The 54390-nt window shown below is 53.7% G+C and overlaps 1 protein-coding gene across 8 annotated transcripts; it reads left to right on the plus strand.

The window, feature by feature from the left end:
- Nucleotides 1-6956: 6956 nt before the first annotated feature.
- On the plus strand, nucleotides 6957-51413 carry PXN (paxillin). Of its 8 annotated transcripts, XM_032876158.1 has the most exons (15): nucleotides 6957-7103; nucleotides 41312-41538; nucleotides 41845-41960; nucleotides 42327-42463; nucleotides 42561-42762; nucleotides 43506-43641; nucleotides 44721-45587; nucleotides 46753-47028; nucleotides 47275-47586; nucleotides 48208-48306; nucleotides 48584-48754; nucleotides 48888-49061; nucleotides 49868-49949; nucleotides 50115-50263; nucleotides 51013-51412. In XM_032876158.1, exons 1-15 carry the CDS (start codon nucleotides 7091-7093, stop codon nucleotides 51277-51279), a joined length of 3228 nt encoding a protein of 1075 aa, XP_032732049.1. In that variant the 5' UTR covers nucleotides 6957-7090; the 3' UTR covers nucleotides 51280-51412. The 8 variants fall into 8 exon arrangements, with proteins under 8 accessions (XP_032732049.1, XP_032732047.1, XP_032732051.1 ...); XM_032876156.1 differs by having other exon boundaries at nucleotides 46753-47586; nucleotides 51013-51413; XM_032876160.1 differs by lacking the exon at nucleotides 46753-47028 and having other exon boundaries at nucleotides 51013-51411.
- Nucleotides 51414-54390: the final 2977 nt, after the last annotated feature.

The raw sequence follows: 54390 nt of genomic DNA on the forward strand, positions 1-54390 counted from the left end.
TTGGTACACACGACGTGATGAATTTCATGAACGTGCTGGGGACAGGAAGCCAGGCGTCCCCACACCCCGCAGAAAAAGAGAGAGAAAACATATTGTATGATATCATTTACATAAATGCATTATAAAGAAAATGCTGGGGCACCTGGGTGGCTTCCAGCAGCTGCTTTGGGCTCAGGTCATGACCCTGGGGCTCCCTGTTCAGCCAGGAATCTGCTTCTCCTTCCTTTCCCTCTGCCCCCCTCCCAATCCCCTCCCCAACACTTGTGATCTCTCTTGCTCACTCTCTCTCAAATAAATAAAATCTTAAAAAAAAAAAAGAAAGAAAGAAAATGCAAAGTAATCCATAGTCAAAGAAAGCAAATCGGTGGTTACTTGGGGCCAGCAGTCAGGGGACAAGGGATGAAAAGCAAGGGGCAGGAAAAAACAATGGAATGTTCTGTATCTTGACTGAGGTGGGGGTTACATGGGTGTATCTACCTGTCAAAACCCATTGAACTAGTCCACTTGTTATTGGTGTGTCTTATTAGGTATAACGGAGAACAGAGAGGACTGGGGATGACTTCCCATTGTGCCCCTGTCAACATGTGGGCCCGTAGCTGACATCGGACATGGAGGATGGAATAGCTTTGGAGGGAAATCCAGTCCCCTTCACTCACAGAAGGACCAGACGGTCTTTTGAGATCCTTTCCGCCCCTACAATTCTCGGTGTAAAATTGGAAAATCCCTCCCTTCCCAGTGAGGTATGGACTGTCAGTGACTGAGAAGCATCCTCACCATTGCCACCTTGTGGAGGAGACTGGTTAACAGGAAGGTCGGAATTCCAGCCGAGGTCTCACTTCTGTTCCATTGTCCGGTTTTTCCTGAGTTCTCTGGCCCCGCTCAACTCCTGCCACTACATAGTGCCCCTGGGCGGTGGCTGAGCCTCGGGAAGTGTCCCAAGCGCCATCGTGAGTTTTGCTATCCCTGAGAACCCACCGTGCTGTAACTTAACTGTATATTTCGGGACGCCTGGGTGGCTTTGTTGGTTGAGCATCTGCTTTTGGCTTAGGCTCCGGTCATGATCCCAGGGTCTGACACAGCTAGGGGCAAGAGCTCTTTGTCAACACCCAGCAAAAGAACTGACAACAACAGTGCACCTGGGGTGCCTGGGTGGCTCAGTGGGTTAAGCCTCTGCCTTCAACTTAGGTCATGATCTCAGAGTCCTGGGATGGAGCCCCGCATTGGGCTCTCTGCTTAGCGGGGAGCCTGCTTCCCCGGCTCTCTTTACCTCCCTCTCTGCCTACTTGTGATCTATCTGTCTGTCAAATAAATAAATAAAATCTTAAAACAAAACAACAACAGTGCACTTAACCTCTGATACAGTGCTTTCATCCCTGGGAACTGATCTTCAGGAAATAATTAAGGATGCACTCCCGGGGCGCCTGGGGGGCTCAGTCATATAAGCAGCTGCCTTGTCCCTCTGCCTCTTCCCCTGCTCATGCTCTCTCTTGCTCTCACTCTATCCCTCAAATAGATAAGTAAAATCTTTACTTTAAAAAATATTTTATTTATTTATTTATCAGAGAGAGAGAGAGAGAGAGAGGGCACAAGCAGGGGGAACATAGGGCAGAGGGAGAAGCAGGCTCCCTGCAGAGCAAGGAGCTCAATGAGAGACTGGGTCCCAGGACTCTGGGATCATGACCTGAGCCAAAGGCAGATGCTTAACCGACTGAGCCACCCAGCCATCTTGATAAGTAAAATCTTAAAAAAAAAAAAAAAAAAAAAAGAAGGATGCACTCCCATATTTATATATTTTGGATTATGAACACTTAATTTTAATCTTTTAATTGATTTGGTTTTTTTTCTAAATTTCTTCCTACTGTGAACTACCATAAAGAAAACTTCTCCATCTATATTATAAGCTCTGGAATTTATTTTTGGAAATCTTTTTCCCCCTTCGTCCCTTCTTTCTTTCCAATGTCAACTGTTAAGACATGGTCTCTGGCTTCCTGAAGTCTAGAGTCTAGCAGGAGACTGAGATCTGCAAACGAGTGCACAGGAACTGTTTAATTATAATTGTCAGGAGTGCATTCCAGGGTGCTAAAAAAAGATCTTAATAACAGGGGCCTCGCAGGTCAGGGCATGGTTTTCTAAGGCAATGGCTTTTAGGTCAAAATCCCCAAAATAATGATGCCTGCTCACAATTAAAGCTGCACTGTCCCGTGGGGTAGCCACTGGCCCCACGTGGCGGCTGAGCACTGGAAGTGTGGCTAGTCAAACTGAGAAGTGTTCTCAATGTAAAATTCACCCTGGAAAAAAAAGTAAAATATTTCGGATACTTTTCATACTGATTAAAAATGAGAGGGGTGCCTGGTGGCGCAGTCAGTTAGGCTTCTGACTCTTGGTTTTGGCTCAGGTCATGATCTCAGGGTCAGGATCTCAGGGTCGTTGAGAGTGAGACCCACGTGGGCTCCACATTCTGAGCTGCGTCTGCTTAACTCTCTCTCTCCCTCTGCCCCTCCCCTTGCGCAGTCTCTCTATCTCTCTAATTAGTAAAGTAAGTAAATAAATACAAAGTTGAAATGAGGACCATGGGATCATGACCTGAGCCGAAGGCAGAGGCTTTAACCCACTGAGCCACCCAAGTGCCCCAAATTTAATTTTTTTTTAAGATTTTATTTATTTGAGAGAGTGAGTGAGTGAGAGAGAGCACAAGCAGGGGGAGAGGCAGAGGGAGAGGGTGAGGGGGAAGCAGGCTCCTCGCTGAGTAGAGAGCCCAATGTGGAGCTCCATCCCAGGACCCCAGGATCATGACCTGAGCCGACCAACTGAGTGACCTGGGCACCCTGGATATACTGGATTATCAAATATATGAAGATTCATTTACCAGTTGTTTTCTACCTTTTTATTTATTTGCTTAAAAAAGTTATTTCTTTATTTGAGAGAGAGCGCGCAGGAGCTGAGGGAAGAACAGAGGGAGAGGGACAAGCAGACTCTGTGCTGAGTGTGGAGCCTGATGGGGGGCCTCGATCCCAGGGCCCTGAGATCATAACCTGACTGAAATCAAGAGTCCAAGGCTTAACCGATTAAGCCACTCTGGCGTCCCTCTATTAAATGAGGCTACTGGAAAGTCTTAAATTACGTCTGTGGCTTGCATTTTTTTTTTTAAAGATTTTATTTATTTATTTGACAGACAGATCACAAGTAGGCAGAGAGACAGGCAGAGAGAGAGAGGAGGAAGCAGGCTCCCCGCTGAGCAGAGAGCCCGATACGGGGCTCGATCCCACGACCCTGGGATCATGACCTGAGCTGAAGGCAGAGGCTTTAACCCACTGAGCCACCGTTGTGGCTTGCATTTGCATTTTGTTTCCAGTGGGTATGGCTGAGCCAGAGAGTGCTTGCTGGTAGGAAGGATCGTTCTGAGTACTCAATGTGTGGTGTCTCATTTAATCTGACCGTGACTCTCAGAGGTGGCTAGAATTCATCTTTCTGCAGAGGTGGAAATCTGAGGTGCAGAGAGTAAACGGCCAGAGACTCACCACCAGCAAGGAGCATAGTGGGGGTTTGAACCCCCGGTGGAGTCCCTCTGCCTAACCAATGTGCACTTAACTTCTACCCCACACTACTGAGTACAGGCACTGCTGTGCTGGGACAGCCATATAGCCATCAGAGCGGAAGGAACAGCATAGAGATATTTCATGGACTAGATGGCTTCTGTGCCTTTGGCCATGGAGTGACCCCACCACAGGAATCTGCTTTCTCGGTGGCTGTTTCCTTACCCTGGGGACTCTGTATTCAGTTTTAGCAGGGCTGTCTGTCTGCCTTGTCAATGCAAGTTAATCTTTAGAAAGCATACTCATAACGGTCCACTAAGCACTCTCTAACCCAGCCTATGCGCTAGAAACAAAAGGCAAGCCATGTATGTAATTTACAATTTTCTAGTAACTTTTAAAAAAGTAAAAAGAGGGGTGCCTGGGTGGCTCAGTTGGTTGGGAGTCTGCCTTCAAGCTCAGGTCATGATCCCAGGGTCCTGGGATTGAGACCCACTTTTCCCTCTACCTCTGCTGCTCCCCGTGCTTGTGTTCTCGCTCTCTCTTGTCAAATAAATAAATAAAATATTTTTAAAAAATTTATTTATTGGGGCGCCTGGGTGGCTCAGAGGGCTAAAGCCTCTGCCTTCAGCTCAAGTCATGATCCCAAGGTCCTGGGATTGAGCCCCGCCTCAGGCTCTCCGCTCAGCAGGGAACATGCTTCTCTCTCTGCCTGCCTATTTGTGATCTCTCCCTCTCTGTCAAATAAATAAAATCCATTAAAATTTTCTTTTTTAAGATTTTATTTACTTGACAGACAGAGATCACAAGTAGGCAGAGAGGCAGGCAGAGAGGGGTAGAAGTAGGCCCCCCGCCTCGCAGAGAGCCCCATGGGAGGCTCCATCCCAGGACCCTGAGATCATGACCTGAGCCGAAGGCAGAGGCCCAACACACTGAGCCACCCAGGTGCTCCTATTTATTTTTTTAAATAAAAAAGGTAAAAAGAAACAAGTAAAATTGTTTTATCTACTCCAATATATCCTAAATGTTACTGTATCAACTTGTAATCAATATAAAAAAGTGTGGCTTTGCTGACCCTTTTGTCTCCCCATTTTCACTCCCCATCTCATATTTCATGCTGCAAATTCCTTCCAGTCCTTCCAATGCACCATGGCCTTTGTCTTAACCATAAGCCTTTGCATATGCTGTTCCAGGCAGCTGGGAATGCTGTGAGGCTATTCATTCTTCATACAGGCTTATTTGCTTTTCTGCCTGCCCTTTTGGACTGTATCCCCGAAGAAGGCAGACACCATATTAGTTTTATCACTGTATCTCCAGCCTGAGCACAGCTTTTGGTCCAGTGCAGGCACCGTTAAATATCTCACCTCTGAGTGAACTGATGAGTGACTTCACTAATTATCTTCTGAGTCTTCAGTTAAACCAGGAACTTTCTAAGGAAAGGGACTATGGTTTACTTCGTTCCAAGTGCCAGGCATAATGTCCACCAGTCACTCAGCAAATATATATTGAGCAGCCCCTCCTATATGCTGCACACGTAGTAATGGACATGGTTCCTGCCCTCACGTGCTTTTCCTCTAAGAGGATGAGGGACATTTATCAAATAATCTAACCACTACATGTAAATTGTAGGAGTGAGAAGTGTCTACAAAACAGAGGTACATTAAAGGTGTTGGGAGGGCAGGAGATAGCATGACTTACCTGGTTGTGGAGCAGTCTTGGCTCTTGAGTTTTAATAGAGGAGGTTGTGGTAGCCAAAGGTGAGGCTCCTGGTTCTGCCTTCAAAAAAGAGCTTGATGATGGGTCGCCTGGGTGGCTCAGTGGGTTAAAGCCTCTGCCTTCCGCTCGGGTTCTGATCTCAGGGTCCTGGGATTGAGCCCCGCATCGGGCTCTCTGCACAGCAGGGAGCCTGCTTCCCATTCTCTCTCTGCCTGCCTCTCTGCCTACCTGTGATCTCTTTATCAAATAAATAAATAAAATCTTAAAAAAAAAAAAAGCTTGACGGGTGCCTGGGTGGCTCAGTTGGTTAAGCGACTGCCTTCAGCTCAGCTCATTATCCTGGAGTCTCTGGATGGAGTCCCACCCACATCAGGTTCCCTGCTCAGCAGGGAGTCTGCTTCTCCCTCTGACCCTCTCCCCTCTCATGCTCTCTCCCTCAAATAAATAAATAAAATCTTTAAAAAAAAAAGCAAAAAAGAGCTTGGCACCGAGATTAAGGAATGACAGCTTCCACATGCAGGGTTTTTGGGGCAAGGCTGAACTCTTCCTCCAGGGCACCCCCAGCCAGTGGCTGAACATCGGGGGGTGGGGGTGGGGACTGGGGCCTGAACACTTCTGCTCAGTGAGGCTACTCCAAGGAGTTTTAGCTCATTTATCTTTGTCATATCTGAGTCCTTGCGGGATCCTGTTTCTTCCCCTTTCTCTTTCACAAGCGTTACCTGCCCCCCGCCCCCAACTCCATCTCAACATTTGCTTCTTAGAGGAACTGACCTGACCCAGAGGGTCTTGGGGGCTGGGTTCTGGTGGGCAGGGGAACTCCAAGTTGTGCCTACAGGGCATTTTTATATAGAATTGACAAACTACCCTTGCCCTTTGCAAAGAGAGCGGGGGAAGGGCTGATAGCCTTAGAAGCCTCTATGAGAATTAACTTCCATAGTAGCTACCTGGTGTCTGGCACTCCGTGAATGGCAGCTGTTACTATTATCTGATTTGTACACATCTCCTCTGGGCTTTGGGGTGGCAGAGGGTGTTTCAGGAAACTGTACCTGGCACTGGGTGTAAAAGCCCTTGAACTTTTTCCTTTAATGTCTAAGGTGGTGTCCCCTCTGCTCCATGTTTTGGGAAAGTTTCCCTCTAGGGACGGTGGACATGTGGAAGATTAAGGGATATATAACTTCGAAAGTATTGAATCTGGCCCCAAAGTCCGGATTGCGAGCTGCACTGCCATCAGTCCAGAGGGCGACCCCAAGAAAGGTCCTCCAGAGGTTCCCTGCTTTGCCTGTACTGACTTAGGGTCCTCCTAGGAGGAGACCTACTGGGAGATAGGCAGATAGAATGGTGGACAAATCTAACTCTCCAGCGGATGGACATGTGATGAGTGAGTGACTGATGGATGGACAGACGCAGGTCAGACTGAGATGTCAACACAGGAGGGCTGGCGTGTGACTTTGAGACGGACAGAGACTGACCACAGGGCTTGAAGAGACTGACCGCAGAGCCTTAAGGGCAGAGTCTCCCACCTGCCGGCTCGGCCGCGAGGGGGCGCTGCCGCTCGCCCGGCGTAGCCCTCTGCCGGCCGGGCGCGCGCTCGCGGGCCGGCGGTGGGGCGGGGTTAGCGTGAGCACCGGGCGGGGCCAGCTTGCTCCTGGGGGCGACAGCGGGCGGGGGCGGGGCGCGCGTGCTCGCGGGGGCGGGGCGCGCGGCGGGCGCGGGTGCGCGCGGCGGCGGCGCGTTCCGTTCCCGGCCGAGGCTCGCAGCGGAAAAGTTGTGGGGCGGAGAGGAGCGGCACCGGGACGGGCAGAGAGCGGGACGCCGAGCCGGCTCCCGGCGCCCGCGGTCCCGCCATGGACGACCTCGGTGAGTGAGCGGGAGGCCGAGGGAGGAGGCTGCGAGGGGCGCGCGGCCCCGGGCCGGGCGGGCGCGAGCGAGCGGCGGGGGCCGCGGGATCCCGCCCCCCGCGGCCGGGGTCCTGGCTCTGCTCGCTGAATGCCAGGGTTCCGCCGGGCCGGGATGCCCGGCTGGGCCTGAGTCCTGGGCCAGGCCGGCCTTGCCGCGGTCCTCACAGCTACCAGCCCCCGCCGTGGAGACGGCCCCACCTCCGGACCCCGGACGTCGGACCATCTCCCAGACCAGCCGTAGGGGCTGGCTTGCACCTCAGGGACCCGCCCCGTTCGCCCCAGGGACGGACCCCCCACTGCCTGCACCACATTGCCTCCCCCGCTGTGGGACCCTCCCTTCACACACGGCTCCCCCAGCCCCCACCTCACTGATCGGCGGCCCAATTCAGGGAACAACAGCTGCGGAAACTCGAAACTCTCTTGGTCCCTCATTTCCAGGACCTGTTCCCACCCTGTTAAGGACCCCCTTTCTAGGGATAGCCCCTCCAAGACCACCCTTTCATTTCACAAGTTAGAGATGAGCCTCCAGTGACCACACCCCCATAAAGACAAGTTTTTCATCTGTCCCCACTACCTCGCCCCCCCCCCCAGTCCAGGTCTGGGCGCCCTGTTTTATGGACTGGTCACTCCATTTCCCGACTGCTCTGTCCACGCTGTGGACCAGCCCCTCCCCTTTCCTATCACAGATCAGCCTAATCCTAGAAGAGTAAGTGGGGGAGACATGATTCTTCCCCCCGACTGCCAGGGTCTGGTGTAGTGCCAGGGGAATGAGGTGGGAAGTAGGCCCCAGGGTATGGCCATCTCTGGGCTTGTCTGGGCTGGAAGGGTTCCTCCCACCCGGCAGCATCCAACCTTGCTGGAGGCCACACAGGTAAGGAGGACAGGATGCCCAGAACAGAGTTTTACTGTTTTCATGTTATCAGAGTTCCCAAACTACTCTTTTCAGTCCAGCCTTGATCTGGCGTTAGGATGGGGAAAAGAATCTCCTGGAACCTGACACTAAACCCAAGGGGGTTGATGCCAGGGTTCTAGGAATGCCTTGAGTGGCCTGAACCCAGGAGTGAGAGGATTCACTCTTCACTCTCCCTCCCTCCCTTTCATGCCTGTAGCCAGAGGGCCTCTGAGCTGGGGAGGTAATGGGGTGGGGGGGAAGTTTCTTCTCTGTAGGAGCCTTGTCTTCCCTCTTTGGACTGTGGGTGGCTTGTGTGACCACTGATGCTTTCTCTGTCCCAGGCTCTGAGGAGTAGATTCATCGGACGGCCCTGAGTGGCTGCCCCCAACCACACAGGGCACTAAGTTAAGACTGGCTATTTGTAGGCGCTGGACTTCCAAAGAGACAGGGAAGAGGACCGCCAGCTTCCTTTTAAAAAAGATCAGGACGCCGCTGAGAGATCCTGGTGCTGGGAATGGTGCATAGTCCTGCCTGTTTTGCAAGGTGTGATGGTTGCCAAGCATAGTTCTGCCTTTGGGTCAGGCTTGGCACCCATTTTTCCAACACATTCGAGGTTGGCATGGCCTCCAGGCAGGTAGTTTGTTCACATAAAAAATAAGCTGAAAGGAGACTGGGGGATATTTTTTGAATCAGTATCTGAACGTCTCGATGCTTTCCCAGCAGGAACCAGGGAGCAGAGTTACAGTTTCTAAAACGCCGATGTGTTTCTGTTGCTCTTCTCCAGTCCCTTCCACACAGTACTGTTTGAAGGTCTGAGAGAGTTTTGTAGAGTGTACTTTTGGAGTCCAGAATTCCTGTCCTCTGACAGTCTTCCATTTAGGGCCAGGAAACCTGGTGAATCTTCGGGAAAGTGTATCCTGGCAGAGGGGCCTGCAGGAACTGAAGTCTGCTGTTTATGGAGTGCTCGCCCGTACCTCAGCTTGTCCCCGTCCTCCCTCACAGCAGCACTGCCACCGAATGACCAAATCATGACTAGAATCGCAGTCCTTGGCTCTTAGATCTGCGGCTCCTGGGTACCAAGAGGCCTTTCTTCCTGAGGAGGGGGTGAGCAGCGCATGAAGGAGGGGTCGCAGGGGGTGGCGGCCGCCACCTGTAACTTCTGTCGCCTTTCAGCACACACTCCCCCGTTGTTCCGGGCTGCCTGACTTCCTCTACCTAAGCTCCCGGAGGCCAGCCACGCCTGGCTGCCCCGGAGCCCCTGGGGTGGGAGCAGTGGGGTGAGCAGGAAGGGGAGAGGAATTTGCCTCTGTGCTTGGGCCGCATCAGCTGTCTGGATGGCTGCGCCACACACCGCCCGTTCAGCTGTTTTCCTTAGTTAGGGTGGACACAAAGGCCAGGCCTCTTGTTTTTATTTTTCTTCTGAGAGTGCTCTCAGCTGTGAGCCTCCTGGTCCCTGGAACAGGGGAGAGTTTATGGTGTGTCCTGTGGCAAGGCTAGAAGGGGCAGAATCTCTGCGGTGACTTTGTTTTTTTTGGTCTTGAACGTTGGGGAACTCTTCCCTCCCCATAGCGGCTAGTGACAGACACACCATGTGCTGTTTAATAAGTTACAAATTTATAGCTCTTTGGGCAGAAAAACATAAACACTGCCCTTCCCTGTGTGTTCTCTCCTCTTTGTGCTGCGGGGTGGCTGCTGGTGGCTTTTCCCATTACTGTTTAGATGCTGGTTTGGCCCGGAGTTCGCCCTGTTGAGTTCTGGCTGGAGTTTCCTGGACAGAGTTCCCACAACACTGAGATGCAGTCTGATTACGGTTTCGGACCCAACTCCTCGCTCTCCTCTTGTTCACGTTCCTAGTGCTTCTGGGGGGCTGTGACCACAGCTGCGGCCCAGTAATGGTCACGTGTGCTTGGTGGGAGACAGGCATCGGACTCAGCACTTTAGGCGTATGATCACTGACGCTTTGGGGAGAGGGTGGTTTTTATCTCCGCTTTACAGATGGGGAAACGAGCCTCTGGGAGGTTCACTGGGGCAAGCTGGGGTTGGAACCCAGACTGATCCCATTCCAGATCTGGCCATCTAAACCAGAACAAGGTTAAGTGCTAGGTGAGGTGACTAACTGGGAGGGGTGGTGAGCCCCGGGCCTGCTGACTGATTGCTAGTCACCTTCAAAATTTGGGCCCTGGGGGCCATCCTGAATAAATGGACTCTATGGCAAAGGGCAGGTGCAGTTCAGACCTTGATGGCTTTGCCTTCCCTTCTCTTGCAGGGGGAACAGCCAGCTGTTGGCAATGCCCAGTTGCTGCTAGAATCTGGACATGTCTTCTTTCAGCTTCTCAGCAGTCTTGACCCTCTGAAATACAGTGCCTCATTGTCCTTAGGGGGAGTACTAGGGGGGCAGGGGAGTTGCCTGGGGCATTCCGGGCTACGGAGCCTCCCTGTTTCCATGGAAAGTCTGGACTTTGGGCTTGCCTGTCTGTGGTGCCTCTGTGTGTTGGTCTGGGGTCAGGGCACCCAGCTGCTGGGCCCTCAGCAGAGGCAGCCCCAGGGAGTGGTGCTGTGTTCCTCGGCAGGGCCAGGTCTCCTCCTGGGCTGTGCACTAGTGAGGTACAGAGCTGAGCTCCGAACCCTGGGGTGTTTGATTCTTAAGCAGGTGCGCTTGCCGTTGTGCCAAGCTGTCTGCAGCCTGGGCAGCCCCATCCAGGGTGGAGAGGTTCGGGTTGCTGGGGCCATATCCCTGCCACTGTGGATTGGAGGTCTTCCAAGGGAGCCTCACGTATTCCCTCCAGCTTCCCCAGCAATGGCCGTGCACTGGGAGGCTGGGTGGGTCGTTGGCTGGAGGGGCCCTCAGAACGCCAGAGTTACCGCCGGGGTACCAAGCAGTGCCTCTCTCCCATATAACTCAACTTGTGCTGATCCTCCAAGGCTTCCTTTGGCCTTTGCCTTGTTCCAGGGGGAGAGAGTTGAAAAACTCCTCCCACCTTCACCTCATTGCAGCTCTTCCCTGGGTTGTCCTAGTGTCGGTGCTTTCAGTAATAACAACAAACATCTGTAGAACTCCTTCCCAGAGTGTTTATTGAGCACTTACTGTGTACGGGCACTGTGCCGGGCACTTTACATGCCTTGTTTCACTGACCTGTTTCGGCCATAGGAGGCACAGGTTCTGTTATTATTACTACTGTCCATTTTACAGATGGTGAAACTGAGGCACAGAGAGGGTTAGCGCCCTGACCCAAATTCTGTTTACCAGTGAGTGGTAGGGCTGGGGTTTAAATGAGAGTCGGTCTTGTGACTGTCCTTATACCTCTCTGTCCATGATACTGGATCGGATCTTGCTTGCCTGTTGGTTTGATTGTTTTCCATTTCTAGGATGATAAAAATCTTTTCTGTCCCCTCCCCACAGCCTCCAATCTCTGTTTGATCTCCCCCATCCATCCTCTTCCTGTTCTCTGGGCTTCTTCCCTTTCCTTCAATCTTCCTTGGGATGGGCTGCTGGACACTTGTGACAGGGTCTCCTGCTCAATGCCCTCCCATCCCCTGTCACCTCCTCTCCAGTCACCTGTTCCCCTTGGGACAGAGGGTAGTCCTCTGAGGTCCCTCTTCTAGGCCTGGTTGGAATCACGCCCTCTGTGCCCCTGGCCCATACAGATGTGCTCCTGTCTTCATTCAGGTGTTTGGACTTGCCGCCAGTTGGAGCCGGCCCATTTCCAGAGGAGGAAGTAGATGAAAACTTTGAGGTGGAGAATTGAGAGTGTCCTCTGTGAGGGAGAGAGGGAGAGAGAGAATTGGGGGGAGCTGAGTATTCCCAGAAACCTTGACAAAGCTCCTGATAAAAAGGAGCTCACTCGGGATAGGCCCAGAGCCTCCCCAGCCCCCAGGTCTACTTTGCCTTTTCATTGGGGGCCTGTTGGGAGTCTCACATCTGGCCTGAAGCGTGCATTTACGTCCTGATAAAGTCTTCCAGCTAACGAATTGATTGCCTAACCCCTGAGACTCAGGGCTGGCCTCTCCAGGGAGGCCTTGGACGCTGGGCCAGTGGTAGGCAGAACGTGTGGTTGGCCAGGCCCAGCAGAGCCCCCAGTGGCCAAGTTTTCCCTTAAAGATGGCCTTTTAATGCTTATTTCTTGTGTGATTGTGGTATTGTGGTTTTATGGGTGAACATTGTCATTGTTAGGTGCATGTTAAAAGTATTTCGGAGTAAAATGTGGTGATATCTGCAACTCAGTTTGAAATGATACAGTAAAAAAAAGGAGATGTATATATATATATGCATACACACATATGTATATATATATAGAGAGAAAGCTTTCAAGCACAGGTATCTGTCTATACAAAATGGCAAAATGTTAATGACTGAGTCTAGGCAGAGGGCATATGTGTGCTCGTTGAAATGGTCTTTCAACTCCTCTGTATGTTTAGACACTTTCATGATCAAAAGTTGGAAAAAAAGTAGATCATGGTTTATTCCATAGTGGGCTCAGGCTTATTCAGCCGGGAGTGAACCTAAGTGTCTATCTGTGACCCTTGGCCTGTTGGGACATTGCGGCCCTGGAGGAAAGACTGGGGTGGGGGGGCGACAGGAGCCAAGCAGGCCTGGGATGATCGGGACTGGTAACTGTCAGTTGGGGGGTGGGGGCACACGACCACAATGACCCATGCAGTAAAAAGGACAGGGCCAGCCGGAGACAGCTGAGTTTCCACAGCGTCAAGGCAGCCCCTGGGGTTATTTTGGGTGTGGTGACATTAATCAGACCCCGGTTGGGGCAAGGGAGCCGCTGGGCTCTGGTCAGAGTTTGGAGAGGGTTGCCTGGGTGGGATGCGGAGCAAGGCTTTACAAAAGACTAGCCTCTGGGCAGCTGGAGCCTGGGGGAGGGGATGAAATGCCATTTGCCTCACATCACAAACCTCTTATCTGTGGCCAAAAGAACACCACTAGCCCGTGGGCAGCGTGGGCCAGAGTGGCCCCTGGGCTCTTACTGGCGGCCCAGGGTCTGGCAGTTCAGTTCTCCAGCCTTCAGGACCCTTTCCGGGAATCCCCACTCCTGGGTCCCTCTTGTCTTGTTTTGTGCTGACTCAAAGCTTGGGCCACTTGGGCCTCCCATCTGTTTGGGAGAAATGGCTGGATTCTGGCACCAGTGGCCCCCTTGGCTTGGAGGTCCTGGTGCCTACCAGGAACATTTGGGGCAGCCGTCAGGGTCTTGTAAGGGGAGCCCTTCGCTCGAGGGTCTCCTTTGAGAGCAACGCGTGTCTGTCGGCTTGCACGGACGCAGAGACTGTCCACTTGCTCGGGCCCAGGGGATCTTCCTAGTGGGGGCTCAGAGTGGTGCATCATGGCCTTTCTCTGCCTGTTGGAAACGCAGCACGATGTGTGTTTTAAGGGGGGGGAGGGGCGGTGCTGTGAGGAAGCTGTATGTAATTCTTGGCTGGGACTCAGGTAATTGTTTTAATGAAATGGAATGCAGCTTATTCAGAACTCACTTGGCAGAGACAGCCATGTTCTGTTCTATTTTCTTGTTGGGGAGAGCAGGGCGCACATTTGCAGCTGTTTTGAATAGTAGAGCCCTGGGTGAGCGTGGAGGTGGGCGGAAGGCTCTGGGGAGCTCTTCTCTGGTTTGTTCATGGATCCTCAGGCTGCTGAGACGCCTCTGGACAGCAGTCCGTGTATCGCTTTGAATAAGCCATGGAGTCCTGGGCCTTGCTCCGGACAAGAGAACAATCCTGTTGAAAGCAGGGTGTAAGCAGGAGCTTGCAAGAGAAGAATCCTGTTGAAAGCATGGATGGACCTGCAACCTGCCTCTGGTGTCCTCGGGACCTGCAGGAGACGAGGGCTGTGGGAGTGCCCGGCACCCAGCAGAGAGACCCCCTACAGCTGTCCGCTCACCTCACGTGTCTCTTCCCCTCATCACCTTCTGTGAGCCCCCGTACCCTTCCTCCCCACATACCCCATCAGCGTACACCTGACGTGGCCATCTGTCCCTTTTTCTTCTGGCTCCCTCTCTTTACCCATCTGCCCCTTCTAACTTCTTCAGTCTTTTCTGTTAACACAGCCTGGGTCCTTCTTTCATGTTATCTTTTTTGCTAAGAATGCGCTCTTTAGCGGACATATTTCCCCCTCCCTCCCTTGAGATCTGCTTCTATAGACACCCCCCCCCACTTCCTTCCCCACTTCCTTCTCGAATCCCTTTGTGGGGGCCCACCTCTGTGTTATTCTAAAGATTTCTGTTGGCTCCCTGTTTTGCTCCTAGGTGCCTAGGTCAGTTTTTCTACTTGCGTGACCTCTTTTTTCACTCGTGTTCTGGCAACTCCTAAATTTATATTTCCACCCCTGACGTGGATTCTATTGTCCAGATTCTTCCGGCCTGCACGCCAGCAAAGACCCAGCTCATTTCCTCTTCACTCTCTCTTTGCGGCCTCAGGCATTGTCTGCTTTCTCTGTGATTGTCCCCTGTCTTCTCTTGCCGTGTGTGACATCATGGGCCTTTGCTCAACACTTCGAGATTTAGGCAACATTTTCGTGAGCTTCATCATTGTTGATGGGATTCTGACCACAGTCCTTTGGGGGGTGGGTGCTAGTTTTCCCCATTTTGCAGATGAGGAAGCTAAACTGCAGGTACAGGGGCTTAGGGACACACCCAGTGTCACCCAGACCCTGATGCAAGAGCTTGACCGGAGAGTGTCACCTTAGGTCCCCTGGCACCAAACCCATTTTTTTTTGGTTCTTCATGCTGGAACCACAGGTTGGTTGCTTGGCCTTCATAGTATTTAAAAATATTCCAGGGCGCCTGGGTGGCTCAGTGGGTTGAGCCGCTGCCTTGGGCTCAGGTCGTGATCTCAGGGTCCTGGGATCGAGTCCCGCATCGGGCTCTCTGCTCAGTGGGGAGCCTGCTTCCCTCTCTCTCTCTGCCTCTCTGTCTACTTGTGATCTCTCTGTCAAATAAATAAATAAAATCTTTAAAAAAATAAAAATAAAGGGACGCCTGGGTGGCTCAGTTGGTTAAGCGGCTGCCTTCGGCTCAGGTCATGATCCCAGCATCCTGGGATCGAATCTCACATCGGGCTCCTTGCTCGGCAGGGAACCTTCTTCTCCCTCTGCCTCTGCCTGCCTCTCGGCCTACTTGTGATCTCTCTCTCTTTCTCTCTCTCTCTGACAAATAAATAAAATCTTAAAAATAAATAAATTAAAAAAAAAATTCCAGATTACCATTGGATCCTCAAACAACATGGTTTGAACTGTGTGGGTCCACTTAAATGTGTGTGTGTTTTTTTTAATAAATATAGAATAGTTCTATCAATGCACTTTCTCTTCCTTACGATCTCCCTAACATTTTATTTTCTCTAGTAGACTCTGTTGTAAGAGTATAGTATGTAATATACAAAATAAGTGTATAAATTATAAATATATGCAAAATATGTTTTCATCAACTACTTCTATTATCAGTAAGGCTTCTGGTCAGCAGCAAGCTATTAGCCGCTACATTTTGGGGGACTCAAGTTGTATGTGGATTTCATAACTGACTGACACAAGCCACTTATTAAAATGTTGACATTATTAAAAAAAAGAAGTTCTATGTAGATTTTCTACTTCTCGGGGAGTTGGTGCCCTTAACTGACTATGGTTGCCAACATTGAAAACATTAAGAGTTACGCATAAAAATCCTTATGTCGTCTCTTTGAAGGAATCTTGGTTGGCTGCACCAGATGCCTGTCCTCCAAGGCACCACAGGCCTGGCCTCAGCAGCTCCAGCCCTCTCACTGGTCCTCTCCTTTGCCTGCTTGGGGAGGTTCTTAGAACGCTCTCTTTCTGCCTCATGTTTATGGCAAATACACACTTGCTAAATCTAGGGGGCTTCTTTTCTTTTAAGATTTTAAAGATTTTATTTATTTATTTATTTATTTATAAAAAAGTAGGGGCACCTGGGTGGCTCAGTGGGTTAAACCTCTGCCTTCGGCTCAGGTGATGGTCTTGGGGTCCTGGGATCGAGCCCCACATTGGGCTCTCTGCTCAGTGGGGAGTCTGCTTCCTCCTCTCTCTGCCTGCCTCTCTGCCTACTTGTGATCTCTTTCTCTCTCTCTTTCTCTCTGTGTCAAATAAATAAATAAAATCTTAAAAAAAAAAAAAAAAAGGTAACCTTTACACCCAATGTGAGGCTCAAACTCACAGCCCTGAGAGCCAGGCATCACATACTCCACTGACTGAGCCAGCCTGGCGTCCCATCTAGGGGCTTTCCCAAGTTTCATTCTCTGCGTTAGATATGATTTCTGACCACTCCAAGCACTTAGTTTCGCCTAGAGTCTGGATCTTTGTCCAAGTTGTGGAAAATGGCCTCCGTACCTGTCTCCCCTCCCCCTCCTCCTTTAAGATTTGTGCAGCTCCTACCTTGAGAAGGCTTCTTTTTGGTTCAAACCAGCCAACCTCTTCACCCTCTCACTTCAGTATAACTTTGCAGATCTAAGGTATATTGGGCTTCTTCCTTTTGTATCCCCTCTCCCTTGTAGGCCCCTTGAAGACAGGGATCTTATCTGCCTTTCAAGCATCTCTCAGTGCCAAGTTCACCTCGGTTCTCTGCAGTTGCTTAATAAATATTTGATGGTGGTTGATGATTAAATGGATATGAACTGCAGACAACCACTGTGATGCCAGACCTCCAGCAAAGCTCTTTCTCTGCTGGAGAATCCGAGCAAGGGACCGCCTCGTTCTAGGTTGGTGGGGAGGCCGCATAGTCCCTCGGATGGAACACAGGCTCTGACATCAGCCCTCCCGGGTCTGTATCATTGCTGCCACTTGCTTTAACGTGTGACCTTGGCAGGTCACTTTACACCCTTAGCCTCGGTGAAAGAGTCACACTTCTTGAAGTGCTTAAAAGTACTCAACAAGGGGGCTAGGGCACCCGGGTGGCTCTGTCAAGTGTCTGGCTTTTGCTTTTGGCTCAGGTCGTGATCTTGGGGGTCATGGGATTGAGCCCTGCGTCAGGCTTCATGCTCAGCGGGCAATCTGTTTGAGATTTTCCCTGACTCTCTCTCACTCTCAAATAAATAAGTCCATCTTAAAAAAAAAAAAAAAAAAAAGTACTCAGTAAGTGGTGACGGTTGTTATTATCATTCCTCCTTGGAATAATTTAGACTTTGCTTGGGGCCTTGGCCTTCTTTACAGTTGATCTTGGCCAAAAGGCCAAGAAGCGATGGCCTTGGCCTTCTCTGTCACCTCTCCACTTCACCAGTCTGCTGCCTGTGTTTGCTGAGGCCTTGGTGGCAAACATTTGTTTATTTTTTAATTTTAATTGTTAATTTTTTAACTTTTTTCCAGTGTTGAATAGTAGCGGGTAAAGAGGACAGTGGGTAGAGAGGGCTTGGGGGCGCAGCTCTGCAGGTGAAATGGTTGTCCTCTCGTGCTGGTGGTGTGAAATTGGGTTTTGGTTATAAGACCTTACATTTCCCCAGAGCTTCTTTGGTGGCTTTGATGAGGAAGTGGCTGGTTAAGGAGGTCATTCCGTGGCTTGGTTTATACTGATTGCTCATTTAACACTATATTTGAGAGCTGCCACAGAGAGTGGTCCTGGGATCCATTTTTGGTCTAGCACTGGACTTCTCCCAGAACCGACAGGCCTTCCTCCAGTCAAGGAAGGCCATGAAGGATGCCCTGTGACAACTCTAAAGCCTCATGGGATGGGTCTAGGCCACCGGGGCTCCTAGTAGCAGTAAAGAAAGGGAGGCTTTGGTTTTATGGACCATAAACTGAGGTTTTTGTCCATTGAGTGAGCCCAGCTAATAGCAAGAAGCTGGCCCAGTGGCTGGGCCGCCCTGTTTGCCTCTGGGCGTTTTTCAGAGCAGTGGATCTGTTAGGTCAGCCCTGATTGCTTCTCGGTCTTTTGGCTAAGATCAAGTGTTAAGTCAGCCCTGAACCCCTTGGGGAGGTAGAAGTGGCTCAGAGAGTCCTGGTCAGGCTTTTCCTTGTTCTCTGTTTCTGGGAACATTCCTCTTCCTTAGGTGGAATGGGAGCGTTCCCTAGTCTGCACTTGGTTTCCTCTGGATTTGCCATTCCCACCCCTAGACTCCTGACCTAGATACCCCATTAGGGTGGTTTCTCATGACTGCTGAACTCCAGGATAGGCAGGTCAGGCTGGCTCTTCTGGGGTGGGCTTGAAGGAGAGGCTGTGCCTCAGAGACCCAATGTGGCTACCCACCTGGGCTTGCTTGGTCACACATTGGCTGTCTTATTCCCATGAGTGGACTGTGGCTTCTTCTCCCTTCCTCAGTAGAGTCAGCCTCGGTGTACCCTTCGGATGAGCTGCTGGGTAGCGGGGTGGCCGTATTTCCACCCCGCCTCACCAGCTCAGATGGCCTCTTCTCTTGTGTCCTGAACTGTCCAAGAATTTCTGCCCCTTTTCTCTCTTTGGAAGTCAGTACTTGAAGTCATTTTGCCTGCCTGAGGCAGCTACACCGGAAACAAGCTGGGGAAAGAAGAGAAGTGTCACCTGGAGGCGGTTGTCACAGCTTCCTGTGGTCACTTGTGGTCATTTGCTTCCAAACATCCTGTTTGCGCCTCTAGAGCAGCAGGAACACTGACCTGGAGACAGCTGTTGTCTGCCTGACTTCGTTCAGAGGCATGGGGGCCAGGGGTGTCACAATCTATCTGTCCCCCAGGACCCCGGGTTTGCTGGTCACTCTTGATGGTATTGCTGGTAGCAGCTCCTTTTTCCATCTCTGGCTTGGATGTCATCTCTGCTCTGCCTTTCCTCTTCTCCCCTGCTTCTACTGCCTGTGCGATTTGTCCTCAGAATATTCTCTTGGGTGTGATGAGTCAGCACTCCCCTCTCTGTGGTTCTGGACCCATCCAGTCTTCCTTGGATGGCTCCCTACACTGACAGAGCTGGAAGAAGTCTTAGGATATCCCCTATGGGTGTGGGTGGGGGCTCTCCAGCCCACTACCTTCCTCAGTCAGAGTAATGTGCTTTTTATCAGTTTATATATTGGACTTTTATCAAAGATGGCAGTTGCACAAGTTTTGAGATTTTTTCTTTTCTTTTCTTTTTTTAAGATTTTATTTGTTTAGTTGATAGACAACACAGAGAGAGGGAACACAAGCAGGGTGGAGTGGGAGAGGGAGAAGCAGACTTTCCGATGAACAGGTAACCCGATGTGGGGCTTGATCCCAGGACTCTGGGATCATGACCTGAGCTGAAGGCAGATGCTTAATGACTGAGTCACTCAGGTGCCCCAGTTTTGAGGCTTTTTAAAATATTGAAAAAAAACCAGTGTAAAAACATTTGAAAATCACAGGGTTCAATCCACGCATGTTATAGGACAAACCAAGGCCCTCTGAGGAGAAAGCACTTGCCCAGAATACTTACTAGCAGAGCAGAACTGTGCTTTTTCCTCTTTCTTATGCTTTTTGAGGAATATGTAGGGTCCTGGTTTTCTTCATTTCTAGAACTATGCACCTGCCACAGTGTGACCTCAAGCTTGCTTTTCTCTAGGGACCTTTCTCCTGTCATTTTTACTGTTACTTTTGTAAAAAGTTTTTTTTTTTTTTTTAAGATTTTATTTATTTATTTGACAGACAGAGATCACAAGTAGGCAGAGAGGCAGGCAGAGAGAGAGAGGAGGAAGCAGGTTCCCTGCTGAGCAGAGAGCCCGATGCGGGGCTCCATCCCAGGACCCTGGGATCATGACCTGAGCCGAAGGCAGAGGCTTTAACCACTGAGCTACCCAGGCGCCCACTTCATTCCTTTTTATGACTGAATAGTACACTGTATGGATATACCGAATTTTGCTTGTTCATTTGTCAGTGGATGGACGTTTGGGTGGTTTCCACATTTTGGCTGTTGTGACTGGTCCTGCTATGACCGTATGTGTTCAGATTTTTATTTGCATACCTGTTTTCAGTTCTTTTTGGCTTATGTCTATTCATTGCTTTTAAAGTTTATTTTTCTCTATTGTTGTAAAAGCCTAATAAAAGAACTATAATCATATTCATGTTACCTTTTTTTTTTTTTTTTTTGAGAGAAGAAAGAGGGAGACATTTTTGAGCAAGAGATATTTTTGAGCGAGAGTGTGTAAGGGAGGCGGGGCAAGGGCAGAGGGAGAGAGAGAATTTTAACAGGGTCCACACCCAGGGCAGAGTTCCACACAGGCTCAGTCTTACAACCCTGAGATCATGACCTGAGAGGAAATCAAGAGTTAGCTTCTTAACCAACGGAGCCCCTCAGGTGCCCCCTTTTTACTTTTAATATTGAGCTGTCTTTTTCCTGATTATCAATGTTATACATGTTCATTGTAGAAAATTTGAAAACTACAGGGTTGCCTGGATGGCTCAGTCAATAAAGCATGTGACCTTTGATCTCAGGGTTGTGAGTTTGAGCCCCCCGTTGGGTGTGGAGCCTACTTTAAAAAAAAAAAAAAAGAGCTACAGAGATGCACAAAGAAGGAAGTGGTGAAAACTCACAGATACAATCAGAGAACCACATTTAATATTTTAGTGCATTTCTGTAAAATCTCAGTGCATATATATTTACATAATTGAATAATTGCCACCATTATGCCACCATTACTGTAACATTACCCTATGCTAGACATTGTTCTAAGTGCCTTACTTACATTATTTTTTCCCTTCATAACAACCCTATGAAGTAGCTATTCTTTTTTTTTTCTTTTTAAGATTTTATTTATTTATTTGAAGAGAGAGAGATCACAAGTAGGCAGAGCAGGCAGAGAGAGAAGGGGAAGCAGGCTTCCCGCTGAGCAGAGAGCCTGACTTGGGGCTCGATCCCAGGACCCTGAGATCATGACCTGAACCAAAGGCAGAGGCTTAACCCACTGAGCCACCCAGGTGCCCCTGAAGTAGATAATCTTGTAGATGCCAATGCTAAAGCACAGTGAGGGTAAGGGATTTGCCTGGGGGGAACTATTGGTACCTGGTAGAGGAGTCAGCGTTGGAATCTGGAGGCAGCTTTAGCCCACTGTGTCCCCATCCAGCCTCTTTGATTAGACCGACCTTCCTTCCTTCCTTCCTTTTTTTTTTCCCCCCAAGATTTATTTATTTGAGAGAGAGAGCATGAGCAGGAGGGGCACAGGGGGAGGGAGAGAGAATCTCAAGCAGACTCCATGCTGGGCACCGAGCCAGACCCGGGACTGAGCCTGACCTGGGGCTGGATCTCCCAACCATGAGATCACAACCAGAGCCTAAACCGAGAGTTGGAGGCTTAACTGATTGAGCCACCCTGCACCCCTGGACTCCATTTGATTCCCACTCAGTGATGCCACCGAGGGCCGCTAGAGAGGAAGGAGGAAGGGAATCAGGCTGGTGTGCATGTGTGTGTATCCTGTGTATGTGGATCGCAGTGTGCTTGGGAGTGTGGTAACTTGGGAAAGTGATCAGCCAGTGGCATGGGGGGGGTGGTTGTTAACACTGACCCCCGTCAGATTTGTCGAAAGCCACTGGGGAGTATGGTGTGAGCTGAAGTGCCTCCCTCCCTCTGGGTAGGCTTGTGGACCCAGCAAAAGGACAGGAGCCTTGCCTGCTCTGTGGCCACCTCTCTGCTCCTTTGGTGCGAGAGCAAAGGCCTGGGGTCTCTTGTGCTCCTCAGACCAGCGCTCTGTTGGCTCTATGTCTTGTTGCTTTTTAGCTCTTGGATTATTGTCTGATGTCTTCTGGCTTATGTCCTCTTATGTCTTCCTCTGGCTTCCTTTTGAAGGGCTATTTCTCAATGACTGGTCTTTCTCAATTAGAGAGTTAAAAATCTCCATGCATGATTGTGGATTTGTCTCTTTTTCCTTTCAGTTCTTCTTCTTCTTTTTTTTTTTTTTTTAAAGATGTTATGTATGTATGTATGTATGTATGTATTTTTAGAGAGACTGACCACACACAAGTGGGAGCGTGGCAGGCAGGCAGAGGGAACTGCTGAGCCAGGACCACCCCTCCATGCGGTACTCGATCCCAGGACTCTGGGATCATGACCTGATACAAAAGCAGATGCCTAACCACTGAGCCACCCAGACATCCCCTTTTTCCTTTCCATTCTGTCCATTTTTCTTTCGTCTAGTTTGAAGCTGTTATCAGATATGTGTGCACTTAGGACTGTTAAATGTTCATGATGCGTTAATGTTTTATCATTATGAAATGTCCTTTTTTTTAATCTCTGGTGATATTATTGCTTGGAAGTCTACCTTATCTGATAGTAACAGAACCAATCCAACTTTCCTGGTATTAGTGTGTTATATTTTTCTCCATGTTTCATGCCTCACAAACTGGTAAGAACTGTTTATCTGTGTCTTTGTACCTAAAGTGTTTCAGATAGATAGCATATGTGGAATCTTGCATTTTTATCCAGTCATACAATCTCTACCTTTTAATTGATATAATTATGTAGATTTTTCTGACATTTGCAATAATTATCAATATGATTGGGTTTATTGGTGTTTGTTTTTTTTCCTGGCGGGCAGCAAAGCAAGTTTATTGAGCAATAGCAAAGTGATAGTACAAAGCTCCTGAGGGGGTTGCCCCATATGATTAGGTTTAAATCTACCATTTTGCCATGTTTTCTATTTATATATCTGTTTGTTAATTTATTTCGTGTAAGCTCTGTGCCCATCCTGGGGCTTGAACTCACAACCCCAAGATCAACAGTCACATACTCTACCTACTGAGCCAGCCAAGTGCCTCTACACCATCTGTTCTTTATTCTTCTTTTCCTGCCTTCTTTTGGATTCATTGAGTATTTTTTTTAAAGATTTTATTTATTTATTTGTCAGAGAGAGAGCACAAGCGGGGGAGCGGCAGGCAGAGAGAGAAGCAGGCTCCACTGAGCAGGGAGTCTGATATGGGACTCGGCAGGCAGAGAGAGAAGCAGGCTCCACTGAGCAGGGAGTCTGATATGGGACTCAGTCCCAGGACCCTGGGATCATGACCTGAGCTGAAGGCAAACGCTTAACCGACTGAGCCACCCAGGCACCCCTCGCTGAGTATTTTTTAGGATTCCATTGGCTCTCCATCAGTGGCCTCTTTAGCCATACTTCCATTGGTTTACGCTTTCTAGTGGTTGCTCTCTGGTTTACAGGTGGAACTCATCACAGTCTGCCATCAGGTCACGTAACACCCTTTCACATACAGTGTAAGACCTGACAACGGTATATTTCCATTTCCTCCCTTTCTTGTCCTTTGTGTTACAGTTGCCCTAAGTTTTTTTTTTTTTTAAAGATTTTATTTATTTATTTGACAGAGAGAGATCACAAGTAGACAGAGAGGCAGGCAGAGAGAGAGAGAGAGAGAGAGAAGCAGGCTCCCTGCTGAGCAGAGAGCCCGACGCGGGACTCGATCCCAGGACCCTGAGATCATGACCTGAGCCGAAGGCAGCGGCTTAACCCACTGAGCCACCCAGGCGCCCCAGTTGCCCTAAGTTTTATTTCTATACGTATTCTGTACTCTGCACATACATCTACATCTATATTCTATACGTGTAAAGCTCACACTGTGTTGTTAGGCAAATTTATGTCCTGGTACTCTCTGTTCCTTTGTAGAAAGGGCCTTTTAAAATGGAAGGAAATTGATACAAAAATGTTTGCAGAACATTTCTTTTCTTCCCTTCCTCTCCCTTTTCAAAAACTTGTCTTTCTCTGGCTAGTTTCTGGCTAGTTTCCCTGCCCGTGGAGCTTCCCTTAGTGTCACTATTTTTGGGCTCTGCTTTGTGGTCCGGCTTCTCTGCGGCTCGGTCATGAGAATCAATGATGCTATCAGCCACTCTGGGCTCCAGAGCCCACGGCTGGTGTTGCTAACATGTTCCAGTGCCACCCGTTTCAGAAATCCTCACATTCCAGCTTATGTCTCCTGCCTTGCCTGCCCCATGGGAAGAGGTGTGACAAGATGGGATCTCCCTTTTCTTTCTTGACCTGTCGCTTGCTCGCCCCTCCTCCTCTTCCTCCAGCACCAAGTGAAAGGGCCACCTAGTCCCAGGACCTCACTCCGTCTGGGTTACGCAGACCCCTCCAGGTGCCTCCCTCCTGGGAGTCAGCCCACCTCACCGACTCACCCCCCCCACCCCCAGAGGCAGCTAGACAGGCCACACAGTGAGTTTAAACGTTATGTACCCACAAAAGGCTGCTGTGCTCTGGCCACAAAATCTTGTGGAGTGTTCCTTTTTCTTTTTTCTTTCTTTCTTCTTCTTCTTCTTTTTTTTTTTTTTTTTTTTTTTTTTTAAGGGTGAGCATGGTGCTGTGTTGGGGAGGTGGTGGCAGTTAGATCCCTGTAGAGGGTCATTTCTTTGGTTAGAAGAATAGAGCAGCTTGGGCCCTGTGCACTTGGGTCACCCAACCTTCCCATGCTTTGCTTGTAGTGAGTGCTCCCGGAGGGCCTAGAAGCTGCACAGACTGGAGTGGTGGGGCAATCTCTGCTGCACATGGGCTTGGCAGGGGCATTCATTGATTTAGCACCTGTCCACGGAGCTCCTCTTATGTTCTAGGCTCTGCTCAATGGGAGGCAGTGAAGATGGGTAATAAAGACACACTTCTTGTCCTCACTGAGCTCTCACAGGCTGGTGGGACACAGACTCCCAGGCAGATGGTTCTTACCAGTTGGATACATGCTTTCATAGGGGAACTTCATGGTGCTTTGGGAACTCAAAGGAGAAGGACCTTGAACCCTGTGCAGAGAATATGGTCGAGGAGGGCTTCCTGGAGGAAATGGTACCCTAAGTTCACGCTTTGTTGTGTGTTTATTTTAACTGGAATGTTGACATTTATAAAGGGCCCAAACCTTCATCCTTTAAGTAGATACCATTCCATAATAAGATTTGGGAATGTCTTACAGAAGAGGGCCCCATCATAAATAACCACACATTCCTTTTTTTTTTAGGTAGGCAAAGCAGATCTTTTTTATCCTCATGTTGTAGAAGAGGAGACTGAAGTGTGATGAGTCTCAAGGGATACGAAAGGATGTAGCGTGGTGAAGAACACAGGACGGTGGTCTAGGCTCAGAGAACAGCCCGTGCAGTGGGCTGGAGGGAGGAGGCTTGTGTATGTGTGTGTGTGGTGGGGGGCTATGATTTGGTACCCTGTGTGCTCCCAGCTGATCTTACAAACTAATCGAATAGCCTAAGCTACAAGGCACAAGACAGTGACTATCCTTTGCTTCCTCAGTGGGATGAGCTTTTGGGGTGGCCTTGGAATGACAGCCGAGGCTGGGCCATCTCTGGGGCTTCTTCTATCCTCTGGCATATGTTACGCTGTGTCTCTGCTGGGGTCCAGTTCGGAAGGGCATTTCCCTGAGAGTTTGGGGCCTGAGATTTCATCCTGGGCCCACTGGCCCACGTGCTCACATGGCAGGAAGGACCTGGTTCCTGTGATAATGCGCTTGGCCTGGTCCCTCTTCCAGAGGGAGGCTGTCGGGGGATGGAGCTACCTTTGTATTTGGATACCAGGGCAGACTTCACCAGAAGGGTGGGAGCCCCTAGTATTCCTGGGCACTCTGAGGACCCCCGAGCAGACTGCCTGTAGTTTACAGCTCCTGCAAGGCCCGGCAGGGAGAACTTGTTTTCGAAGGAAGAACAAGCTGGAGAGGCAATACTGTATCATTTCCTAAATAGCTACCTTCTGGGCCCCTACAAGATTCACAGGTGACGTGGCCAAGGGAAAAGAAAGTCCCTCGGCCTGGCTCCGTGGCCCTGTGTCCTGCCTGTTCTCAGCTGCTGACCCTTCCGTGCCCCTTCCTGCCCTCGCCCTGCTCCTGCTCCCCCTCCTGTCCTACAATCTCATCTGTCGCCTGTTCCATCCTCCCACAGAAAACAAATGTGGGCCGCCTCTTTTCCTCCCTCTTTCTCCATAGCTGCTCAATTGCCAGGTCTCGTTGATTTTACCTAGTTTTATCTAGAACATTCCTCCAGTCGAGGCCCCCTCCCTCCCTTCTGTCCTGCACTCACTGTCGGAGTGATCTGAAACACAAGCCTGGTCCTGCCTTCCCGCCCACAGCCTTGCGTGGCTCGCCCTTCTAAGTCCAGACTCCGCAACAGGCCCTGGGTCCTTGACTCCTCTTCCACCAAGCCGAGACTTGTACTCTGAGCTCCGGCCCCCTCTGTCTGCCAGGCTGTTTCTCACCTCTGCCTCTGCTCCTCCATCTTCCTGGAAGACGCCCCTCCTTCCTTCTCCTGCCCCAATGCTGATGGTCTCCTGCTAGTTAGCGCTGCCTGGGGACAGACACTGGGTCTTTGTCTCCCCAGCGTGCACCTGTGAATAGTACCTGTTCATGGACATCGTAGGGGCCACCGCTGATAAAGACGAGGTGGCCCCCGGGGGGAGGATGGAGGGACTGGAGGAGGCAGGTGGGACAGGTATGTAGAACTCACCCATTTTCAAGGTTAGTCTTGGATACCCAAGTGGGGCCTCTCCTGCCCAGCCCCCTTCCGGAAGAAATTCCGGTCCCCTAGGACTGAAGGAGAGATGAGGCCTGGGCAACCAGACGTGTCTTCCAGGGACCCGACTGTGAGTTGCAGGGGCAGAGAGGCCACTGTCAGCCCTTGTTTCCCGCAATGGCTTCACCTTCACCCCACCCCTTTGGATCATGAATATTATGAACCGTCTCCCAGGAGTAATGCCATGGGGACATGCACAAGATGTCCCATGTGTAATTTCAGGGGGTCTGCGCATCCCTTAGAGGGTTCTCCTTTAAGCGTCAGGTTCAGACCTCCGGGGTAAGGTTAAGCTCCTCTGCTGTGGGGGCTCTCCGCCTGTCTCGCCCTTCAAGGGGACCTAGGACTCCTTTTGCCCCATAGGTGGGTCGCTGAACTGAGTCAGCAGGAGCGGGGGTGTGGGGCGAGGTGCAGGCCACATGGAGCAGGTAATCACTTGTCATACCTGACACTCAGAGCCCCTGGAGTAAGTCCGGGGCAGGCTTGTGTCAGTGCTGCTCTAAAGGCTGAGCTCTCTGGCCGAGTTAGAGGTTAGAGCCCTGAGATGGCCGTGTGCAACAGGAACTACCTTGGCCCATGCCGGGCCTCCTTCCTCAGAGCTTGAATTGTTGGGAGCAGATGGCACCGTGGGGTGGAAGCTCGGACTTTGGACCAGACTCCCAGGTAGACCAGCAGTGAGTAGCCTTCCTCCTGTTGGCTTTGTGCACTGAGCTCCCCATGCCCTGAGCACAGGGCACTCCAGATGCTCCTTCTTGGCAAGTCCTTGAACTTGGGGATGGCTCTGAAGCCAGGGAGAGAGATCACAGTTTTGATTGGGGCCTGCATAAGCCTGTCAGCTTTGTAGCCAAGATCTCCTTGTTGGCAGAGACCAGTGATCGGTCCTGGTGTATTAACAGCTAGATCTCGGGTGGGGGACTGTGTGGGGGAGTTGGGCTGCCCGCCTGACACCTTTCAGAGCACCTTCCTGTGATCACTTGTGGCTTATAGCGCTGGGTGCTGTCTCGCACCTGCTTCGGTGGGGCAGTCAGGGGTGTCAGCTTTGTGGGCGGGACAGCCACTTGGCCCCCATCTGTCATCTGCTGTCACCTGTGAGGTAGACACGAAGGATATGTACGGACTGTGTGCTTGTGATGTGCCAGATGTGCTTTCTGTTCATTCTCTGAGTTATTCTTCCAGATGGCTCGGGTGAGGCTTGGGGATTCCACAGTCCGCATGATGTAAGGGGCTGTTGTTCCTCCTGTTCTGTAGAAAAGGGAACTGGGCTCAGAAAGGTGCCGTGCTAGCAAGGGCAGAGCTGGGACTTGAACCAAAGTTCAGCGGCAAGCCCCACACTATACTGTGTTGCAGACTCACCTGCCTGCTGAGGCCAGGCAGGTGCTGTGCATGGAAGAAGTGGGCCAGAGGAGAAAGCGGGATTTCTTGCTGCAGCCAGTGGGGGCCCCGCAGGAGCAGACCAGTGTTGCTTGCTCTTCTCGCTGCTCCCAGAAAGCCTGAAATCCTGGCTCCCAAGTGAAGTCTCTCGATTTCTTAAGACAAACTCGATTTCGTAAGAAGCATAACCGCATTCATCGGGGAGCGGGGTGCAGCCTGCCGGCCCCGGGCTCTTGGCCTTTGCTGTATTCTGTGTTGTCTCCCTGAGCTCCCCATCCCCCTCATCTCGGAAGGAGAAGAATCAGAGTTCATTGCTAAAAGAGATCCTGGAAGATTTATCTGGGCCAGGCGTTAGCCGTTTATGACGCCTGTTTTACCAGAAAGATAGGGAGATGTGGAAAGGAAGGAACTCGGAAATCTGCCCTCGAGAAGCCATACTCAGGAGCCAGAGCAGTTCGGGTGCCTGTTCCCTCCTCTAGAGGCCACTGGCACTTGTCTGCTCTTCCACGCTGAGCTGCATGACTCCAAGGGTGGCATGGCCCCCTGAGACCTTCCCTCAGAGGACCTGGACACTAGGGGAGAGTGCTGTGGCTGCTCTTTGTGCCTGGGTTTTAAGATTTGTCCCTGTCACATGGAAGCTGGAGTTATTATTCATAGCCTGTGATATTTGACCCACCTCAACTCTCTTCCTACCTCAACTCAGTTTGGAGTAAGAACATGAGAGAGCCAGACATCCCCTTAGCTTCCGGGTAACCTCCCCCAACCAAGGGAGAGTGCCCATGGAGGAACACAGTCTGGGGAACAACAGGGCAGGGTAGGTGGAGACCAAAGCTTCCACTTTTGAAAAGGAAGATCAGTGGGGTGAGAGAGGGCAGTGAGAGGGTGGTGTTGGATCGCCTGCTAACTTGCTTGGTGACCACTTCCTTTCTGTTGTAGACGGAGACAGGAGAGGCAGTAGCCTTCATTGGCAGGCTTGTTCCCATCAGAGGTCGCCAGGTCATCCGTGAATTTTCCAGACACATGTGCAGAAGCACGGGATTTCTCACCAGGCTTATCTTTGGGAAGTTTAGACCAGGCGCGTCCAGGGCACAGCCCACTGCCAGGCGCAGAGCGGAGTGAGGAGTGAGGAGCGGTGGGGTTCGATGCTCCTGGGTCATGCGGGCCTGCCCCCTCGCCCCAGGCGGGCCTTCCCCGTGACCCCACAGAGTGAGTAGGCATTCTCTGCCAACATTGGAGAGCCTGACGTCCAGGGGAGTGAAGGATATAAATGTCTCCCTGCACGGTCACCCAGATCTGCTCGTGAGAGCGTTGTTTCTGTTAGAAGACATTCCCTGTGGTTCAAATCCAACTTCCAAGCAAACTGGGCATTATGGCCCGGCACTGCTGTTGCCATCTGTCCTGGCTCTGCTGGGTTGGATTCCCAGGGCCTCAGAGTGTCTCCTGCAATAAAATCCAAATGAGCAGTGAGGTGGATACTTCCCCCTCCTCCCCATCAATCTTCTGGTGTAACCAGCTGGGCCTGGTGGACGGAGGCCAGCCACACCGAATCAAGCTGGAGCACTGGGACCCTCTGCCGCCTGAGCCCCAGGCCATGGAGTCTTAGTGTCTGCTGGTCATAGTCTCAGTTCTGGGGTTGGTGGGCTTCTTGCCCGCAGACTACAGGATCTTACTTTGGTTCTTTCCCGCCCTGTCCTACTCCTCTGCACCTTCTGGCCCTGCATGTGAGCTCTGCCAGTGAGGACAACAGCCCGGAGATCTCCCTAGACGCATTTTGTTTCTGGGAAGTCCATCTTTCCTGCCTTCTTTTCTATTGTGGTTTCCCAGTGTGACTCTGGTTAGCCAAAGCTGGGAGGACTGTGGCCTGCATCTGCTCCCTCCCTGTCCAGGATGAGGCTGATTTCCTGATGTGGAGAGTTGGCAAGGATCTGGGCTTCCAGAGAAGTTTGTCCTGCCCTCCTCAGGGCAGTGGCTGGAGGCGTCCTTCCTCTGAAGATTAGTGACACCATCCCACCAAGGCAAGCCACCTGCGAGTGTGGGGAGCTCTGGAGGGGCTTAGGGCTTCTATAGGTGTGATGGGCCCTCTCTAGACCATCTATCCTCTTACTTGGGATGTGCCAGCCATCAGTTGTGACACCAGCTGCCACGTGGCCTCTGGAGAGTTTTGTCTTGCCCAGAATGAAGCAGGTGGCTTCCAAAATTTGTGAGACCACAAAGAATAGGGCTGGATAGCATGATCCCTCTAGAGAAGTGAAAGTGCCATTGGGGGTCAGCTGGGGAGCACGGGGGCAGCTGGTCCCGTCTCTCTCTCTCATCTTCCCCTTCCTCTCAGAGCTCTTGACCATCTCAGAGAGTGGTCCCAACTTTTGTTCCACCAGGACACACACTACAGGTGACTCTAGGGCAGATGAGAATCACCTGCTGTCCGTCCTTCTTCCTGAGGGCATGCCTGGGACTCTGTGCACTGCCCATCTTTTTCTCTTAAGAAAGCAGATTGAGGGACGCTGGGTTGGCTCAGTCGGTGAAGCGTCTGCCTTTGGCTCTGATGATCTCGGGGTCCTGGGATGGAGCCCAGCATCTGGTTCCCTGCCCAGCAGGGAGGCTGCTTCTCCTTCTCTCTCTGCCTGCCCCTCCCCCTGCTTGTGCTCACTTTCTTTTTGTCAAATAAAAAAATACAATCTTAAAAAAAAATAAAGAAAGCAGATTGAGCACATGTGGGTGGACTGACAGTCATGGAGTAGTCTTGAACCCACTTCAGTTTATTTCCTAAAATGAAAAGCAAGTCATTTGTGAGTATCAGTAGTTTGTGAGGGTTAGCCGGCCATTGGCAACCCTTCACAGCTAAGAGCCAGCGTGAGAACCAGCGTGAAGCCGGCTCCCAACTTGGGCTTGTGTTTCCCCTAGTGGGAGGTGGGTACAGCGTTTACAGAGGGAGGAAGCTGGGGCCTGCCCCTTTTTTGCTGGGAGGAGTTAGGCTCAGGTGAGACGTGGGCCTATCTGTAAAAGGAAGACCTAGGGGCGCCTGGGTGGCTCAGTCGATTAGGTGTCCAACTCTTGGTTTCGGCTCAGATTGTGATCTCTGGGTGGTGGGATTGGGCCCTGCATGAGGCTCTATGCTCATCACAGTCTGCTTGAAATTCTCTCCCTCTCCCTTTGCCCCTCCCCCCACTTGCACACACTCTGTCTTTCTCTTCCTTTCAAATAAATAAAATTGTCATTTATTTATTTATTATTTATTTTAAAGATTTTATTTATTTATTTATTTGAAAGAGAGAGAGAGAGCGCGTGTGAGTGAGCGTGGGAGGGGGAGGGGCAGAGGGAGAAGCAGACCCCCTGCTGAGCAGGGGAGCCTGATGGCAGGACTCCATCCCAGGACCCTGAGATCATGACCTGAGTCGAAGGCAGACGCTTCACTGAGTGAGCTGCCTAGGCGCCCCTCAAATAAATAAAATCTTAAAGGAAGACCTAGGTTGACTTTGGGTTGCAGAGTTTAGCCCAGATGCCTGTCCGTCCCTCAGTTGGCTCTTTATCGAGTTCAGTGGAGCCCTGAGCAGCTGTCTCCTGATGATCCTCATGCTGCCTTTGCCTGTTTCTGGTGGGGGCTGAGGAGCCACTGATCTGTGTGTGTCCCCCAAATGGTCCAGGCATCTCCCTCTCATCCAGGTAGGAAGGCTGCCTGGCAGTGAGGCCCGAGGTCAGTGCTTGGGCCAGCCCAGTCTTGTATCATGTCACTTAGAAAACACTCAGGCAGGTCAGCCCAGCAGCAGGTTAGCCTAGACCGTGGCCCTGCTGCCTTCTCTGAGTTCTTGAGCTCTGAGGGCCCCCACGTGGGGCTCAGCAGTGGCTCAGGACCCTGCCTGCGACTGAGGAGGAGGTGGGGAAGGCAGGGGGGGAAGAGAACAGGGAGACCAAGAGCAAGGGACCCCTGAGGAGGCAGTGGTGGAGCAGCACCCCATGGCCAGCCTTTCTGGATTGCAAGAGGGGCTCCGGAGACTGCTCTGGAAACAGGACAGTGGTGATAGGTGGAACGAAGGATGGCTACAGGAAGCGATCGCTCCTCTCCCGCTGGGGTGTCATGGAATGAACGGGAATGAGTTCCTGGAGTCAGGCAGAGCTGCCCTCACCATAGACTCCGCTTGCCTGTGGAGCACACTCACTAGACATCTCAGCTTCTTTGTCCTTATCTGTAAGATGGGGTTGGGAGGCCAGTAAGGATTACTTTTCTTCCCCTCCCCCTGTCTGAGCTTCTTCCTGTCCCTGCGGCCCTGTCTTTGGGTTCCTTTGTGGCACTCTGCTGGGTTTGGAGCCTCGGTGTTAGGAGCAGAGGCTGCTCTGTCCTGGGTTTGCTCCTCTGGGAGTTAAGAGGCTGAGAGCTTCTGTGGAGTTCGGGCAGCTCCTTCTGTTGTCGCCATTCCAGGTTCAAAGCCACAGGGCTCTCAGACAGCTGTGACTTCCCGGCAGCAGGAGAGCTGGCGTTGTATGTGTGTGTGTGGGTGTGGGGGGTGCTAGAGCCCTGCAGCTTCTCTCTTGCCTCTGTCCTTGCTCGGGAGTGAGTTGGAGGCTTCTGGGCTCAGCTGATGTACTCTGAGGAGGACTTGGAAGAAACCCCAGGCACGGAGGGGTGAGGTCAGTGGTTTGCTCAGCAAGGAGGCCTGAGTTAGGGACGGGCCTGTCATAGCTCCGAGGATTCCTGGCCACTGTCCCTGGCTCCACCTCTGCCCCTCCCATCCTTAAGGGAGATGAAAACCAGTGATGTGGGTTTATCTACTGAGCGTCCCCTCTGTGTCACAGTGGGAGGGCAGAGGAGGGCCTCCCCAGCCACCACAGTGGCTTTTGCATGCTTTGTCATGGATTCCTCACCATGTGTTCTCTGAGTTCTCTGAGTCGCTGAAGCCCAGAATGATCTAGTTAAACTGCCACCCAGGCTGGTGAGTGGTGGAGACTCGGTGGGGGCCCCTTCTTTCCCCACTGCCACACTGCCCGGCGTTGGGATGCCAGAGGGTGTACAAAGAGCTATGTGACTGTCCCCACTCCCAGTGCCACTAGAGCAGCCAAATTTGTGGTATGGACAGGGGTGGCTTTGTGGTCCTGCTTGAAATTGTTCTCCAGAGTCCCCAAGTGCACGTGCAAAGAGTCTCCTTGAAGCCTCACTTTTTATCTTACAATTCATTTGCATTTTTGCCTTTGGCTTCATAAGGTAGCCTTGCTTGTTTTAGGGCAATGGTTTAAATTTCTTTCTCCTGAGTCAGTTTGATCCTCAGAATATATTTATCCTGAGGTTCCTGTGCCCCGGCCTCCATGTGTTCCCATGTGGCTGTCCCGGTAGAAGATGGGGGGGAGGCATGTTTAGTATTGTGAATATTGGCACACAGCTGGGGAAAGGGAAGAGAGGGCCCAGTCTGTCTAGAGAGGCAGGTTGCAGTGAGTATGCTCCAGGAGGAGGTAAACGCATGTTTCGGGCTGTATTCTGAGAAGCTCAAGCCCTGAATGCCAGCCCCTGGGCCTCTATCTTATCCTGCAGGCAGAGGGAACCATCCGCGGCTGAGCACTGTGACTCCGCCTTGCCCGGCAAACACCCACTCCCAGTAGGAAAGGCTCATGAGGGTATTTGTGCTGTGGATCTAGCAGGAGGGAAGGGAGTTCCTGCCCCAGGAACACAGGGTGTATGGTCTAGTGGGCAAGGCGACACACACCAGAAAGGGGGTTCCAAGAAGTTCATATTGCTGGTGTTTGCTGAAAGGGTCAGAGTTGGGGAACCTGGGCAGGGGGCTGCAGGCCAGGCGGAGAAGGGGGCTGAGCCTGGACCTGGATGCTGGTCTGACCTGTTGATGAAAAGAAAGGAAGCCAGTAATGGAGATGCACCCGGGAAGGAATAATTAATTTGCCAGTGAAGTTTGGGAGCTGGGGACGGCCGCAATTGTTAGGGTTGCTGTCAGGTAATCTAAAGGGCAGGAGGGAGAGAGCTGAATTCGGGAAATGGCCCAGTTGCCCGAGATCTGGAAGCTCTAGCCGGTTCTGTGGCCACCTCGGGCTGTGTTCATTCGTCAGAACTCGACCGGCAAAGAGTGGGTAACTAGGGCTGTGAAATCCACAAACATTGCGAAGAGAAGACCGTGGCTTATCCCTGCAACAGGCAAACTTTTGAACTTTCTGTTCGGGTCTCTGCAGGGCAGATGACTCACTTCTGAGCCCCTCCTAACCTCTGGTGGTGATTAGCAGGACTGAGAGGCCCAAGGAGCCGCCCTGCCCTGCGACAGAAACGGGAGGACTGGCCTCCAGGAGCCTGATTGCCGGAGTGGTTGGGAGCTGGTGCGGAGCTGGTGTGGAAGAGCTGAGAAAACTTCCAGCACCTGAGCCTCCTGTTTTTGTATGTAAATCCGTGTTGAAGGAAATGTGGGATGAGCCCGGAGTTGGGTCCTAGCTTGACCTTAAAAAGAACAGTTTCTGGATGACCCAGAGAGGTGAATGAAATCTGACCAATGGAATGCGTCCACGGTGGTTCTGGGCCCTCTGGGGGAGGGCGGGGCCTACTGATCCCCGACTGAGGGATGAGTTACCGACAGCAGAAAAGAGCCTGGCGTCTAGCCAGCTCAGTCCTGCTCCTGGGCTGGGAGGGAGGTGTGCAGGGGAGAGAGAGATCTGGGCAACTCCTCCCGTTTACCACTGCCTGGGGAAGCCTCAGTAGCAGCCAGGGGCCTGATGGGGGGTGGGGTGGGGGCTGTGTGGGTGCCTGGTGCCGTTGGGCTTCTTCCTGGAGCTCAGGGTGACTTCTGGAATTGCCTTTCTGCCTTCATTCTCTCGACTCTCCGGTTACCTGTGCTCTGTGACCTTGGGCACCAGCCAGGACCCAGTAAAGGTGACCCAGCCGGCATACTCATGTTGTTTCAGCCTCTGTGAGGAAGGACTCTTCAGCAGACAGGAAACCACCCTCCTCTGGCGTGTAGGAAGCCCAGGGTAGAAATGCCTCACCCAGAGGGCACCTCCCAGCTTTCCCAGCAGCAGATTGGAGGACTCCGCCCCCCCACCCCGGTTTCCCGTGTGTCACCCCCAGCCCACACTTCCTCTGGGGCTGAGACAGTAAAATGGCAGTTCCTGTTGAGCGAGGGATGAGTCAGCGAGGGAGAATGGTGGCTAAATCTTCATAACCTCCAGGCATGGCTATGAAATATTTAAATGACACTAAAGTATTGATTGTTTCTCATCATCCCCTTAGGGAGAGCAGTTCCTGTCTGGGATTCAGATGATAGCAATGCCTTGGATTTAGGCAAACTCCAGAAAGCCCAGAGATGCTAAGTCTTACCTGAAATTGTATTCTCTCCTCTCCAGAGCTTGCTCCCAGGAATTGGGTTCTGCCCATTTTACAGACAGGGAAGAAAGGATGACCCGTGTGGATGGTTTGACCTGCTGCCAGGCACTCAGCAGGCTGGGCCTGGAAGCCTTGTATCCTGGCCTCTCTGCACTAGCTTTCTCTGCTCCCTTCTCCCTCCCTGTCTTCCTCTTGCTCACAGCCCCTGGCATTCCAGCTTCTGGGGAGAGAGGCGTCAAGCAAGATGGACAAGTGCTCTCCAGGGCTTAATTCTTGGAGTGGAGACAGTTGGTGGACAAGGACCCAAACTGGCAGGGAAGGCCCCTCCAGGAGATGGACCTCCTCGTCAGTGTCCAGGCCCTCGGTCCCTGGGCCCTGTGGGGGGCAGAGTGGAGCTGGCCTCATTGGCCCTTACTGGTCACAGATCTGCCTTTCCTCCCAAGACAGTTATCAGGATAAATATACCCAGCTCCCCATTCCTGGGGAGTTACTCACCCAGTAAAAGTACCCTGCTGTGGATTAGATTACCTCTGCTCTGACTGTTCAGAGCAGCCCTGACTGCTCAGGGCTCGGGGAAGGGGGGGACCCGCCTTCTTGTCCTGCTTCCTTCCTAATCTGGAAGAGTCCCAGCAAAGGGGCTGAGAGGAGACCATCCTGGAGGAGCTGGTCCTGCTGTTTACATAACTCCTTCCTTAGGAAGGCCCGAGTCTGCTCACTGCTTGGATCCCTGAGCTTGGGCAGCTTCTCTTCTGACGTTTGAGGCCCCGCCCCGCCCCCAGCAGGTGGTCAGCAGGGGGGGCTGAAACTTCCCTTGCCCAGAGTTCTGAACCTAGCAGGGTAGACAGGCCTAAGACTGGGCCTCTCTAGGGTTGTGGGAAAGGGACTTGTGGACCCTCCGCTGTCTCTTTGAGAGTCCGATCTCGTGTTAAATGGCAGGGATGGACAGACAGCTGGCCGTGGACTGCCGGGAAGGCCCTTGTGCTATGGCAGCCCCTTGCCTCCCGTGTTGGAGCTCTCAGGGCGGTGCTGGATGCTCCTTCCTTCTGCTTGTCAGCTCCTAAGGACACCGTGCCAGCCCCTGCCCAGGGTGACGAAAGCTGAGTTAAGCCCCGCGGGAAGAAGGTGGGTGAGTGGAGTCTGGAAAAGATTTGAGTTTTAACTGTGGGCTCTCCTGGGCCTCAAGAATGCAAGGCATTTTGAGGTGGGGTCTTCCTGGAGGCTAAAGGAGCCCACCTCTTCTAGTGGAGCCCAGTGCTGGGGGTGGAGGAGGATTGGGAGTGTACCTGCCCCGTCGTGGAGACCTGGTGGGGAGGCTTCTCCAGGTGGTTTTCTGTTCCCCAGAATAGTGCCCCTAACTGCTTCTCTGGGATTGCAGCATCCTCTGCCTCCAGACTGGGATAGGAAGGGGAGGTGCTTTCTCATGCCCCTCCAGGGCTACCCTTCTCTCTGGGAGCCAGCTCCCCTCAGGTTAGCATTTACTCAGAGTGTGCTTTCTTCCAGGACAGTGCTAAGCCAGCTCCGTGTATCCATTTTTTCATGATATTCCTTGCTCCTGTGAGTAACATGGTAGAATTTCAGTCAGACAGACAAGGAGACTGAGGCACAAGCAATTTGGCCACTGAGCAGAGTCTGTGTGACTCAAAATCTCCCTGTGTAAGTTCTCACATCTGGTGTCTTTAGAGCCTGGGAGGAAAGAATGGAATAGTCCTGGGTCCTCCCTCACCCACACCCCCCCACCTCACTTGAGGGATCCTGGTGGATAGACCTTTATCATCTGGCATCTGCCCAGCTCTGGGCGTGACAGTCTTTATCACACACTCAGGAGAGGCCAGGGCTTGGGTAGGAGGAAGCCAGTTTTGTGAAAGGGTCTAACTTGTTTTTACACTTCATTGGGGGCGAAGGTGGAAAGGGTTCGTTGCATGTCTTTAACTTATAGGGTGTCATGTGTCAGTGGATCAGCCTAGGTCCCCAGAGCCCTCGTCTGGGGCACGTGAGGAGGGCGGGGGGGGGGGGGGGGCTGCCCCTGTCCTGCATCCTCCGCCTTGTTTGGGAATGTGAGGGGCGCAGCTGCGGCTTGCATCCTGGAATGCAGGCAGACCGGCCCCTCTCTCTTCTCCCTTCCTGGGCAGCCAGCGTCTTAACCCCCTCAAACCCTTGGGGCTACAGACCCCAGGCTCCCGCCCCCTACCCCCATCACCCGTTGGGTCCGCGGGATTACGTTTGGCGGGTCGCTGGGGCCCGGGAAAGGGCGTCTTCATCTCGGCCTGGCAGCGTGCTCCGTGCACGCCCAGGCAGCCTACCCCCGAGCGGCCTGCGGGTCCGAAGGCACCCCTGATCTGAGCGGCTGCTTGGGCCCAGGCCCTGCTGCGGGGTGGGGACGGGGCGCCCGGGGGCGCTGCGTCTGCGGAGGGGCGCGCGTCCCTGTGGGTCTCCGGAGCCCCGCGGGGCTGCGTCACTCTTTGGTCGTGCCTTCAAATGTTCGTGTGCCCCAAGCACGGGTGGCAGGTTTGGCACCTCCTCGTGCGCCTCCCGTAGCTGCTTCGTCCCTCCAGCTCACTGAGCTTTCTCGGGATTGAAACTTCCCCAGGGAGCCCGTGGCCGGGGGCTCCCCGGTCTTCCCCGGCTCGAAAATTCCGTGGTTGCTTGAGTTTACCTTGGGTTACTGCGCCCGCCGCCGGGAGCCGACGGGCCAATAGCGCCCTCTGGCGGGAAGCAGCGGAAGGGCCGCATCCCTTCCTCGCCGGGGCGGAGCTGGGTGTCCTTTGCCCCTGGTGGACTGGAGACTTTGCACCCAGCCGGCCATCCCCTCCCCCACCTACCTGGAGAGGAGAACCCCTCCCCCTGGCACACGCACATCGGATGGTCTCACCCGGAGACTTCCACTTCCCCTCTTGTGTGGGTGGAAGTGCCAGGACATGCATCAGCTGGCCCGGAGAGGCAAAAAGCCTGCAGCATCTAGGGTGGTTTCTTCCAGAAAAGGGATGGGAAGCCCCAGGGAGAGCTTCCTTCCACAGGGTGGCTTGGATGGTTCCAGTGGCTCTGACTTGTCCTCAAGGTTTCAGGCTTGGACCCAGAAACTTAGTGGAGAAATGTTCAGGACGTTTGGAGCCTTCCTTAGCCTGGAGGAAGGAGCCCCCCACAGCTTCCGGTCCTGCTTCTGTGTGTCTGGAGCATATCCTACAAACACCTTCTTTGGGGTCTGGGTGGAAGGACTCTGGACTCTGAGCCCGGCTGCCTGCTTAGAGCTAGGTACCAGGCAGTAGGTGTAGCTGAGGACTGGAGGACCCGCCCATGGGGTGCTGCTCCCAAGTGAACTTCCTTAAGCAGTCTTGCCTCTGCGGCCTCTGTTGACTCAAGCAGGGGAGGAGTTCGCTGAGTTTGCAAGGAGACTTTGGCCTGGAACCATTTTGCCGGCTTTCAGGCCATAGCAGCCTTCTACACCCATAGGAGTCCAAAGCAGAGCCCAGAGCCCTCCTTGGCTGCCTCCTATATTCCTGGCTCCCTTCCCTGAGGCGTTTGTGGGGGCTTTGGGGAGAGAGTGACACTGTGCAGTCACTGAGCAATGTCCAAGGGTGCGGAGACGGAAGGAAGCTATCCCAGAGGCCCCCTGGCTCGGGCATGGGCTCTCTTCCACTCAGGCAGACACACTTTTGATCGCTTTCCCGCCAGCGTCCACACCTGCCTCCCTCCGACTGGTGCTTTATTACTTCTTTTCTCATGAGGCTTGCCCTTGGCACGTCTCATCCAGATTCTGACCATAGAAGATGTGGGAGTGATAGGTCCGGTGCCTCCTACCCTGACCTCCTTGGAAAAAGGTGTTTTTCAGAATGTCACAAAACAAAGAAGATCTGATGTTTGTAGCTTTCCAGGGACTGTAGCCCCCACTGCCCCAGGTAGAGCTCCCACCAACACCGTGAGGTAGGAATGATGAACCCCAGCTTGTCGGGGCAGCCGAGACTCGGGGATGGCCTCGGAGAGTAGATGGAGGAGCTAGACTCGAACTCCTGGAATCTTTTGTTTCTGTCCCCCTAGGACTGCTCCTTCTGACCAACAGATGTACCGGTGTTTTAAAGACCCCAGTGAAATTGTAAGCCAGACTTAGAGTCGGGGGAGAAGAGGGGGATTCGAGGCAGAGGGCAGTGGAGGCCCTCATTTGGGGGGTCTGATGGGATAGGTTATCCCTTTGCCTATCCCTTCACATCCTCGCTGTGTCCTCTCAGCCAGGGGTTGGCAGCACGGGCGTGTGATTCTGCCTGCCTGCGCCTCACCTTTACCCTCCATGCTGGCGTTGCTGTGAGGAGGAAGGGAAGGGAAGTGTGAAGCTCCTGTTATTCCCACTGGGGCTGCACATGGTGCCTGCTCTCGGGAGCCCTGTAGGGTTTTCCAGCTGGCTCTGCCTTTGATGGAAAAAGGAGAGACCCTGCCCCTGCCGAACTGGGCCCAGGGCAAGTGGGGATGCTGTGTGAAGCCACGACAGCAGGTGGTGGCCGTTCAGAGGCCACTGAGTTCGGCCCTGGACCCCAGTTCCTTTTCTGTCATCACCTAGGCACGCACTGACTGCCTCTAGTTCTGCTTTGCTAGAGACAGGAAGCCAGACTTATCTAGGGGATCTCACGATGGGTGGGGGGCTGCAGGAACTGACTTTCCTCGGGAGTCAGGAGGCCCTTGTGCCGAGCTGCTGGCCCCAGGGTCCTGGGCCTTGTCACAAGCTCCCCCTCTGACCAGCTGGGTAAGAGCTGGGGGTAGGTGTGGCCACCCTTGGGGGTAGGAGGGCAGGGCAGGCAGCTGGGAGGTGTGGGACCCCCTTGGTTCCCTCTACTGAGCTGGGGTAGGGTTGGGGACAGGGCCATAAGGAAGGATCAGCCTGGGCATCGGCACTCAAGAAGTTGTACCATTGAAATATGGCATCATGTCGTGATCTCAGCAGACTGTTCCAGGCCAGATTTTGGGGGCTTGGGGCTACCGAAGAGCCACACAGTCCTTTCTTTCACTGGCTTTGTTATCTGGGCAGCTTCCACTACCTCTTGAAGCCCCTTTCCCTGCCTGTAAATGTAGGATCAGAATTCCAGCTTTATCTGGTATTAGGGTTCACAGAGAGACCCCATACCACGCAGTGCCTAGCGTGGTGCTCGTTACTAGTGATTGGCAGTAGATCCAGCCATTGCTTTCTGATACATAATAGCCTAAGGGTGGAGAACTGACCCTTCCTGGCCCCCAGCGGGTCAGCAGGAGAGTGAGAGTGAGCAAGTCCTTGAATATGGTAAGAATGAGGGTGTGGTGTTGGGGCCAGGCTCTCTGGGCTGGGGGGGCTGGTGAGGGTCTCCGGAGGACGGATTGAAGTTGAGGGGTTATCAGCAGTTCCTACGCCTGCCCCTCCTGCTAGGGGAGAACCACGGCCCCCCAGTTGGCCGCCTGGTGTCAGGGTAATGGAAGCTTACACTTGATTTGGCTCCCTTCTGCTGTTATAAGCAGAGTAGCGGGGCCCTGGAGCCTCTGGGGCCAGGCGGCTTGCCAGGCATCCGCAGAAACAGCCTACAGAGCAGTCCTGCCCCCTGCTCAGCTGAGGGGGTGGGGATCCCTGCGCCAGCCTCCACCCAGCCCCCACCTCCCCACCAACCTTGAGCCTCCGCCTATAGCCCAGGGTATTGGAGGAGTAGGGAGCCTGGGGTTTTGCTTTTGCCTGGGCAGAGGGCCAGGTACCATACCCTGGAGAGCGCTCCAGGTGGAGGGGGTGCATTGCTGAGAAAGCCCGAGCTCCTGGAATTTCAGTGGGACCTGGCAATGCCTGTGCCCCTCCCCGTGACGTGGGGCCCCTCCCGCCCATTCTCCCCGCCTTGCCCTGTGGAGTCAGAGTGCTGAGTTCCAGGCAGGCATTTCTGACTTCCAGCCAGCCAGCCGCACAGCCCTGTCGGCAGGGAATGCAGGTGCCCGGGCGCCAGAGGTAGGAGAGCCCCAGGGGCAGCCCAGGAGCCTCCAAGCACCTTCAGCCTTGGGCTGGGGAGAAGAGGTCAGTTTCAGAAGCTGGTTCTTTGCCAGGCTGGTCTGGGCTACTGGCTTCCTGCCCTGAGGCTGGTTATTTCTCCCAGGGGTGGGGCAGGTGCCCTTAGAAGTCATTAGCTCTTGGGTGCAGCGGGCAGGGAGGGCACTGCCACTGGACAGCGTGTTGCCAGGATCCCTGGTTCCTAACAGCTCTCGGCGTGTTCTCTCTGCAGACGCCCTGCTGGCTGACTTGGAGTCCACCACCTCCCACATCTCCAAACGGCCCGTGTTCTTGTCGGAGGAGACCCCCTACTCGTACCCAACTGGAAACCACACATACCAGGAGATTGCCGTGCCGCCCCCCGTCCCGCCACCCCCGTCCAGTGAGGCCCTCAATGGCACTATCATTGACCCCTTAGACCAGTGGGAGCCCAGTGCCTCCCGATTCATCCACCAGCAGGTAAGGTGGGGACGGGGGTTGGGAAGACAGCCCGAGGCTTTGGGGCAGTAGGAGCTTGCCTGGCAGTAGCTGGGGGAGCCCGGGGAGGAACGGGATCAGGGGAATAAGGACAGGGGCCGAGAAATGGCTGGGTCTCCCAGAGGCCACGTGAGGGGGCAAGTGACCAAGTGTTAATCACCTGTCCCCTGGCCGGAGTGTGGAAATTCCCTGGTGAGACTGTCTGTGAGCAGGAGCCTCCTGGGGGTGACTCGGGTTGTTCCTTTTCCACCCCCTCGGGGGAGGCTCTGAGCATTCTGTTCCCTGCAGCCTCAGTCCCCGTCACCCGTGTGTGGCTCCAGTGCCAAAACTTCCAGCGCCTCCGTGCCCCAGGACGGCGCCGGCCCCCCGTGTTCCCGAGCCGGTGAGGAAGAGCACGTCTACAGGTACTGACGCAGCCCTCTGTGCGCCCCTTCCCCTCCTGCCTGGGAGGTCTGGGGCCAGGGGTCAGGCCTGGCAGCGGCCCGCACAAGGCCCCGAGGCTCCTGGCCAGCTGGTACTGCCTTGGGCTGGCCTGGTGGCCTTCGCGCTGCTACTGCCACACAGTAGCACGGTTGGGTTGTCACGTCAACTGTGTCGTTGAGGAACTGAGGCAAGACTTCCTTCCTCCCCTCTTCTCACCACATCCCTTCCCCACTGTCCCATCTCTTGCTGGGGGAGACTTCATACCCACTCCACCTTCCTCTCCTGGAGGTCTTGAGGCCGCCAAAGCTGGGGGCACCTCTCATAGTGGCCTCCCCTCTGCCTCTCAGTTTCCCCAACAAGCAGAAGTCGGCCGAGCCTTCACCCACTGTGATGAGCTCCTCCCTGGGCAGTAACCTTTCTGAACTTGACCGCCTGCTGCTGGAACTGAATGCGGTGCAGCATAACCCCCCGGGCTTCCCTGCAGGTAGGACTGGCTCCCTGGGCCCCTGGGGGCCACCTGCTGGCCTTTGGATCCCCAGAGGGGTCAGGGCTGAGCAGCCTTTCCCTCTCGCTCTTCCAAGATGAGGCCAACTCAAGCCCGCCGCTGCCTGGGGCTCTGAGCCCCCACTATGGCATCCCGGAGAATAACAGCCCACTGGGGGGCAAAGCTGGACCCCTGACGAAAGAGAAGCCCAAGCGGAATGGGGGCCGCAGCCTGGAGGATGTGCGGCCCAGTGTGGAGAGTCTCTTGGATGAACTCGAGAGCTCCGTGCCCAGCCCTGTGTGAGTATCGGTGGGCTCTCCCGGGCAGGGGTGGTCTTGCCCAGCCAGCGCTGTGCTCTGGTGTCTGTCCACTTGGCCCAGTTGTCCCCCGTTCCTTCTGCGAGGGCCTGTCATTTGCCGGGCCCTGGACCAGGCCCTGGGGGAGCCACCAGCTTAGTGGCTGTCCACATGGGCTTTGGACCACAGTGTTAGGGCTCGGGTCTCCGGTCTGTCCTCACTAAGTGCTGTCTCTCAAGCCCTCGTGTCCCTGTCTGTAAAATGGGATGAAGGGATATAGGATAATGGTGAGTAAGACCACCTGCCTTGATGGGATGAGACCCAATAATCCACGTAAAGTGTCTGGAGTGGTTTCTGGCTCAGAGCATGTGGCGCACATGGCTCGTTACTAAATGTCAGCCCCGCTCGGTGTCGGTGTGTCGTTGGGGCAGTCTCACAGGTCTGTACGGTGTTGTGCCTGGTGCTTGGGCTCGTTTAAAGGCGAGCTTGAACTCAGGCACGGAGGACCACAGATGTTCTCCTGAGAAAGGGGCCGGTTGAGCTGCCCTCTTGTCCCATGCCAGCAGCTCATCTCAGCTTTGTCCCCGCCCGCGGCTGAGACTGGGAGCTGGCGAGTTTCTCCGGAGTCGGGCGGGAGGACCCCAGTGTGAGAGCTGAGATGTTGAGACCCTGGAGAGGAGAGGGCCGCTCTGGGGGGACACGGAGCTGGCCTCTGGGGTCCTGCTGACGCCGTGCCCGCCCCGCAGCCCTGCCATCACTGTGAACCAGGGCGAGATGAGCAGCCCTCAGCGAGTCACCTCCAGCCAGCAGCAGACACGCATCTCAGCCTCCTCTGCCACCAGGGAGCTGGACGAGCTGATGGCCTCCCTTTCGGATTTCAAGGTGCCCTGAGACCCCTCTTCTTCCCTGCCCCCTCATTCTTCTTCCCCTCTACCTCGGTGTGAGTAGTTGGAGTGCGGGCCCTCAGTGTTTGGGTGCCTCGCCCTGAGCCAGGGACCCTGTGGTGCTCTGATCTCACCAGGGTGCCGGGGAGGGAGGGCCACACCAGGCTTCACTCACAGCTGATGAAGGCAGAGAAGCACTTAGCAGGGAAATTCCTTCTTCCTGGGTTGCTCCCAGCTCCCAGCCACCCAGGCGAAGGGATCAGGAGGCTGAGACAAAGGGTTCTGTGTTGATGGTTGCTCTTGTTGGGGGAGGGCATTCTCTGCTGGGCCGTGTGGGACTGGGATCCTGTGCCTGAGAGGTCATTTGTCCCGGAGCCCCGTCTCCCACGCTGGCTGGCTGTCCTCAACAGGTCCCTCTTCCTTCTGCCTCTGGCTCCAAATGCACAGGTCTCCTTTACCAGCCTCCCTCCATCCTTCCCCATACCCTCCACAGACTTGAGTCCCCACAGGTTCTATCTGTGGGAGACCTAAACCCTTCAGGCTCCTGGGCCAGTCCTGCAGGAGGCATCCTTTCCCCTCCTGTCCTGGACCTCTCAGGCCTGCCAGACCCGGGATGTTTCAGTGTCAGTGCCTCGGTGGGGATTTATACTGCCTGATCTCCCGCACTTGCTGACTTCACCCTTCCACGTGGGTCTGCCTGGGACCTTTGGGGCATGAAGTAGGGAATCTGAAAAGGGGAGCAAGCCTCCTGAGTGCTCTTGGCCCTGAGGGGGGTACAAAGAGTCCCTACTCTGACTAGGGTGGCCCCACAGGCATGGCTCAGTGGTGGCTCTTTGCTGCCTGGGTTTGATGGGGGCCAGGAAGGTGGAGCCCAGGAAGACCTTTTTGGGGTCTGAGTCTTTCTCAGGCCAACCCTCGTGCTTCAGCTTCTCAGCCCCCTCGGTCTGGTGTTGGTCAGTGTAGTTGGTGGCTCTCAGTACCCTCAGGCCAAGCCCATCCCTTGCAGAGAGCACCTCTCCTCACCTCTTCCATCTCTCTCTCCTCTCCTTTCTGCCTTTTGTCTTTCTCCTCTTCCAGACCAGCTCCTCTGCTGTGGCCTTGAGCTCCCTGGGGCTGCTGCCCAAACCAGCTCCATCCCCACGCCACACACCTTCCCCTTCTCCTCCTCCTCCTGGGCCCTCTCTGTTCTTACCATCCACTCCTAAGCTTGTCTCTGGAGGTCCTGCTGCCTCCCAGGAGGTCCTCTGCTTGGAGGACCCCAGTAATGGGCAGAGCCTTCGACCTCCTGTGGCTGCCCTCCAGGTGACACCTGACACTCCCAGCGCAAGGTCTCCTTCTGTGGAGGCCCCTCTGGGGCTGTTTAGTGCAGAGAACCAGGCTCAGATTTGGAGAGACGTACCAAGCCTCACAAGTGAGGTTTCCAGGGCACCCCCTTGCCACACAGCACCCCGCCAGGCTGGGTGCACAGGTCCCGAGGAGCCTGGAGACCCCAACGGGCTGTTGGCCAACCCTTTGTACCCAGAGAAAGCCATGGCTGCCGCTCAGGAGCATCCGTGGGCTTTGGAGGCGCGTGAGATCCCCCACGGAGCCACACCCAGCTTCCCGGAAGTAACTGAGCCAGCTGTCGTGGCCGTGGACCGTCAGGCTATCTTCCCAGATACCTGGAGTCTCACAAAGGAACGTGGACAGCCGAAGCAGCGGGCAAAGCCAGAGCCAGGGGAGCCGGAAAGCAGCCGCCCGGCCCCAGTTGATGAGGAGCAGTTAGGTGGACGGACACCCATGAGGGGAAGCCTGGTCAGGCCAACCCAGGGACCCGAGACCCTCAGGCGGCCGGAAGGCACCATTGAAGCTGCTGCCCAGGCCCAGAGGGAACAGCTGGAGCCTCCACCTGCCGTGGTCACGGACACGCCCAACACCACTGAGAGGATTTCCGCCTCCGGCCAGGCAGGCGCAAGCTCGCACGGCTGCTAGGCATGGCCCTCGGCTGGCCCGAGTGTGGGCCGCTCCTGGCTAACCGCATGCGGCTTCCCTCTCCGTGCATGTCTGCTTGGGCAGCAGATCCCAAGAGCGCGCGGCCTCAGACCCTGATGACCAGGACTGGGTTCTGTGGGGCCAGTGGAGCCTCCAGGCCCTGGAAATTCTCTTAATGACCAACCCTCTTCTTGCTTGTTTGAAGGCTCTTTCCTCTAGATGGGCTACTCCTCACCTCTTGACAAGATGTGTGCGAAATGGTTAAAAGCATGGGCTTTGGAACCAGATAGTCCTGAATACAAACCACGCTTCCGGTACTTGCTACCCTGTGTGACCTTGGGCAAACCCCCACCAGCCTCAGCTTTCTCGTCTTTAAAATGGGGGTAACAGTAAGGGGGCCTTGCTGGCTCAGTCAGTAGAGCATGCGACTCGATCTCAGGGCCATGAGTTCGGGCCCCATGGTGGGTGTGGAGTCTGCTTAAAAAAAGAAAAAGAAAATGGGGGTTATAATAGACCATTTCCCCCCACCGTTGTCCAAGGACTAAATGAGGCAATGTCTGTAAAGTGCTGAGAACACAGCACGTGGTCCCCTATAAGCCGTGGCTGATGTTACTGTTCTTACTGGCTTCTTGCTTAATGAAAATTTTATGTCCTTTCCAAAAACAGACTAGAGCAACAGCAAAAAAAAACCCAAACAACTACAAGTGAGGTTATAATATACACCAGAAAAAAAACTAATTAAAAGATGTACTGGCAGAAAAGATCACATTTTTCTATTACAGATAAAAAAAAAAAGAGTCTTATGCCTTTTCAGGAATGTCCACCACTTACATCCTTATCCTTTCAAATAATCTTGGAATAACCCTACAAGGCAGCCGAGAAAATACTCTAATCCCATTTCAAGGATGGAGACGCTGAGACCCCTGGAAGTGAAGTCTTGCCCAAGGTCATTGCTGACTTGGAGATGAAGTGCCAGGTGGAGGGAGTCCGCTCTGCCCCCTACCTCCACCTCACCTCCGCTTAGCTCCTCTCTGGCAGTTGTGTTCTGCCCTCTCCTGCCCGTGGCACCTGAGTGTGGACTGAGCAGCCTTGGCTGAGCCCAGAGTGGGACAGTGACAGCTTCCCCCTCCCCCCTCAGATCCGCTCTGTGATCAGGAGGAGCCGGGAGACGGGCCACGCACACCCCATGTCCCGGGAGCCCTCCCCTCGCCGCCGGCTGGACCCCGCCACCCTGAGCAGGACCCCATCCCAGGAGCGGCTCATCGCAGAGCTGCAGGGTCGGCTGGGCATCCAGCCAGAGGCAGAGGAGGCAGCGGGGGCAGCGGGGGTCTCTGCCGAGGACTGGCTGACCGAGGGCGTCATCATCACTGTGCAGCCTCGTGGGAGGCGGGCTGGGGGGCAGCTTGTAGAGAAGGTAGCGAGGAGGTGCCTGGGGCTGGGCCAGGGCCAGGCCAGTAGGCGTCCTGATTCTTGCCCAGGATGGCTGGAGGGGAGATGTGGTGTGGAAAGGAGGGTGGGGGGAGGGTCTTGCAGCCTGTGGCAGAGTGAGGCTGGCCTCACTCTCGGTGCCAGGGTGGGAAGGCCCAGGGGGAGCCTGGGGATGGCATGCTTCCTGCTCTTACACTCTGCTTCATCTCTCTCCTTCCTTTCTTCTTCCCAGGTCGTCTTCCCTCCTGGCTCCCCTGTTCCCCTAAGAAGAACCTTCCCTCTTCTGACTTCTCCTCCTCCTGTCTCTTTGCTCCAGCCGCACAAAGACGCCTCACCCAACAGCCCTTGTCCCTCGCCCAGCCTGCCCGCCCCCTCTTCCCTGGGGCCGTCCGCTCTTGCCCGAGGTTCCCCTGGGGTCCCAAGTGCTGCGGCAGGGCTTCGGGAAGAGGGTGTGCAGGGCCCCACCCTGCCCCCTCCTGCACCCCACACTTGGAGGTCCGTGGGCTGCCAGACCGACGAGGACCCGCTCTTCCCCCCGATGCAGGCAGGCCTCCCTGTCTCCGTCCTGCTGCCTGGGCCGTGTTCCCGCACTGCACACTTGGGGACACATACACACACCCCCTCTCTGGCCCTCCGTCCATGAGTCAGGACAGTACCACAGTCCTTCTTTAGACCTTGCCTTGACCCTGGGCCCTCTCAACCTGCTGTCAGCACTCCCAGCCCCTTGATGTCAGCTGTCCTCTTGCTTCCCAGTGGGGCTTCTCTCTGCTTGCCCCTTCCCCATGTCCCTTGGTCCTGCCTCAGGCTCCTCTGAGGAAGCCATTCCCAGAAGGGAAACCAAACCTGCTCCTCCCGCTCCAGCCCCCAGGCCAGTACCTGGAAGGCCACTGTGCTCTCAGCCCTGGTTACCTTCCTTTCCGTTGTCCGTGCCTTTAGTTGGCTCACCTTCTGCCCCTTCTTCATCTCTCCCCGGGCCTCTCTCTCTGGGTCATTTTTCTCTAGACTTTTCCTCCTCATTCTCATACTGCCGGGGTTGGGGGTGGGGTGGGGTCCTCTTATTTCATCCCAAATTCCCTTTTGTGAAATGTTCCCTAACAAGGTTTCCTTTTCTTTCTTTCCTTAATTAAAAACAATTTTCTTGTCCTCGTTTCCTCCCCTATCCAAGATCCAGGGCCTGGAACAAATGGCGGATGGAGAAGCGTGGGCGGCCGGCTGGCCTCCGAGCGACAGGCAGAGCAGTCCCGAAGGGCAGGACGAGGGAGGGGTCAGTGCCGAGGCGGGGGTGCCTAGGGTCCTGCTTGCCTGTTTTCTGGGCCTTGGTAGGCCAGTGGGGTGCCGCAAGCCCCTCTGATTCCCAGGATATCTTGTGGATGCCAGTCCCACCCTCGGGGTTCGGGGCTCTGGGGGCCCTGGACGAGGTTGTACCGCTTGCCTCCGACAGCCCGTCTGTCCAGGAGGGCGAAAAGCCCCCGGTGCCGCGGTGCTGCGAGGCCTCCTCCCCAAGCCTGAAGTACTGACCACCTCTCTCCCTGTCTTTGCAGTTCATGGCCCAGGGGAAGACGGGGAGTAGCTCTCCCCCTGGGGGGCCCCCGAAGCCTGGGAGCCAGCTGGATAGTATGCTGGGGAGCCTGCAGTCTGACCTGAACAAACTGGGGGTCGCCACGGTTGCCAAAGGGGTCTGCGGGGCCTGCAAGAAGCCCATCGCTGGGCAGGTGATAGAGGGGGAAGGGGAGCAGGGGAGGGAGCTGCAGATGGCTGAAAATTGGTTCCCCTGGGCCCCCCGGCAGCGGGGGGGCCCTCCGTGGCAGGCCAGGGCCCTGAACCTCGTTCTGCCTCTTTCCCCAGGTCGTGACCGCCATGGGAAAGACGTGGCACCCAGAGCACTTCGTCTGCACCCATTGCCAAGAGGAGATCGGATCCCGGAACTTCTTTGAGCGGGATGGACAGCCCTACTGTGAAAAGGACTATCATAACCTCTTCTCTCCGCGCTGCTACTACTGCAATGGTCCCATCCTAGATGTGAGTCCGGGCGGGCGGCCTGGCGGGAGGGCAGGTGTACTGCCCAGTTCTTTCCTGTTGCTGCTGCCATCTGATGCTAAGAGAGGTCACTCATGCTTGAGCTCACACAGCTAGGAAATGGTGGGGTTGGGATTCAAACCCAGGCTAGATTCGGGGCCCTTCTACCTCCCTTCCACCTCCCATCCTAGATTCCCTGCTGCGTACACTCCAAGGCTTAGGAGCCATGGCCTGATAAATAGAGTGCCGGTTCCCTCCCTCTCCTGCTGCATGATGTGGAAAGAACCGCACAGACCCTTGGAGCCTGTTTCTCCACTTGCAAGATGGGAGTCTGAATAGAACCCATGACCTTGGGTTGCCTGGGTGGCTCAGTCATTAAGCGTCTGCCTCAGCTCAGGACATGATCCCAGCCAGGGTCCTGGGATTGAGCCCCGCATCAGGCTTCCTGTTCAGCGGGAAGCCTGCTTCTCCCACTTGCCCTGCTTGTGTTCCCTCTCTCTTGCTGTATCTCTCTCTGTCAAATAAGTAAGTAAAATCTTAAAAAAAAAAGAACCTATGACCTTAATCACATGGCAAGATTCAGGAGAGAGAATGTCGAGAGAGTATGTCTGGCATGTCAGATCCCTCCATAAACTGGAATTCCCAGTGGTAATCAGAGCGCATTGAGCACAGACTTGATCTCTGGGTGGGGGTGGGAGTGGGGGTGGAGGTGGGGGGGTGGGAAGGACAGTCCTGCCTGTGGGTCTCTGCTGTGGGATCTGTCCAGTGGGTCGGCACCTGGGCTCTGATCCCACACTTTGCTCTCACAGAAAGTGGTGACAGCCCTTGACCGGACGTGGCACCCCGAGCACTTCTTCTGTGCCCAGTGTGGAGCCTTCTTTGGTCCAGAAGGTACGACCAGCAGGCAGATCACCTTGCTGGAGGGTCTCCTCCCCCTCCCTTCCCCCTTACCCCCAGCGCTTGGGAGGCAGGGGCAGGAGACTTTGCTGCTCTTCGAGTCAGGATGATTCCATATCTAGAGGCCCTCACTCGGCCCCCTAAACCCCTGTTTCTCAGGGTTCCATGAGAAAGACGGCAAAGCCTACTGCCGGAAGGATTACTTTGACATGTTCGCGCCCAAGTGTGGCGGCTGTGCCCGGGCCATCCTGGAGAACTACATCTCGGCCCTCAACACCCTCTGGCATCCTGAATGCTTTGTGTGCCGGGTAAGGAGCCCCCCTCATCTGGAGGGAGCTGGGAGTGGGCAGCTGGGAGAGAAGGTCTGCACCCCCCACCCCCTTGTGCTCTCTGGATCTAACATAGGGGTTATTAAAGGGGTGAGCAGGTAGGAGTGCAATTCTTCAAGTTCAGAGGGTCTTGGGCCAGGGCTCACAGTGAGGTTGGGAGAAACCAAGAGGAAGGGAGACAATGTCCCCCAGCCTTGTCCTGTGCGATGGCCCTGGGACTGGTCATGTTCAGCAGAAGGGCGTGTGAGAATGAAATGAAATAATCTTGTACCAGCTTCAGTGGAAACAGGCAGTGGTCTCCAAACTGTATTTTGGTGGTAATGGGAGTCCACAGACGTTAGGGATCCAACAAGGGCTCTCAGACCAGATATGTTTGGGAAACTGCTCACTGCAGGACTTCTCAGTGCCTTTTATACCCAAGTATGCAGGTTGGTTTCTGGGCACATGTTCCAGCCACCTGCTCAGGAGTCAGACCTCTGTTTGAATCCAGGCTGTGCAGCTTAATAGCTGCATGACCTCAGGCGAGTCACTAAACTTCTAAGCCTCAGTTGCCTTTGTTGAGAGAATGCAGTTAAGTGTTTAGTGCAGCACTTGGCACATAGGAAGTGCTCAGCCAGCAGGAGTCATGAGCGTGACTGTGTGCTGCCCATCCCAGTGGCGGCTGTCCCAGCCCCAAGCCCCAGCCTGAGTCCCTCACCCTCCGCCCTGCCCCCTGTTCTGCCTCACAGGAGTGTTTCACGCCCTTCGTCAATGGCAGCTTCTTTGAGCACGACGGGCAGCCCTACTGTGAGGTGCACTACCATGAGCGGCGAGGCTCACTCTGCTCCGGCTGCCAGAAGCCCATCACGGGCCGCTGTATCACCGCCATGGCTAAGAAGTTCCACCCTGAGCACTTCGTCTGTGCCTTCTGCCTCAAGCAGCTCAACAAGGGCACCTTCAAGGAGCAGAACGACAAGCCTTACTGTCAGAACTGCTTCCTCAAGCTCTTCTGCTAGGCGCCTTTCTTGGCCCTTCTGCCCTGGCCCAGCCTCCCCAACTGCTACTGTGACCCAGAGGCCTTGCCCTGAAACTGGAACGCGCGTCCTCGGCTGGTGCAGGATGGCGAGAGGGCCTGCTCTTCTTTCCCCCCTGCCAGAGCCACGGCCTTCCTCCTCCTGCAGCCCTCCCCAGGCTGTCAGCTCTTCATGCTCCCTGAGAGGTGGAGGCTGGAGGGCCCCGCCCTGCACCGTGTGTGTCCCCATGACCCCGCCTGGCCTGGCCAGCGCCCCACACTGGAGCCGTCTCTTACTCATACTTTGGCAGTGCAGCAAGGGGGAAGGGCAGGCAGGGTCAGATGGGGTCTTTTTTTATCCTTCTCGCCCCATCCCGACCTCATTATCCTTGTCCTGAGAGTATTGGGGGATTCCGGCTCCCTTCAGACAATGCCAGCATAAATCCACCTGTCCAAGGGTGGAAATGTTCGAGGGGCCGCGGAAGGTTTCTTGCGCTCCTCCTGCCCTTCCAGTGTCCCCAGGCCTAGGCCCCTCCCCCCTCCCCCCATAACTGCTCTGGTTCTACTGAGAAAGGCCTCTCCAGCAATAATGTTTTATAGTCACTTCCTCCGCCTCTGGGACGGCATGAGGTGGGGAGTTTCCCCCTGTGCCTGGACACTGTACCGACTTTGATAGATTTCTACACTGAGGTTTGAATTCATATCGTCTGAGTTGCTTTTACTTCTCTATACAACATGATTTTGAAAAGATTTTAAAGATGTCCCCTTTTGTACTCTCCTCATCCATGGCCACTGGTCCTGTTGGCGTCGATGGCTGTGGTGTGGGGTTTGCCTTGTACTGAGGGCTTGGGGTGGGAAAGCAATTTGTATTTTATTTTTTCTTAGCACAAGCAGGTGAACTGGGAGCAGCTCTGTGACTCCCCTTCCTTAACTTCACAGCTCACCAGGACTGTTTTATAAACTGCTGTATTTTAAAACCCCTTCCTGGATACTACCTGGGCCAGCAAGCTCTTAACTGAAACTGGCCTCAGGGTGTCTTGCCCTTGGGGGCCTAGAATTCTGAACCTCATCCGTCCTGTTCCTGAGGGAAGAGAAGGGGAAAGTACACTTTGGGGGTGCTGATTCCTGTCTAAGTAAGCCATCGGGAGCATTTGCTCCCCTGTTAACTTTTTGGCAACAAAGAGAACCCAGCAAACATCTTGGCCTCCTCACCGCTTCTCTATGGCTCTTCTGCCTCCTCAGGAAAGCTGGTATCTGGTCGTGTTGATTCCACTGGCGCCATCACTTCCCCAAATTTCCTGCCCTCCCTGGAGACTGGAGGTTTGGGAAAAAGGGCCCAGGTGGTTGCAAGGGGGGCCTGATAGGACTCGGGGCAGTGGGATAGGATCCTGCTAAAGTAGTGGGACACCCCCAGAGTTCTGGCCCTCACAGATGAAACAGGAGCAGGCAAGCCTGGGGTTCTGGGTCAGCAGAAAGGGGCCCCCGTGGGGTCTAAAGTGAGGAAGATCCAGACCACTCCACTAGACTCACAGCAGAGGCTGAGCATGCGGGGGTCTCAGAAGAGGGTCCCCTCCTTCGAGGCGGGACTGGGAGCAGCCCTGGTCTGAGGAGGTCAGCCAGGCCCCTCCAAAGGTCTGATGTCTCCACTTCCACCCATAGGCCTTATTGCTCTGTTTACAGGGACCTGCCCCAGGCCCCTCCCCTAGGGGGACGGGGTTTCTGGGGTCCACCCTCTGGGTCAATGGTTATTTGATGATTTTATTTTATTTTTTTCTCTGTAAACTTCTAACCTGGCTTTTCCCCATGTCAGTTCCTGTGATTTATGCCAATAAAGTTTGCCATTATTTTCACCCATGCCTAGTTCCTTTTCTTGGCGGTCTGAGGTAACAACTTAGTACCAGAAGAGAAACCAAACCTTTCCCAGACTCATGGGGACCATATTGAAGGTAACTCAGTGATGTTCCCTTAATTGAGGCAGAAAGCCCCCTGGGGATGGGATCCCTGCCTGAGCTTTGCTCTTCCCTCAGCAGTTGGTGAGGAGAAGCAGGAGGAGCAGTGTTGGGCCCCGTTTAGTGGGTCATGTCCTGCCCTAGTGCTTGGGTGTCACTTCCCTGAGGGAGGGCATCCTCATGTGGGCCTGTGGGTGGCCTCACACTTACAGAACCGGAAGGAGGTTTAGAGAAGAGAACGGACATGCACAACACAGTCCTCTTAGTGAGCTCAAAGGTGGGATGTGAACCCAGAGCTTGCCTCTGCCTGTGTTCCTGCTTTGACCAGACACCACCCCCTCAATGTGTTGGCACCACACCTTGGGTGTGGAACCTGCCCAGCAGAAGTTGGCGAACTTAGAGTGGAGGATGGGTCTCTACTTGTCCTCCTAGTGGTCATGTCCATATTTGCATGCTTCCTTCTTGCCTGAGCCAGAACTCCAGTGCGGGGGAGGGGGGGCCTCCTGGATAGCATTGTTCCCCTTTGAGATGCTTCACAATTTCCCTGTTCTCTGGAATGGTTTTCCAAAAGGAGCATGTTGATTTCTAGTTGGTATCTTGGCCATTTCACAGTGAGCTCAAATGGAAATTACCTTGGACCCTCACCCAAAGGTGATGACGGTTCCTTCCTGACTATTTCGAATTTATTTTATTTATAGAAATGGATATGGCACATTTCACTGTAGTTTGCTTTTTCACTCAGCTGTACTTTGTGAGTATTTTCCCGTGTCAATAAATATACATCTGCATCATTTTCTAATGGCTTCATGATATTCCATTATATTGATGTACTACAATTAGAGATGGTATTTATATCATCAGAGCCAGGATGTCCTCGGAAAGGTACCATTGAGTGTGTATATACTTGGAAAAGTGCATTTGGGGAGAGACAGCCTCAAGGTTTAGAAGGGACTGTATAGCATCGTGAGACTCAGGGGCTTTGTACTTGCTTCTAGATTTCAGTTCCAAAACCATTGTTTATTAGGGCTGAGCAAGCTGTTTAACCCATGAATTTTCTCATTGATAAACGGAAATGCTAATACTGTACCTCCTCAGGGTTGCAAAGATTCACAGCAGTAACGTGTACAAAGTACTTAGCACAATGCTGAGCACGCAGTAATACACTG

Source organism: Lontra canadensis, unplaced genomic scaffold (genome assembly GCF_010015895.1).
Source record: "Lontra canadensis isolate GAN:19392208 unplaced genomic scaffold, GSC_riverotter_1.0 scaffold58, whole genome shotgun sequence".
Classification (NCBI taxonomy): domain Eukaryota; kingdom Metazoa; phylum Chordata; class Mammalia; order Carnivora; family Mustelidae; genus Lontra; species Lontra canadensis.

Bases quoted from the DNA above. Each gene is read 5' to 3' on its own strand.
- PXN (XM_032876156.1), top strand. The intron at 43,642-44,720 runs GTGCCCTGAGAC...CTCCTCTTCCAG, and splicing joins CCTCCCTTTCGGATTTCAAG to ACCAGCTCCTCTGCTGTGGC. The intron at 45,588-46,752 runs GCAGGCGCAAGC...CTCCCCCCTCAG, and splicing joins GGATTTCCGCCTCCGGCCAG to ATCCGCTCTGTGATCAGGAG.